Source organism: Ostrinia nubilalis, chromosome 1 (assembly GCF_963855985.1).
Source record: "Ostrinia nubilalis chromosome 1, ilOstNubi1.1, whole genome shotgun sequence".
Lineage (NCBI taxonomy): Eukaryota > Metazoa > Arthropoda > Insecta > Lepidoptera > Crambidae > Ostrinia > Ostrinia nubilalis.
The window spans coordinates 18,588,633-18,660,721 of NC_087088.1; the positions used below are offsets into that span (position 1 = coordinate 18,588,633).

General features: G+C 39.0%; 1 protein-coding gene across 1 annotated transcript; it reads right to left on the reverse strand.

The window, feature by feature from the left end:
* Positions 1–546: 546 nt before the first annotated feature.
* Positions 547–23,033, reverse strand: LOC135076866 (peroxidase-like). The gene is made up of 12 exons (XM_063971342.1): positions 22,909–23,033; positions 21,708–21,847; positions 20,074–20,238; positions 19,675–19,865; positions 19,159–19,351; positions 18,669–18,869; positions 18,201–18,345; positions 17,496–17,652; positions 11,844–12,011; positions 9,308–9,506; positions 1,714–1,819; positions 547–757 (listed from the first exon to the last, which is right to left on the reverse strand). Exons 1-12 carry the CDS (start codon positions 23,031–23,033, stop codon positions 592–594), a joined length of 1,956 nt encoding a protein of 651 aa, XP_063827412.1. The 3' UTR covers positions 547–591.
* Between the last annotated feature and the right edge of the window lie 49,056 nt (positions 23,034–72,089).

Below are 72,089 nucleotides of genomic sequence, written 5' to 3' on the forward strand. Positions count from 1 at the left end.
TGTCTGTTTATGCGAGCTTGACCTAGTTCAGTTCTTACGACCTAGACTTACGACCTAGATACTTATATTGTTTTTTTCAATAAAGGCTGATTTACACGTGTTAAGTAGATAAGTAGGTAACTAAAATATTAACTTAATTTTAAGTGATTAATTGCGTGTAAACACACAATTTAGTAGTTTACACGCAATTAATCACTTACAATTTAGTTACCTACTTATCTACATAACACGTGTAAATTAGGTTAGGTATGGCGTTAGATGTGTCTTGGGAATTAAATAACTGATGTCGATGTTTTCGGCAGATTCAACTTCGTATTTTAGAGGCGATTTCAATTTGCGACCGATATCCCATAAACCGAATGTATCCTTTTACAAGTTATTGATGCGAAAACGTATTCGAACTGAAAATCGTGATTATAGAGCAGAACTTTTAGGACTAGTTTTGTGTAAAAAATATAACAAAATATTTGAAGAGAAAAAAAGAGCACTTTATGACGTAACAAAGAAGTGGATAAGCATTATATATTTTGATTTGTTTGTAAGAAATAGTAAAGTAAAAACACTTATTTTTATGTGAATATTCAACATAAACTACTTCTTGTAAGGCAAGTAGTTTCCCCATTCGTTGACTTCAGCTGGTTTTTTCTCTCCATCCAGTTCTTTCTTTATTTCAGCCTTCTTTTCAGCAGCACACTTGTGGTCGGTCCAGTGGCGCAGGTCTATCCCAGGTATGTCCTTGCAGTCCACTATCTCGTTTCTAATAAATGAGAGGAAAACACTATTAGCACGAAAATGATTGTTTTCCCATAAATAAGGTATAAATTACAGGTATTTCTGCATTCCTTTACCTGGAGATAGAAAATTTGTGCCCCTACCCATCGTCCAATCGACTTGTGATCTTGGGTAACTGAATTTTTCAGGGTAACTTTAAACAGAACAAAATGAATCAAGTATTTTTTTACCTTTCAAAGTTACTATTCAGATCTTTGAATTACTGTAAATTCAAGTAATTTAAAAAAATGCTTTTAGGGGTTAATGCATTAATTTCTTACTAGTTCAAAGTTGCCCTGAAATTCAAGGACCCAAGTACTGTACCTACATTTTTGTTGCTTCAATAATTGAGATATTAAATATTATTTTGACAAGCTAGACTAGTAATCTGGCCACATGTATCATCATCATCGTCATCTCAGCCATAGGACGTCCACTGCTGAACATAGGCCTCCCCCAATGCTTTCCATGCTGCCCGGTTGGTAGCGGCTTGCGTCCAGCGCCTTCCTGCTACCTTTATGATGTCGTCGGTCCACCTTGTGGGTAGACGTCCCACGCTGCGTTTTCCGCACATAGTACACAGTTTATCAGTATAGTTCTTTCCAGGGCACTTTAAATACACGTCCTAAATATAGCTTGCCCTACCACCACTTCGGGACAACATAATATGGGCTGGTGCTGAGAAGAAGTGGCGGAAGAAACACATCACATCTCCTCTTCTCTCCACTTTGGTGGAAACCGGGCCTCATTCCAATTCTTAGTTTCCAATCGTATTTGTGAGACCTATCTTCATTTAAGTTTAAAAAGAAAAGTTATTACGGTTGAGGATATTTGAAGGTGGTCAGGTTGATTGACTTCACATACTGGATGAATGTCTGGTGAATGAATTGGAACGTCTGATGAACTTCTGAAAGTCTGAAACTTGTTTCACATGAAACTCACCCGTGACCAGCATTGTGCAAGGCTCGGGGTTGGATCCTGTCCACTCGGTCTCCGTTGTCGCACAGGAGTCTTGCGACGCTTGTTCTTCTAACCTCGTTTAGTTGAGCTAAAATATTATTCATCACTTTTATGTTCTTTTATTAACAAGTGTGTTTATGCTATGTTCACACAGAGCTATAAATATATTGAAAACTTAAAATAAAAAAGCATGATTTATAAATACTTAGTTTAATCATCATCATTTCAGCCACAGGACGTCTACCGCTGAATATATAGACCTCCCCCAATGACTTCCACATCGCACGGTTGGCAGCGGCCTGCATCCAGCTACTTCTTGCTACCTTTATCAGGTCGTCGGTCCAGTTAGTAGTTTATGCAGGAATGTAAATACATTATTAATTTAATGTAGATAATTATTATGCTAATCAGTTGGGCCCAGAACAGACGGCAATTGCAGTTTCGTTGCAGTTGCGTTTCACCGTCTGTTCTGGGCCTTAATCCCAAAGAGATAATACATTCTAGACAGTGATGAATACTATCAAAATGTTGATTAATGTAAACAAACTAAATATTCTAAGCGAAAACAAGATAATTAGGTTTTGGGTGGTTGTTGAGTAAAAGGAAATTGAACATCACGGACAACCTAAATTAGTTTAAAAATGACGCAAGAACTATCACGCTAGATAACGCCCGTAATCACAAACGATACTTGCTTAAGTGAAGCAGCAAATCGAACGCACAGTGTTGAATAGAGCTCAGTGATTGGTTCGTGTGTCACCCTGTGCGTCCACGCGCACTTTGAGACCTCATAGTAATGTTTGCGAATACGGGCGTAAGATACTGTGATAAGTTCTTTTTCGAAGTGCGAAGAAGGAGAAGTTCTTCCGTATTTGAACGCTACATACTTACGTACGAGTACTTGAGCAGTTTTAATAATCAGCCTATGTCAGTGGGTGTATTGCTTAACTAAGTCGGTGCTTGAGGTATGGGAGCGATATAAGAGGGTGATTTGGCTATCGCATGATATAAAATTTTTGCTTATTAGTGTTGGGTTACACGCGCTTTCACTTGTTTTTGAGGGAAGGGGTGAAAACTAGGAATTGGAATCTTAAGTCCTTGTGGTTTTGCGAGCGGTGGGTCGGGCCCCAGATTTGAAGTGTTTTCGTCGATAGAGTTGTCCATGGATTATGCCCTTAAACTTTGATCGCTGCAGGCCCGGACACATTGTATATGTATCAAAACGCAAAAATTAACCTAGAAATTAGCACGGCACTAAATAAATATATTCAAAACTGCCACGCGGTCTCGTGCTAAATGGGCGTCTTAAAGGCCACCTTCTATCAACGGGAGCGCGTGGTAAGTAACTTGCTTCTGAATGTATTGTAACTTCCTACTTTTTTATATTTTTAAACCGGCAGACAGTGGTGACTGAGTTTGTTGCGGCGCTTCTTTTCAGCACTTGCCAAATGTTTGTCTCGAAGCGCTGGTAGGGCAAAAAAAGAATGAGACATGTATAGGCTCCTTAAGAGCATTTGACGATTTGCAAGTACTAATTTAATTAGTCTAAACAAATAAAGAAAATTTTGATTTTGATTTTGATGTAAAACGTCAGCGAGATTTCACATGTGCTTCGGATTTGTATGCTCTGTCACGTCATAATAATGTCAAACGTCTTTTTTTTTTTTTTTTTTTTTTTTTTTTGAAGGGACGCGCGCTGGTAGCTTGAGGAGCTTTTCCAGCTTCACCGGGCAGAGTGGCGAGTACAGAAGGTACTCTAGCCGTTTGGCGATCGCCGGTGCGCGTGCCGACGAGGCCGAGTGTGGGCTTCGCGAAGCGAAGCCCAGGCTCGGGCCGTATCGAGCGCATAAGGCGCCCGATCAGTGGCGAACCCAACTAGAGGGTTGCCCACCGCGGTGTTGGACCAAAGTCCAGCCTACGGCGGGCTCACTCTAGTGGGCCCGATCGAGGGGACTACGGACGCGGCCTGAGGGCGCCACGGTAGGCTCGGACCTCGGCTCAGGCCGTGTCCGGGGGACGGATAGGGGAGAACCGGCCCGGTACATGTCTGTACCGTCCGAAATGGAAAGCAGGGCCTCGTACTCGCCGGCGAGTACGGTGTAACGAGCTACTGTGTTGTGGAGTAGTTGGCGTGCTTAAGGCAGTGATGTCTGTGTTCAGAAATTCGGTAATAGGATCGTCCGGGTCGTCTAGGACATGCCTAGGTCGTCGGTATTGGGCAGCGACATCTTTCTGGGGTGTATACGTGGCGGCGCTAACGATAAGAGGGTTCTTGTGGTTGATTGCTTTATCAAAGTAGCGGCGAGAGGCTTCTTTCATAAAGTGATCAATCGATGGGATCTCGAAATCTCTATGGAGATTCGTATTACGCACGAACCACGGGGCGTCCGCGGCTCGGCGTAAGAATTTGTTTTGGAGGGTCTGGAATTTCTTAAGGTCTGTGCAGGAAGTGTGAGCAAACACCGGACTGGCGTAAGTCAACACTGGACGGATGCAGGTTTTGTAAATTGTCAACTTATTTCTAAGTGACAATTTACTTTTCCTTCCAACTAGGTGGTAGAGTTGGTGGATGTAGTGGTTCGCACGGCTCAAGACGCGTCTGAGGTGCGGAGCGAACGATAATCTCTGGTCGAGGGTGACACCTAAGTACTTGGCCTCACTTTTCCAAGGAATAGTTTGGTCAAATAAGGTGAGATGGGTGGGGACATTAGGACGAGTGCGAACCGGAGGACGTTTCGCAGACAAAGCCCTAGAAAAGTACACTGCTGCACTTTTTTCGGGATTTACCTCGATACGCCACTTCCTGAACCATTCGCCTAATTGTGTGACTGCGCGTTGGAGCGCCAAGATGACGTAATTCCGATTACGTCCGGACTTGTAGAGTGCGGTGTCGTCCGCAAAGAGGGCTAAATCCGTATGCGGATATTTGGGGATGTCATTGACGTACAATGAAAAGAGGATGGGCGAGAGCACGGAGCCCTGGGGGACTCCGGCTCTTATGGGGCGGGGGGAGGAGAGGGAGCCATCTACTCGGTAACGAAAGGTGCGATTCGATAAAAAGTCACGTAAGATGTGCACGAGACTGTCCGGCACACCGAGTTCGTAAAGCTTGTAAATCAAGCCGTTGTGCCAGACTTTATCGAATGCCTTCGCTACGTCGAAGAATAGCACTCCTGTCCCTACGGGTGGCTTAGCAGTGAGGCCGCTAAGTATGTGCTCCGTTAAGCGGTGCACCTGTTGTACGCAGGAATGTGAGGCGCGGAAGCCAAACTGTTCGTTTATTAAGAGATTATTAGAAAAAACATAATCTCTTAATCGAGAGACAATTATACGTTCGTATAACTTACCCATGGTCTTTAAGAGACTGATGGGTCTGTAGCTTGTGGGGTCAGCCAGTTTCTTACCGGGCTTCGGGATGCCAATGACTTCTGCCTCTTTCCACGCGTCGGGAAAGATGCAGTGAGACATGGCCGCGTTGAAAATAGCAACCAAGAGGTATACTAGGGGGGCGGGCAGGGTGCGTAAGACTCTATTAGAGATACGGTCCGGGCCGGGGGCTTTGTTGGGACGGAAACCTTTGATTATCGTTCGCACCTCGTCGACGTTGGTCGGGTCTAGGGTTGTGGTCGGAGGGAGGGCGGCTCTACGTTCGACTTCGCTGTCCACCATGCGGAGGTGGGCAGAGTCTACTGGGAGGGTACTGGGGGAGCACTGTGCTTCTAGACTGTCGGCTAGACATTCGGCTTTGGCGTCGTCGTCAAACGCAAGCGTTTGATCGGGACGTAAAAGCGGTGGCGTGGACGCTACGGTGTCAGACTTAAAGGCTCTCGTCAACTTCCAATAGGCTTGGTGAGATGGCGAGATTTCTTTAAGTAGATCATCCCACTGATTGTTACGGAGTTCCGCGATACGAGCCTTGACAGCGCGCTGTAAGGAACGTAGGTGGACTCTGTTTTCCTCGGTTGGATAAGCGTCATAATCGCGAGTGGCTGCGTTCTTTGCCCTCAATAGTTCTCGCGCGTCGTCCGGCAACCTGAGACGGTGGTTAGCCATCGCAGGCACTTGCCTAGACGAGTCGCCGATGGCGACCGAGATGTGACTAGTGAGCGCATCGATCGCGTGAATAGTTTCGTGAGGCGAAACTATATCGTCGGGGATTGAGGACAGTTGTGGGCTCTGACAGTTCCCAAGTTTTACCTTGAGTTTGTCCCAGTCCACAATTGTCTTCATAGTGGGTGTAGACTCAGGAGAGCCTAGTTGTAGTACGACCGGGCGATGGTCAGAAGTGAGCGCGTGCATGGTTTCTATAGAGTGTAGGCGGAGGCCTATATTCTTTAGAATTGCCATGTCCAGAATGTCGGGCCGATGCTCGACATTGTAAGGATAGTGAGTGGGCGTCATAGGGACTAAGATGTCAAAGATGAGTTCCTCAGAGAGTTCGCTTAACATGTTGCCATTGGCAGTGGATGTTACGCAACCCCAATGAGTGTGTTTGCTATTAAAGTCGCCGCCAAGAATGACTGCACTATTCATAGCAAAGAGGGCCTGAAAGTCGCTCCTTAAGGGAGTCTTGTTCGGGGAGAGGTAAACCGAGCCGATGAGGATGGGCTCGTGTCCAGTCATGGCTAGCCGACAGAGTGAGACTTCTAGGTTAGAGAGAGAAGGGGGATCGACTAAAGCACAGTGCAGAGAACGCTTATAGTAAATAAGCGTGCCGCCGCCACGTGTGGGCCTATCGTGTCTAATGATATTGTAGTTCGCTATCCTAGGATTGCGAATAGAGGGTGTTAGGAGGGTCTCTTGAACCAGAAAGATGTCGACCTGGTGGTCGGTAAGGAACTGAGTAACCTCGTCCTTCTGCTGTCTAAGACCGTTAGCGTTGAAAAAAGCTAAGGTGATTGACCGGGGTTTGATCCTAGCGGTGGGATTAGCCATTACGGAGCGTGGAAAGAAGAGATAGCGTAGCAAAAGTCTACGTGTTCGGCGAGGATAGATAACCTATCCATGATGTTGCCTTCGCCATTAGTCGCGCGCAGTTTTGCGGCGATCACAAACATCTCGCCGACATTAATTTGGCCAAAGAAGTCTCTGACCAATTTAATGTCAGCCGCAGGTGAATGTGTAGGCTGGGGCTTGGCCTGAGGGGCCGGGACTTTGTGGGCCGGTGCCTTAGGGGCAGGGGGACTAGGGTTAGGCGCCTGATGGGTAGGTGCCTTTGGCGTAGCCTTAGGGGCTGGGTGGGGAGCCTGCTGGGGCGCGGGTGGGGCCACAGCTGTTTGGGCGGGTGCGGGAGTAAGGCTGGCTGCCTGGGTGTAGGCCAGAGGCCTAGCCCAAGCATTGGGCCTATTGGGACGGAGGCTAGGAGCCTCACTTGCTACCGCAAAGTTGCGAGTAGCATTGATCTGCCTGGGGGCAGAGGGGATGGGGGCACGCGGCTGAGTGCGTGGGGCCCGGGGACAACCGCGATAATTCGCAGGATGATCCTGGGTACCACACAGTATGCAGCTCGGTGGTTCGGTGGCTGTGGCCTTGTCACGGACACAGTCGGCTGTGCCGTGATCGCCTAGGCACTTGACGCACCTAGGACGGGCGTGACAATTACGGGCAGCGTGCCCGTAATGTTGACAGCGGTGGCACTGGCCGGGAGCGCCGCGCTTTCGGGGTGGCTCAACTTTGAGCCCGGAGATGAAGCAAACCGATTTCAAGTTGAAAATCGATTTCGCTTCGTCGGAATAGTCCAAGACTACTTGGACAAGGTCAAAAGGTTCACGTGTACGAGTCCTGTACAGACGATGAACCTGTTTGACGGGGAAGTTTTGGGCCTTGAGGTCGGCCAAGATGGAGGCGGAGTCTAGCTCCTTGGGAATGCCACGGATAACAACCCGCAGCTCCCTTTCCTCCTCGCGGGGGAAAGTATGATAACCGATACGGTTCTCATCTAGGAACCGCGTTAGGGCTCGGTGCTCGTCGGAGGTGGACAAGGACACCTTAATGCCTACATTGCACGACTTAGCGTGCGAGAAGTTGATGTGGCGCTCCTTGAGCGCGCCGGAAATCTTGTTCCAGGACGCCTTGTCCTGGACAAAGACTGGGGGGACTCTGACAGTCCGCCCGGTGCTCGACTGCGAGCCGGATGGCTGGGAAGATTGCGAGGGCTGAGAGAGGCCCGAGTTGGCCTTCAGCGCCTTCGCAGGGGGGGAAGGAGGGGGAGAGGCCGCGGATTTGCGGGTCCTCTTCGGACGACTGACGGTAGTGAAGCCACCGTCATCGGCGTCTGAGACAGAGTCACATTCCATGTCCCTACTGGGGGCATGGGATTGGTGATCTATCACAATGGAGTGCTCGTTCGTGAGCGGGATTGGTAGAGGGGCCGAGTTCGGATCGCACATGGCGTCCTCGGGACATGAAGGGGAAGCAGGCTCCTCATACACAGAGCTTGCGAGGGTCTTTGCCCGTATGTGGGCTTTAAACCCGGAGAGGACCTCCGGGTGAGTGGCCCGGAGGAACTTTAAGAGTTCCTCCGTGTCCATGGCATGGAGGGTGTATTCGCGACGCGTGAATCTACGCCGGTTCGCAAGTCGCAACCACCGAGAAGAGCCGGCAAGAAACTCGGTGGTTATAGCGGTGTGTAAGTCCCGCACAGTCGGTGTAAACCGTGCGGGGTGAGTGGGAAAAGTGTGCCCTAACCAATGTAACTACGCCGCAACGTAGCAACGCCGCGACGTAGGGTGAGTACCTACTCCTAGCAGTCCTTCAGGAGGGCCCCGGTCGCAAAAACAACCAGGGATACGCTCCTTCAGGGATGGAAAGTAGGGAGGGGTAGGGGGGGTCACGCCCGGCAGTGAAAAGACTGTGAAACCGAGTGTCTCAAGGGCGAGGAGGAACGCCTCACCCTCTCAAACGTGCCTTCCAGGAGGCCAAGGTTCACAGCCTAATATACCGGCGGCGGCAGGAAATTTCAGCGCCTTGAAAAAGGCACTGTCGGTCGCTCCCAATCGAACCGAACCGCCTTTAGAAAGGCGTTTAACTACGCTTGTTCGTTATCACCGTTAGGTATCCCAAGCGCAGCCGCGGGCAAGCCACGTAATTGTGACAAAACACCACAGAAACAAGACTCGCAGAGCGAGGGCGATAAGCTCGAGGAACTCGGAGCGCAGCGCATGCGAGCGGGCGGGCGAGGCGGAGCGCACGTCCGTACCGTGCGAGCGATGCGAAGCGACTCCCGTCAAACGTCACCCCTTCAGTGCCGCTCTTATACCTCATGCACTGACTCGGTTAAGTGCTAGATCTATAAAGCCCGGTCTGTGAGCACGTAGAATTTTGTCCAATGACCCCAAGCTACCCATCCTTATCGCTCGCGCGTAATTAAGTTGCTGTTGCGCTCGCACACTCAGTATGGGTGCCAGTCGCACAGTCGCGACAGCAATATAATTACACGCGAGCGATAAGGATAGGTAGCTAGGGGTCATTGGACAAAATTCTACGTGCTCACAGACCGGGCTTTAGACCTATAGACATAGCGAAGCCCATATTAAAGCAACTTAAAGCCGTCAGTAAAGTCCAAAATACAACTTACGTAGCGTGAGAGAAGTTGGCAGGTCCCCATGTTCGAAGAAGTATCTATCGGACTTTCTCCACTGCACCAGGTTCCGCGCCATGATGCAAAATAATGTAGGCCCCACGTAGCCGCCTTTAATCAGCTTCTCACTGTATATAGCTGTCATCAGGTCCACGTCATCAACATCCTCGTAGATACGGCGCATTTGCTCCACTTTCTGTGGAGGAAAAGATTAACCCCGTTACTAATAAAAAGTTACACAGTTGTTGAACACTGTTTTAAAATGTCATTTTCATACTAAACGACACTGTTCAACGAGCGTGTAAGTTTTATAAGTAAGGGGGTTAGTGTTGTTTTTGAGATTATCGAAACAACTGATGAATATGAGATTTGAAACAGGAGTAACACGGGTTTCAATGCGGGTTTCAGTAGTGACCACATCTGTAACAACACAGCCGTAACGTCATGCTGTAAGAACTAATTAACCTTTCAGAAAAATGTCGCGTTAGGACCCGTGTTTCTTTATTTTAACTGTTCAATGATAACTAAACGAATACCCATCCACATTTTGTAAAGCAAACAAATTATCGAAGCCTACACGGGTAACTAAATTTATTCATTTCGTCTATAAATGACCCGGACACAGAGGTCGGCCGTGTCGTTTGACGGACACCTTATTTCCTACGCTCTAACGCCGGCTGTTATTCCTTCGATTTCCTCTGAACACTTTGTTTCCGAGAAAACGTTGTGAATAAAACTTTCGGCATTGAAACAACTCGATATCTTTTATTGCGTTCGAATTTTGTTAATTTTGTACAGATTGTAAAGCAAACAAATTATCGAAGCCTACACGGGTAACTAAATTTATTCATTTCGTTTATAAATGACCCGGACACAGAGGTCGGCCGTGTCGTTTGACGGACACCTTATTTCCTACGCTCTAACGCCGGCTGTTATTCCTTCGATTTCCTCTGAACACTTTGTTTCCGAGAAAACGTTGTGAATAAAACTTTCGGCATTAAAACAACTCGATATCTTTTATTGCGTTCGAATTTTGTTAATTTTGTACAGAGAAGTTGCGTCATAAATACTTAAGCATTCTTTATGGATACTTAATACACTTTAAAAATCTCTGAAAGAAACTTTTCAGACTGGAAAAATTTTCACTGAAAACGGCAGCCAGTGTTGTTGCTAAAGTTACTCGAAGGTATTAAATAATGCAATTGTAATGATCAGAAATCCTGAACGTGGTCGTTCAAGATTTCTCTGTATTGGTACAGTTTTTAGGGTTCCGTAGCCAAATGGCAAAAAACATGATCAACAATCTAAAAAAAACATATGATGTACAGTCACGGAATGAAAAGGTTCGTCAGTTTTCAAATTGATTCCTTCAACGAATCGCGAGCACATTATTACCTTTTGAAACTATGTTACAGAATAATCTCGAGTTAGAGAAAATAATCTTTAACCGTTCGTCAGTAAAGTTCAAAATTATTCAGATCAAAGTTGTTTGACGATTTATCTTGTCAAGAAGATTAATAAGATTGATAAACTAAAACCTTCTTGTTGGTTCAACCTGCCATTATTAAATAAAAAAAAACTATTGTCAATTGGTCAATGTTATCATTGCATTGCACTGATGGGATAGAAAAATAAACAAGCAAAACCTTAGGTATTAGTTAGCAAACGTCATATTTATTTTAATGTTAGCAGCATTGTTTCTTGCACTGTTATGTTGGCAGGTTTGACTCTCACAGTACCTAGTGCAAGCGAAAACCGACACTAAGGTGACGAACCTTTTCATTCCGCGACTGTACATTACTATAAAAACTACCAACGAAAATTGTGTAGTATGTACCTACGGAAGTGTAATTAGGTCATGTTGCAGTTTACGTCAATCGCAATGTGCAAGTATGCAAAATAGCATTAAGTGGTTTTATATTATAATGTAAGTTTTTGGCATTCAATAAATGGACTTCAAGGAGTAAACTATGTTCTAATTGAACCTCTTACACGACCCTCAAACACCAACACATTACAATTGTTTTGAACGAGATCTAGTAGGTAGTTTTTTTTAATACCTCGTAAATCGTAAACCCCTTATTACCGCGTAATCTTTCATACAAATAACTTAAATTAAAAAATAATAATTTTAATTTCACAAATCAATGGTACGGAACCCTTTGTGCGTGAGTCCGACACGCACTTGGCCGGTTTTTATTAGTCTTAAAACAATCAAGATCTCCAGTTTACTAATTTGAAACGGTTCGAAACCAATCGTCACTTGGTGGTAAGGATGTGCTGAACTGTATTTACAGAGTCAAGTCCTGACTCCTGGTTTCTTAAGCTCTATAATCCCGTCTGGGTATACCTATACCTTCAATAGATCGTCGGAACATTGAGTGAGCGGCCTGTCTCTGCCTACACTACATTTTCTGGTCGCCACTTGAGTTACTTTTTTGCCAACGGCCATCAGTTCTACGAGCTATGTGTCTCGCTCATTGCCACTAAAATTTGACAATACTGCGGGCTATGTCGGTTGCTATATACTCACGTCAGGGTATATAGCGTCGTGAAGGTCCTCGAAGGAGTGCGCCGGCGGCATTCCACATAGCTTGCGGTACTCGTTGTATGGCGGGAGGCCCTGGTCCCTCCCACGCATGATGTCTATGGCACTCAGGTCGGACGCCGTCTGCAGTTCGCCGAAGATACGCTCTGCTATCTATTTGCATAACAATACATTATTATGATTACTTTTTGTGCCCGCTTAAATGTGTCAGTTTTAATTTGAGAATCGCTTCACGGAGCGAAGTAGCTTCATATAAAAACATCATCATCATCATCATTTCAGCCACAGGACGTCCACTGCTGAACATAGGCCTCCCCCAATGACTTCCACATCGCACGGTTGGTTTGGCATATAAAAACGCTGGAGGCGATTTCAGAATTACAACTGTTATGTCCTGTAACTTCTGTAATTTTTAAAATAGGATCAGTAGTTCATAAGATTACCGCGTTAAAAAATTCATAAAATTCATAAAATTCATTTATTTTTGCAAATAGGCTTTAAAAAAGCGCTTTTACACGTCCCAATATTAACCCTACCACTGCTTCGGGACAATAAATGGGCCAGTGCTGAGAAGAAGCAGCGCAAGAAACTCAGTCACTATTGTCAGCCTCCTTTTCAAGGTTTTACAGTCTTTAAAATATACAAATTATAGTCATAAGTATTGATGCGAGCTAGGTAGTTAAACATTCCAAACATTTTTATCCTTTATATAATCATCAACTTTATAGTAGCCCTTTTTCATTAAGGTGCTTTTGATATGTGCTTTAAATTTATGAATGGGCAATTCTACAACAGTTTGTGGTAATTTATTGAAAAGTTTAATACATTTCCCCATAAATGAATTACCAATCTTGTGCAGTCTGAAATTTGGAACGGCAAGTTTATTTTTGTTTCTTGTATTGAACTTGTGTAAATCACTCTTTCTAGTAAATTGCTCTATATTTTTGCGAACATATAAAAGGTTTTCATAAATGAACTGTGAAGCTACTGTCAGTATATTAATCTCCTTAAAGAATTCTCTCAAGGAAAATCGGGGTCCAAGGTTATAAATGGCCCGCACTGCTCTCTTCTGCAGAACGAACACAGTTTCAATGTCCGCAGCTGAGCCCCACAACAATATGCCGTATGACATTATACTATGAAAATAGCTAAAATAAACTAGCCTTGCCGTTTCAATGTCAGTTAATTGCCTTATCTTTCTCACTGCAAAAGCAGCTGAACTGAGCCTTGCTGACAAGGTTTCAATATGAGGACCCCACTGAAGTTTAGAGTCTAAAGTGATTCCCAAGAATGTTGTGGAACTTATGCTATTTAATGGTTCATTCTTCACCATCAATTGTGTGGGAACCTGCCTCACATTAGGTAAGGTAAATTTAATGCACTTAGTTTTGTTTGCATTTAACAATAAGTTGTTAACAGTAAACCAATGCAAAACCTGTGAGAGTGTGTCATTTATATCATCAAGGTTTACTTTACCTCTATCAACTTTGAAAATGAGAGATGTGTCATCAGCAAATAACACAATATCACATAGATCTTTTACAAAGTAGGGAAGGTCATTAATATAAATAAGAAATAGCAAAGGTCCCAATATCGATCCCTGCGGCACACCCATGGTAAGAGGTGCTCCAGAAGACTCAGTTCCATTAATACAAACTTTTTGCTTTCTGCCTGTGAGATACGAGTTCAACAGATCAAGTGCCTCATCCGAAACACCATAATGTCGCAATTTTTTTAGTAAGGTTTGGTGGTCTACACAATCAAACGCTTTTGAAAGGTCACAAAAAATACCAACAGCGTCTTTTTTACTCTCCCAAGCATCAAAGACGTGTTTCAGTAGTGCTACTCCAGCGTCAGTAGTACTTCTACCTTTGGTAAAACCAAATTGTTTATTGTGAAGTAATTTGTTGAAAATAAAATGAGAAAGAAGTTGATGAAATATAATTTTCTCAAAAATTTTGCTAAGTACTGGTAAAATAGAAATCGGCCGAAAATTAGAGGGGTCACATTTATCACCAGCCTTAAACAATGGGATTATTTTACTTAATTTCATTAAACTAGGAAAGCAACCTTGATCAATGCATGTGTTAAAAATGAATGCAAGGTGAGGAGCTATGGTGTCAATAATTGTCCCAATAATACTGACAGAGATTCCCCAAAGGTCCTCGGTTTTTTTCATATTCAATTCTCTGAAGGTTTTAATTACTGTATTACAATCTATATGCCTGAACTGGAGTAGAGACTGGCACTCGGTGACATTAGATTTTAAGAGAGACTCTGCAAGAATTGGCGATGAATTCAATGCTTTAGTTGTTTCGGACGCAATGTTTGAGAAGAATGTCTCAAATGTGGTTGCAACATCTGTATCTGAATTTATAACTTCATTCCCGACTTTCAGTGAGAAGGTGTTATCCTTCGATTTATTTTTACATGTTTGTTTATTTATTATGTTCCACGTAGCCTTAGCTTTATTATTAGAATTTAAAATCATGTCTCGAAGATGATTCGATTTAGCAGCCACACAAACCTTTTTAAATATTTTCGAGTAATTTTTAACGTATTCTATAACATTCGGATCTTGCGTATCAGCTTTAAGTCTATATAATTCATACATTTTATTTCTACTCTTGTGAATGCCGGTTGTAGCCCAGTCGTCAAATTTACATTTTATCGAATTTATTCGGATCTTTTTCTGTGGGAATGTGGTTTTGAACTCATCACTCACTACACTGAATAGATCCTCATACATTCGATCAACATTATTGTCATTTATTATAAGTTTATCAATACTATCACAAATGTTTTTCTTGAATTTGTCAATTCGATTAGTTGTTATTGGCCTACAAACAACATCCACTGTACTAGGGACATGATGGTGTTCAAATGTGGCCAATTGTCCACTATGATCTGAACTAAGGCAATTAATTATTGATTTACTTTGAATATTACAGTTACAAAAAATATTATCTAAGCAAGTAGCTGATGTTGGAGTGATTCTAGTAGGCTCATTGAAGAGGTTTAATAAGTTAAAAGATTTAAACAGGTTTAAGAATCTTGTTTTATATTGAGTATTATCTAATAAATCTATATTAAAATCTCCACATACAACCACTTTCTTATTTGATTTAAATACCTTTTTTAAGACTTCCTCCATAGTGGATTCGAATAATTGGTAATTTGCAGATGGGGGCTTGTACACACTTATAATTATATACTGCTCTAGCTCTGCACACGCAAGCTCAATAGTTCGTTCGACTGAGAGTGAAACAATATCTTTCCTTTCTTTGCATTTAAATTGGTTATTTAATAGTATGAGTGACCCCCCTCTAATAGCCGACTCCCTGGTGAACGAACTACAAACTTTATAATTACCTATATAAAACATTAATTCATATTTTTTAAGCCAATGTTCTGTTATGCATAATACGTGAACATTGTACTTTTTTAAAAACAATTCTAATTCTAATTCTTTGCCAGCCAGGCCTTGTAAATTTTGATGAACAATATTAAAACCTTTTAAAGACCTGTCTGTTGTCGTCCCTCTCGTTCAACTAGATAAATTCTTCAGATTTATAATATTAGTAATTTAGTACAGATTTTCGCACGTATTTTAGGTACAGCGGTAGATAGGCGTACGCCCGCAAAGTAACACATATTTTATTCTGAACAGCTTGTCTAGTTACTTATAAGTATTTGCTTACAACTCGATTACAAATATATTCCTCGAAAAAGACAGTTCCCGTAAGGATTTCTATTTTTAGAACTTGTTGTTATGAAAACGGCCTAGATTTCCCTAATAGAAGAAATTGTTTATGATATGAAATATTCAGCTGTAATAAATATTCTTTGTAAGTATTAAAGTAGTCTAATAATATCTACTTAGTCGTTTAAAATAATTACTCTCTAATTTACTTGTAAGAATGGATCATTGGACTGTTTAATTCCATTACTTGTAATTATATGAATATGTTTTTTACATATCTCTTTTATAGACTCTTAAAGGATTGGAACTTGGAAGGAATTTTATTCAAATAATTAAGCATTTCTTTCAACAATCTCTGGTATTGCTGACTATGCTAACATAGCGATAAATATACCAAAACAATTTTAACCCGATTTCCAAGGATTGTGTTCATCACAAGAACAATCGAATTTACAATTTACATTGCTCTTCAAATTATGTTGGGTATTGAAAGTACCTTAGTCACGAACAATATTTGCTCTATTTCGTTTGCAACGTTGTCATCAACTTATCTCGGCAAATAAGCCTTTGAAGTAATTGGTGACTATTTGAAAATTAAGCCTGCGCCTTAAGGGTTCTTTCGGCCGGTCAGCAAACTTCTGCTTCCTTAGATAAACATTCGATATTGATTAAATCGTATTTATTCGAGGATGAGGGACGCCGGATCGTCAGTCAAACAAAAACTAATCAAAGTTTTGTTTATTTACATTGCGACTAGTATTGCCAAACAAGATTGCCAGAAGTCGACGACTAAGGAGGTGGGTGACGGCTCCTTGAAATCGAGATATCATAGAGATTGAAAATCAAAATCAAATTCAAAATTTTGATTAGAGATATGAAGTAAGGATTACTTGATTGTTGATTTATTTACGACGCGGTTTTTCTTATAAAATGCTTTGAATTTGGTGATGACTATGCCTCGATTCATTGTCAAATAATAACTCTTTGCCTGATGCACTAATGACCCATCGAATAAATATTGTTTATTACCTACCTAAAACAAGTCGCTGTATCTGCTAGTCCACGAACGGGAGTTAGCGGGAAAAAACATTTGCATGAAAAAATCTTAACCGCGTAAGATAGATGAAGGGGGTAAAACGGGATCCACGCGTACGAAGTCGCGGGCGGCCGCTAGTTGTACATAAATTTATTTACATACAGACCAGTATTAATGCTAAGGTTGTAGCGACATACGTTATTAAGTGAGAGGGATAGTATAATATCCTATGTCGCAATCAACTGATTAAACCAGTCATTCAATCAAATGGCTATCCCGTGCATAATGCGTCAGTTGCCATAGAATGCCCAGGCCAGTCGTCAAATTAACTATAGACTCACTCAACGATTAATGAACAGGCTGATTGAAAGCTAGCCTTTGAAAATGAGGCGATTCAAAGGGCTATATCAAAAGCAGCCGAATCAAGCAGCATCAGGAAATTATACAGCAGCAACTATTTCAAAGTGTCAAACTCTAGATTAGACATTGTATTGTTCACAAGTTTGGAATGCTATCAGAAACTAATTAATTTTTATTGAGCAAGAAGAGCAGATGTGGCGTGTGGCCAATGAAGAAGGTTGTAATAATAATGACGTGTCCATTTTGTTTAATGGCGCAACTGGAAGATGCCCGCGTCGTGACATGATTTTTATTCAGTTTAACTTGTCTATAAAGGCTTTTGAGACGCATCTTACGTCTGGCTATAACTTGTCTAGTAAGGCTTCTAGCATACTAGGCAGCCTGGCTCCATGCAGCCCGCGCACTAGGCAGCCAATGGAATGTGCATTAAAACTCACGCAGTTACTGGCTGCCCGCAGTCAGAATGGGGATCGCGTGACAAGGTAGGAGCCAGGCTGCGGAAACCTCTTCCTTAGATTTTTTTGGTGTAAAATCTTACGTCAGGCTCGATGACGTAGTCAAACTTGGCGGCGGGCTGGCGGAAGGCGCCCTGCGTTAGGTCTGCCTCTGTGTTGTTGACCTCCAGGATACCGCTTCGGAACTCGTCGTCTACTGTGGTGCGGGTGCCGAGGTAGTCACCTTTCTTGCTGTACAGGCTGTGGGAAGATATTCTTATTGTTCTTTTGTTCTTCTTGTCGTGTCGATAACAAACCTACACAGTGTCAGCCCAAAACTCAGCTACAAGAGTGGCGTTGTCAGTAGCCTTCATTAAATCTTCCTGCGGGCAGTTGTTCTTATTGGAAATAGAATAAAGAGATTGTTCCAGGAATGCCAAGGCCAACAGTAAATAGAGCTTATTTTCAGTGAATATAGATAATGGCCACATACAACAATAGTAGCTTAGGAATACTTTCATGAGAGACAAAATTCTGGATCAAATCTCGTTTCGAAGATATTATAAAGAATTGCTTTTGTCCTACATAAGCTATAGATTTTTGGCTAGTATAGGTATCATGTAGATTAATAAAAATCCTTGGAATTGTTGTATACCGGTTAAGTAACTAATAAGATTTCGTTAGATGTTATCAAGCAAATACGATAAATGGATTTTGATTTGATTGGTTTTTGTTACATTATACAGTGCTTTATACAATGAAAAAGTGACTCTCAATACGATGTTTTCTCCAATAAAACTGGTACTTACTCAGTCCTCCCATCCTGGAAGGTGTGGAACCAGCGGGTCCCGATCACGTACTCGTGGAATACCCCTGGCTTGTAGTGCTCGTCGAAGTCGTTCACGAAACCGTCGGTGTCGAAGATTATTCCAGCATGAAGAGCATTTTGGTATCCTTGAATTATGTCTAAATAGGTCAGGTTATGACAAAAATCGAGTGTTGAAGATTATTATATGGAGAGCATTTTTGTAACCTAACATAAAGACAAAAGAGTAAAGGTCAGAGGCATTTGAGCGTGTTCTCAAATCTTTTTTATGAGACTAACTTGTACAGGTAACTCTTCGTTACCCGTAGAGGTTCAATGGATACTTCAGTGAAATCTAATGAGATATATCGGATATTTGTTACAATACTAGTAACTACAAGATAACCTTTGACTATTCGTACAAACAACTTTATAATCAGAAGATGAACACATTTCAAGTTGTTTGACTCACCTAGAATAGGCCCCATCAGTTCATAATACAGCATGTACTGCCATTGCGCTATGTTGATCTGCCTGGCCGTCTCGTACAGCTGCTGGTCGGACCAGCACGGGTTGAGCTCGGCCAGCTTCCGAGCCAAACGGTTGTGTTCCCGGTAGAACCACATGGCTGTCAAGTAGATACCGGAGAGGACGTTGCCATCGTAGGAATCACCTTGAATATCAAAGGATATAAAAAAGACACTCCCATAAAAGGTGTACAATAAATTTTGTCAAAGGTGAGATTCAGGCTAAGGCCGCAAATTCAAATTAGGGCGTGAAAAGCGCGACAGCAGCGCGGCAGCGACGTTTTTATAATGTGAAGGCAGGCATCCGCTGTCATAATACTATGAAATTATCGGCAGCGCGTCTGTTGCGCGTTTGTCGCGCTGCTAAAGTCGTCTAAATGTGAAAGCGCTCTAAAAGCTTCTTCGTTGTGGATAAAAAAGGTAAAGAAATCTTACCAAACTCATAGCAGGCGTTTTCAACTGGTCTTCTGTTCAATACACAGAAGGGTGCAGTTCCTGGAGGTCTCTCGACTCCGTATTTTTTCTCGGATCTGAGTAGACCACCTTCATACGCCCTGATCTGTGTTTCTCTCTCCGTAGTGTAACCATATACGATTGACAGGTCTTCTAGCGGAGTTGGTAGAGCATACTGGTAAATGAAACAGACACAAAGATTCTGACAATGTAGTATCAAGTCTTATTTTTGTAATCAAGCCATAACTGTTAAATTAAATCAAAATAAACAATCATGTTCAATGAGCACGTTACCACAACCACGTCATGCCTTTCTTTTGATAACGTGACGGTTGAAGTTGTTCAAGGGTATATTTAGCGCAGTTCGATAGAGACAACTTGCTTGATGTCGCTAGAAGCTGCGTTTGGACACATATCCTGGTCGGCGGTAAACTGATGAGATGCGGCTCATATGAATCACGCTTAATATTGTCTATTGTTATTCTGAGACATGCTTACCCTTTCAGCAGGCAGCGTGTCCGGCAGACAGCCCATCTCTTGGTAGGTGGCGAAGCGGGTCAGGTTCATGCATCTAACCCCAGTACGGCGCAGGTAAGGGTCGTCTTGCGGCACCGGGATAGGGATGCATTGCGGGTTGGCCCGGTTGGGTGTGTTCCCGGCGCAGCAGTCGCTGGCAACGGCGTAGCGCACTGAAACAAGGTAAGTATTTATACCTTGAAGCCATTGCTCGCGATTTCGCCCGCTTGAACTTCGACCTGTCACAGAATGTGAGTCAACATCCAGCATGCGAACATTTTCCAAAACCAGAATCAAATCTATCCTAATTTTTCCTTCTAAACGTTTTCAGTATCATTGTGTATTAACATTTTTTATGTCAAGTAGGTAATTAACACTTACGCAAAACGGTTAAATCCACTGAATCGACAATTGAGAACACGAATATGTGCGTGGCGAGCGTGCTGAAGTCGTGGTCTTGCGGGTAGCCATCACTGAGCAGCTTGGTGCGCAGGACTCTAGCTGAAGGCAGGTCTGAGCCGTCCGACGAGGGGCGCAGGTTGTTACCTGGTTAGAAAATGTATAGCCAGCACATCAAGCATTTTTCTTCAATTAATTTTAGAGCTTTGTTTAAAAGGAAAGGCCATGCAGTTTTAAAATGTTTGGAAAAAATCGTAAAACTTGGGTAATTGCGTTTTCTTAGTTCGATGTTGTCACGTGTGTAGATGCGGAACACAATATTATGGTGAAGGCATGAGTGTGGTCTTTTGCCGCACTCCTGAGTTAGTTGTAGAACATGACTAGATACTCTATGAGTCGCTGCCTGTTAGGCATAAAAGGTGCAAAAAGTGTTATTAACAAAAAAAGTCTTATAAATCCACAGCACTGCTCTCGTTTTCTCTAAATAAATATGCATGAGATACTTCAAAATATTGTAGTCCTCACGAAAGAATCTTCGAATCAGAAAATACTTCCAGAGAACCTATTGAAATCACTAACCTATTTACGTCTGCGAGTAACTTGACCTCTTTTCAATAAAGTTTTATTTGTGTTTGCGACTTAAATACGCCATTTCAAAGTACTTGTAATAAAAAATGTTCCACATAAAATGTTGATTGCGGATGCAATACTGCGGCATGCAACGACCGCGCAAATGGGATTTTAATTATCGCCTAATTACACAGTAATTCATAGTCATGTAGCTCGTAATATTGAATTAGATCGAAAGTACATGTATATGCTAATAAAGGATGTTTGATTTGATTATTGCGTGCGACGGCTCTGAAAAATTCCATGTTGCGTACTAATTTGAAATTTTTGTAAGATTACACTAGGACACTACAGGAATTATTTTTATTATATTATATTCCCGTTAGCCCCTCGTACTAAGCTAAATATGCTTGTCACGAGTGAGCTCACCACAATAGTCGAGCGGTGGCGGGGACCGAACCCGCGTTCCCCGGATCACAAGTCGGCCAGTCCGACCCCTTCACCGTTCGGTTATCGTGGCTTCAATGTCTTCCCATATGAGATTGCAACGTTACTCGGCTAGTACATCGCTCGTGATTCGAAAAATGTAGATTGTTGATTCCACGCAGTTGTAGAGTCATAGTTATGTCGCATTTGTTCACAGTGAAAACATTTTTAGGTTGTGTCCTGCGTAGGGCGTAAGAAGTCGGCTTTAATATGAGTGAGTTCTCTTTCTCTCTCTCGTTTGCTCTTGTCTCTACGTGTTCCTGTGCTACGTTGACTAAGAATCTAACTGCCGTGTCTCATTGAGGTAAGGTCATCTAGGCTGAGTTGCACCACCTAACTTTGACCGGAATTATAACGATAACCGGTGTTTTTTGTATGGAGTTTGATAGCTTTTTGACGTTTGTCAAAATTAAAGTAAGATGGTGCAAGCCTAAGAGTGATGTAAATTGCTCTACCGATTTGTACGTCTGAGTGCTTTATCTATTTCTTATTTATAGGTTGTCTATGACGAGTAGTTTTTTTTATAAGTTTATGGTTAGGGTGTCTTGCCACCAACTGACCGACGCCAAACTTGGCAGGCAGCATCCTGAGCAGCGGCGTGGGCGAGCCTCCCCTGGACGGGTACTTGGGGTTCACACAAGTGCCGTCCACCCGGCGCCGCTCGTGTTCGTCGCATGGCTGCACGGTGATGGTACATGGCCTGATGATAAACAGACATTTCATTAGTTTGTCTTATTCGGAATGCAAAAGGGTTTCATGATAAAGATAATTACTAAGGCTGGGTTGCACCATCTTACTTTAACTTTGACAAACGTCAAAAATCTGTCAAACTCCATACAAAAAGCACCGGTTATAGTTATAGTTACGGTCAAAATTAGGTGGTGGAACTCATCCTAAGTTAATTAGTGAAGCCAGCTGTTATTGGTTGCATGTTTGTTAAATAAACACCAATGTCAATTTATTGAAATGTAAAGAAAGTTTTGAGATCTTTCCTAGAAACTTCTTATATGTATAATTTGATAGTTATTCAATAGCAAAGTATAGGTAATCCACTAAACTACATTCTGGTGATTCATGACCCCATATGCTTCATCAAAAATCAATCAATCAAACAGTTTCTGCAAAAAATGTGACAGTGATAAAGGCATAAAAAATCCAAAGACAATCTTTACCCGTCATTTTTCTTCTTAGGTGGATAGGCATATATAGTCTATCCAATATAGCTTGATTAGAATGACAGCTGTCATCAAAAGTAACGACATAACCGGTAATTTTTTGGGTATTCATAGCACCGTTGCTCTAGAAGAGATGCCCACCGCCCTCTAGCGAGAGGAAAAAACCACTGAAGAACACTGATGATAATGACTACGACTTAGGTTGTACATCTACTTAGGTTTACTGTCTTTAAATTTAAATCATAATTATCATTTTTATGAATAAAGATATATGAAGAAAAATTGGGTGCATTTTTTCATATCATTTTTTCGAAAACTTATCGATACATCTATGTGAACCGTACGAAACATGCCCATCACTAGTCACATTCGTTTGACAGCCGTCATTCTAATCAAGCTATATTGGATAGACTATAGTTTTTCGAGGCATCAGCATAGACAGAGACAATCCTAAGAAGAACCTTTGTTCCGACACTCTTCGTTTCAGCCAAATGACGTCCACTGCTTGCTGGACACTTGCTCCACTAAGGGTTTCAATTCATGTCACAATATTAGTTTGTGGGATTTGCAAACATAAAATACGTACCCTGTAGCATTTAGGTTTTCCAGAAAATTCTTCCTCGAGTCTGTGATTGGCTTTCCAAAGTACGCGTCGTACACGACCTGCGCAAGCGCCGCTTGCAGCAACAATACGCACATAAAACGCCACATATTTATCCAGCCAGTGCACACTACCCAACTACACTATTAACTATGCTAATGTTCTGGATCTTCCATTTATATTGCACATATTTACTGCTTTTAATATCCGCTCTATAATAGCTCCTAATTTTATAATTAGCCATTTTTCATTTCGGCAAAAAGTGTGGCCGTTAATCATGTTCAATCGATAACGAATGCGCAAAATTTATGTATCTATTGCGCGCTTCCCTCACTTAAATTACAATTAGTTTATAGATTCTATATACTAGTCTAAAACATACAGAGCCATCGGAAATGGTTAATTTTTGTTCAAAAATAAACATAGGAAATATTGCCATATTTGTAATAAAATACATACTTAAAATTAAATGGCTATAATTTTTATGATATTAATTTATACAATGTTTTTGGTAATGATACCATTAAATCGCTTTTACAGTATGTAGGTAAAACTGAATTAAATTAATGCTGATTTATAATTCAATTACAAAACATAATAATCACGATAACAGTCTAACAACTTATTCAATGTTTTATCCATGAATATAAAACATGATTATTCTATTCTAATTAAGACCGTAATGAAGGTACTCCTTAGACACTGTTCTATGTAGGCTAATGTGTTTTATTTATTAAGTTAGGGATCAAAGAAACGTTTCAACGTATGTACATCGACGTTGATCTCCGTATAACTCCTGTAGAGTCCCACTCGGCAACTGAGTTATGTTAGCTTAAAAATACATGGAATGGCACTCTATCCCCGAGAGGCTTTCTTTATTTATTCAATCCTTTCGTTTCATACACCTAGGCTGATTTGCACCATCTTACTTTAACTTTAACAAACGTCAAAATCTGCCAAACTTCATACAAAAAACGCCAGTTATCGTTAAAGTTACGGTTAAAGTTAGGTGGTGCAACTCAGCCCTAGTCTGTGACTCTGCCTTGGTTTTTTTTATTTTGGTCCCTCAGTAAAAATAATGACTTTCGCCATTGTGGACATTTGTGTCGTTGCCTAAACATCTTTAATCCATACTTCTCACTGAAATTAGATCATGTGGTATGCACTTGACACCTAAATAACTTTTCCGATAAATTTAAATATTATTCTTTTGACTGGTTATGTAATGTTGACCGTTTGTTTTATGTATGTATGTGTATTCATGTGGCAGCAAAATAAACGTTATTCTATTCTATTCTATAAAAAATGTAATGCGTTAACGTGTAACGAAAGTAACAAGTCTTGGATTAGCGACTAAAGTAGTTAGCTGCATATTTCTCAGTTTTACATAATTCGCCATGGATGGGATAGCGAAGTTGGGAGCACACTTTCTAGTGAGTGCACGATGTTGGTAAGGTAGTGGCAAAAATCTTCATTGGAATCACTAGACCGAAGTTTTTACATACAATAAAGAGGAAGATCGTACAGCGCGATGAACTACTTAATTATTATAATTAAATTCCTCTTTAATAGAAGAATCAAAAGAATCAATCAAGAAATCAAATGACAATGATTTTAAATTAATTAGCCGGTGTTGCATTGCATTGTGTATCCTATGTACCGTTGCAGTCGCAGTAATCAGGACGAATTTTAGTTATGAAAACGATTCCTTGTTAGTTACGTTATCAAGTTTTCTCAGAGCCGAGCGTATAGTAGTACGCAAGGCAGCTGGCAGGGCACATAGTACGCAGAACTGACGGCCGATGGGGCAGCAAGGTTCTGGAGTGGAGGCCGCGTACCGGAAAACGCAGCGTGAGACGTCCATCCACAAGGTGGACCGACGACATCATAAAGGTAGCAGGAAGGCGCTGGACGCAGGCCGCTACCAACCGGGCAACATGGAAAGCATTGGGGGAGGCCTATGTTCAGCAGTGGACGTCCTATGGCTGAGATGATGATGATGATGAGCCGAGCGTGTATTGCATGGCGTATCATATGTCGAAGTGAGCAGCATGAATTTTACTTATGAAAACGATAAATCACACGATATCCTTATTAATAATTTATTACATCAGAAGGTACATTCGCTGTACGACCCTGTGTTGCATTGTGTATACCGCACCGCCACACAGTAGTTTGATTTTAAAAATAGGTGGACATACGATCGAAAATCATAATTTCACCGAAACAAAAATTGTTTTGGATAGCATTTTGAATGCTGATCAACATTTGTTATTATGCATTTTTCGTAAAAACGAGCCTTTCATGCTTAAAAAAAATATGACAAAAAAAATTGTATGGAGAAAAATCGTTTTTATTTTTTTTCTGGCCACTGTTGCAAACTGTAGCGGTCAAACCTTATGTAGTCTTAAGTACCTATGGTGCCTAATATTACTACATAAAAATTTTATGCGGGCACGCGCGGCGAAGCGAGTAATGGACATGCAAAATTTTAAATATTTTTATTTATGTATCGGCTCGTCAGGGATTCGAACCTCAGATATTGTGGGCGAAATAGGGTATCGTGCAATGAGAATGAGACTTGTGTTCTAACACTTTTAATAATCGTCAAACAGAGTTCAAAATCAGCACTTAGTTCTTAGTACTACAATCTAGACTTCGTCGAGCGATAAAATAGGCACTAGGTGAAACGTGGGACAGTTCCGTGACGATGTCTTCTCTTGTCGGCGTCCGGAGCGAAAGTGAGTTCGATCCGTCCCGCCGTGACCGTTACGACTCTGTCGAAGCGCGCCAAAGCGGTGTTGCGCCGATTTGCCGCTAGGTGGCGCACTTGCGTTTCACTTTAGTGTCCGTACTCATGACCGTCTGCGACACGGCCATCCTGCGTTTCACACGTCCTCGTGTGAACATCTGAAAAAACCAAAAGAACAGCACAGTATCCGCTCGGCCAATCCTATTTCAAGCAACTTATTTGCTTTCAGAAATAAGGAAACTAAACTTTCAGTTCTACTAGATACTCTTTCTACTACTATTTACTCTTTCCACTACTATTTACTCTTTCCACTACTATTTACTCTTTCCACTACTATTTACTCTTTCCACTACTATTTACTCTTTCCACTACTATTTACTCTTCCAAATAAAATCCATCCAAGTAGAAGTCTAGTGTCACTAACTAGTAACCACAATAGCAAACTATTAGAAACTACCTAGCTTTTAGGAATCCAATCACTACTAATCACAATTCCTAATAATTGCTACATTGAAGTCGCCGAGACCATGTGGTACATCATCATTACCAAAAATTACTTAAAAATCAAATGAGCCCCAGGTATCACAATTAGCGGTCCACATTTTGCTACCCTAGCTCGGGAGCCTAAGTCAATCAACCAATGACTTAATGATCTTAGTTACACAAGGCCAGATCCTACTGCACCACCCAGAAATATAGCACTATCGAATTCCCATGGACTACTCAGAGCAGATACCGGTTTCTAATAGGCTACGGCTACGATATTCTGATACAGTCTCCGACCCATATGACCTTTGCTACACGGCAAGATCCGACTGTACCACCCAGGACTACCACACTACCGAATTCCCACGGACTACCCCACATAGCAGACACCGATTTCCAACAGGCTACGGCTACAGCATCATCCTGGTACAATCTCCGACCAAACAATTGAGAAACCTGTGCTTGTAATTAACTAGATGGAACTTAGTCATCCAACTCGTTTCCCTCACAATCTCAATAGGTACTGGGCCTTCAGGGGTCTTCCTAACACGATCATGTGAATACTCAATACACGTTTGTTAATTAGGGATCTTAAAACATAACGGTCACCATCATAGATTTCCACAATTTGAAACGAAGGTAGATGGGTTGACTCATTATAAAGTGGGTCTGACATGGCGGGAAAACTCTAAATATTCGTCTCTATTTGCAGTATAGACGTCTATTCCCACAATCAATTAGAATTTAATACGAAATAATCAACGATCAGTTAGTTAGAGTTAGATTTTAACGGATGACTATTCGGAAACGCGGCAGGTGCGATATAGCGAGCCACGTACGCTACTATCTACCTAGCGATCGCTTGACACATTATCAAAACACAATAGAGATTAAGGTCCATCAAAACTCAATAAACTACATCATCATAATAACTAAGGTCAGCAAAGCAGTAAACAATACTCTTCATCTCCATCCGATTGTTTCTTACACCATATCAAAAACATGGGCTACCTCCATCCGGTACCCGAATACAACACATCATGGGCTACTTTCATCCAGTACCCAAATACAACACAATCATGGGCCACCTCCCTCCGGTACCCGAATACAAACAATCCGGTGGACTCACAGCGATCGTTTACACCTCCCCGCCAAACGCATGCCATTCACAGTCATGGCCGCACTGCTACGGGAAATCAGGCCCGATTTACGCTTACGACTACGAATGCACGGGAGATGCAAGCAATCTGAGCGACTTGCATACTACGATACTGAGAAAAGTAACTTTAAAATAATTGAGTTTTGATCCACTAATCCTACAACTGGTTTATGGTCCATGTCCATATGAATGTAGGGGATTCATTATCATCCATGAAAAAGCAATGTACCTCCATCAAGTACACTCATCTACCAAATACTTTATCTAGCATTTTTGTACTACATTAGACACGTCTACCTCAGGCGTTCTAATTTCATTGCAATCCAATGTTCATAATTACACTACCAATCGCTACCATAATCACTGCTATTAAAACATGAAAGTAAACTAACTCAATTCTAATTATTTTCTAAATTCGACACTTGATACATTATCAACTCTAATAACATAGAAGTAGCCAGGGCTATGTAACATGAAACACTTCAATAATCTTAGTCACTAATAAATTCGTAGGACACTCGAGTATCTCCATATGCCACAGTAATCACCATTACTGAAACTGTACCATTAAGTACCATCACAACACTGTGTGCATCACTCACGGACTACACACTACGGTCTACCAAGACCACGTCCTCTGCCACCGTGTGCATCACTCACCGACTACACACCACGATTTACGGCTCAAGAGCAAACTCGAGTTCCCATTACAGAAAAATAATCATCATCACCACAACTGTGATCAGCATGTACCTCGACTTCAACTTTAGACTGGTACATAACCCTATGGCATCCTTCTCAATTGATCATGAATAGTAGGTACGCAAGTGCAAAGTGGCAAGGCTGCTACTTTCCTAAGATGAAATCTTATTTTAAGCTCACCGCCCGTATTCTACTAAACGAGTACCTACAAGGTAAACCGACAAGGAATTCAGGATCTCTATTTAAGCAATTCTAATAGTTTTAGTCTATTTACATCCGTCACGTACGTCCGTATCGATAATATTCACATCAGTGGTGAACCTACCACCCAGGAACCAAATAATTTACAGTAACATCTTCATTCAATGTAGACTCAGCCGAGGTCACGCGTGATTGAGCACGTGACGTAATTTATTGCATGTTCTTAACGGCCCCCTTTTTTTTGATACCATTTGTACCACTGAGCCAAACCAAAAATTATTTTGAATTAAGATTAAATTATCACTCGATTGGACGTAATACTAATTGGCAAACAACTACCTTCTACCAGATGGCAAAACATGAAAATTCATCAACTGAAAACTACCTTTGTCCTATAAAACGTACTTTAACGAAAATACTAGAGAAAAGCCAAAAAGTACAAGTGCCTTTTAGTCAAATTTAAAGAAATCATCATGAATAGTAGGTATGTAAGTGCCACAACTTTGAAAGCCATCCCTGTGACTCTCAAAATGAGTGAATGTTATCCCTGTAACAATCACTAGTAATCATCCCTGTGATTACAATTGCAATTATCCCTGTAACTGCACAATACCCAAGTCATCCCTGTGACTATAGGTTTCAAAATAAAGTAATCATCCCTGTGACTACTATTGCAATTATCCCTGTAACTGCACACTACACCCCAAGTCATCCCTGTGACTATAGGTTTCAAAATAATGTAATCATCCCTGTGACTACATTACTAATCGCAATCATCCCTGTGATCACGATATCGTCATAAGTCGAAAGTCTATGGTCCGTCATCAAGTCAAAATTATGTAATCATCCCTGTGATTACATCACACATCGCAATCATCCCTGTGATTACGGACATAGTGGTAGTCATCCCTGTGACTATCACTCAGTGGCCTCTACATCACTAATATCATTACTCAAATCATCGTTATTACTAATCAATCGGCACTCGACTGATGGGCATTCCTCCAATTCGATCGTTAATCATTTCACAACATAAAATTTATTCTGTGCTGACTACTTGTGTTTGACCTATACCGGTCATTACAGTAACATTATTGAAACGTCTGCCACTCAATCTTGGCGACAATCTTTAACCAACAACAACAAGTATTCAGCAAAAGAATCAAATGAAAAACAATATCGCTCACCCTTGTGATCCAAAGCACTCGCGGGCAACCTCATTCCGCGCCGCGCCGGTCCAATGTTCTCCACTTGACCGCCGCCGCCGTCCATTGCCGTGAGCTTGACCACCACCCCGCGCCAGTCCAATGCTGTGAGCTTGACCGCCGTCCTGCGCCGGTCCAACGTAATTGTGAGCTTGACCGCCGTCCCGCGCCGGTCCAATGCTGTGAGCTGATCCTTCAACCTTCTGGCCGATTATTTTCCGGGCATACCCTCAGCTCGACTTTGACACCACTGTTCCGCCCTCAGCGCGGTACTAGCCCACCGGGTGAGACGACATTGGTCGAGGCCCAGTGAACGACCAGCGAGCGAGCGGTTTCTGGATGCCAAAGGAGCTTGCCGGTAGTAGGTATAGGTAGGTATGTTCTTATTTTGTTGGTCCAAAATAGCACGTCGCAAATGTTGGCCTCTTCATTAGCGTGTTGGTTCCAATATCGTTGAAAGTGATCTCAATTGCACGATTCGATCCCACTTCTGATATCGGCTCGTCAGGGATTCGAACCTCAGATATTGTGGGCGAAATAGGGTATCGTGCAATGAGAATGAGACTTGTGTTCTAACACTTTTAATAATCGTCAAACAGAGTTCAAAATCAGCACTTAGTTCTTAGTACTACAATCTAGACTTCGTCGAGCGATAAAATAGGCACTAGGTGAAACGTGGGACAGTTCCGTGACGATGTCTTCTCTTGTCGGCGTCCGGAGCGAAAGTGAGTTCGATCCGTCCCGCCGTGACCGTTACGACTCTGTCGAAGCGCGCCAAAGCGGTGTTGCGCCGATTTGCCGCTAGGTGGCGCACTTGCGTTTCACTTTAGTGTCCGTACTCATGACCGTCTGCGACATATGGATTATTGATTTTAATGCACTTAAAGTAATTATTAATAGGAAAATAGACTTAGTCTAACTAGGTACAGCCCCCTATTAACTTATTTCACACTAAAACCTTTCAATCTAGAACCTAAGTTTTTAGGTACTAGGTAGCCTAAGTCGATTATTGACATTATAATATTCACTACTGGTCTACTGGTTATGGTGTAAGGTGGATTAGGTAGATATGTACCCTTTTACCAAGGTATATACCTACTTCTTGGCACGTATAATACGACAGACATGATTAAAAAAAGTCTTCAAGCAAGAACCCTTGACTTCAATGGTTATGAAATATATTTTTACTTTCTAAAGTAGCCCTGAATAGATCTTTATATCATTTTGACTGTCATAATCGATTACAGTAGGTAGTGGGTTCAGTAAGGGTTGAACGGTTATAGTAAACAATACATTTTTATCACTCTTTATTAAAGTTATTCGAATAATTCTAGCATAAATGGGAATACCCGCAACCCTGTTCCACACATTATTCATCATCCATCATCATTTCCACAATGGCCGGTTGGTGGCGACCTGCATCCAGCGCCTTCCTGCTGTATGAGGTCGTCAGTCACCATGTGGGTGGACGTCTTACGCTGCGCTTTCCGGTACGTGGCCTCCACTCCAGAACCTTGCTGACCCATCGGCCGTTAGTTCTGCGTACTATGTGCCCTGCCCATTGCCACTTTAGCTTGCTAATCCGTTGGGCTATGTCAGCGACTTTAGTTCGTTTACGGATCTCCTCATTTCTGATTCGATCTCGTAAAGAAACACCGAGCATAGCCCTCTCCATAGCACGCTGTGCAATTTTGAGCTTATTTATAAGGCCTATATTGAGAGGCCACGTTTCCGAGCTGTATAGCCACACATTATTGCAGATCCATTATGTTCACCTCTACCTATAGTTTTATATGCCAGCTAACGTACACAAACTGCTGATACATGGTGCAGATAATGTGATAACATTTTGGTGTACTGGCTAACTGCCTATTGGATTCATTCGGAAAAAGTATGTGAGTGACTTAGATTATTTTGAACACTGTTAAAGATAAGTGAATAGGTTAAAATATTTTTTTTTATTGTTTTTCGGACGAAGATAATAATTGAAGACATGAATGGAAGAAGGTGATAAATGTCTGATTTCAGATTTTTCTCTGTTCGATGCTTGGATAAAGGTGTTATATTTCAAACCTTAATATGTTTGAGGCTACTTGATGAAGGTGTTATGTACGTTATCTTTTTTAATAGACGAAGGCTCTTTTAAGGAGCCAAAAAAAAGAATCACTTTTTGCGAAAGTATAAGTATATAACTTATCAGAAAACTGGAAATTACAGTTATATCAAAATTGAAACTATCCCGCTACCTACTGTATGTAATCGATTATGACAGTCAAAATGATTTAAGGATCTATTCAGGACTACTCTAGAAAGTAAAAAAAATCTTTCATGACCATTGAAGTCAAGGGTTTTTGCTTGAAGACTTTTTTTAATCATGTCTGTCGGTATTATACGTGCCAAGAAGTAGGTATATACCTAGGTAAAAGGGTACATATCTACCTAATCCACCTTACACCATAACCAGTAGACCAGTAGTGAATATTATAATGTCAATAAATCGACTTAGGCTACCTAGTACCTAAAAACTTAGGTTCTAGTTTGAAAGGTTTTAGTGTGAAATGAGGTAATAGGGGGCTGTACTAAGTTAGACTAAGTCTATTTTCCTATTAATAATTACTTTAAGTGCATTAAAATCAATAATCCATAAATAAAAATATTTAAAATTTTGCATGTTTATTACTCGCTTCGCCGCGCGTGCCCGCAAAAAATTTTTATGTAGTAATATTAGGCACCATAGGTACTTACGACTACATAAGGTTTGACCGCTACAGTTTGCAACAGTGGCCAGAAAAAAAATAAAAACGTTTTTTCTCCATACAATTTTTTTTGTCATATTTTTTTTAAGCATGAAAGGCTCGTTTTTACGAAAAATGCATAATAACAAATGTTGATCAGCATTCAAAATGCTACCCAAAACAATTTTTGTTTCGATGAAATTATGACTTTCGATCGTATGTCCACCTATTTTTAAAATCAAACTACTGTGCGCCACGTCGCAGTGAGCAGGACGAATTTTACTTATTATACAATATCCTTATTAGTGACGTCAGCAGGTACGTCACTGTAAGATCGTATGTTGCATTGCGTATATATACCGTCTCGTCGCCGTGAGCAGTGTGCCTACCATGAGTTTACGTTAGGTGAGCTCGCTAGCGAATACGTCAAAAAATTCTATGAAGATTTTATTTCTTGAAAGTAGCCGCTAGGGGCGCTGCACAATATGTCATACATTTAAATGTCATTTTTTTACGCAGTCGCTAGCGAGCACACCTAACGTAAACTCATGGTAGGCACACAGGACGTCCTGCCGAGCGACAGGTGGCGGCGCTTAATTTCATTTCCACACGAAATTGTCTCGCGCGTATGATAAATTAGCGTACGTATACACCTGTATAATCGAATTTTGCTATACGCTTTTGATCACATTGTAGAACAAGGTTGTTACCGCGCGGTTTGGGGGTTACCGAGTGGTTAGATTATTGAGTAAACTAATCTGGATAATTTGTGTAAAGATATTACGATAAATAAGATAATCGGCTTAAAGTTGGGTTAAAATTTTCACGTCTGAATATGTTATTGACTATTCTTGTATTTGCTATTAGATATCGAGGTGGGTGTGAAGTCAATGACCAACCAATAATATGTTATGTTAGATATTAGTTGTTACTAAGTTAGAAAACTATTCCTGTAACTTATAAAGAAGGATCTTTTAGTTTGACTCTATCCCCCTATTAATAAAAAGTTAAACCTAGGATTAATTCTGGATTAAAGTGACATTTCCATACTAAATGACAATTTTAGCCAGAGTTCAACTAGGGTGTAACTTACTTTTAGCAATAAGGGGGTAGACTGTGTTTCACCAAATAAACAACTTAATTAATAAAATAAGATTCGTTGTAATGATAAATCCGATCATAATCTCTTTTTAGCATTAAAAATACCGTCTAAGTGCACCTCTGTCATGACATGACTTTTAACATACATTCTTATGGGGAACACCTTGAACTAAATAAGGAGCGTATAAGATCAAACTATTTCTATAATTTTATTTCCATCTAAGACTCCTCAATAGCTCAGGGTCCAATGTAGCAAGCTGAATGTAGGACAATGTTAAGTGTTATAAATGTCGGAATATAAACAACTTGAAAAAATCGATCTGCCTAAGGCAGGACTCGAACCCACGACCTTTCGCTTGCCTGGCGACTTCTCTTCCTTCTTAGACGGCCGTTTGGTGTAGTGGTTCAGAACGGACTACTATGCCGAGAGGTCCCGGGTTCGATTCCCGGCCGGGCAGAAATTGAAATGATGAATTTTAATTTCTGTGACGGGTCTGGGTGTTACTATGTATAATATGTATGTATTTAAAAAAAAAAGTATATAAGTAGTATATCCGTTAAGCTAGCACCCATAACACAAGCATATTAATTGCTTACTTTGGGGCTAGATGGCGCTGTGTGAGATTGTCCAAAGATATTTATTTATATATATATATATTTTTTCCAACTGAGCTACTGGATGAATCTGTCGAAATTTTCAATTTAATGTTAAGTGTACTTCCACCTGATCGGTTTCTTCGAGGAGACTGAGCAAATCGTCTTAGGCCAATTAGCAGTAAGGCCCTTCTCTTTCAAAGATGTCGATAAAAGGGACCCGTTTGTGTAATCCATACCTTACACATGAGATCCTGAATTCCTTTGAAAATGTGTTGCTGAAATTTTAAATTCATTTGTAATTAGGCATTTTTTAAATCTTTAAAGCAGAATTTTCTTGGGTCCAGATTCAAGAGGATCGAAAAGATTTTTATATTTATGGAATCCCCAGACTTATAATAATTTTGGGATAGAGATAAAAGGGCTTTGAACACTTGTAGAAATTGTCATTTAGTGTGAAAATATCATTTTAAACCAATGTTCAACGAGTTTTTACTTTTTTTGCTAACAGTCACTGACAAACTAAATCATTGGAAATCTAGTGAACAGGTTTTGCCACTTAACCAACTTTGATTAGAATTACTGAATTATTTATTCAGACTAAGTACGAGGTACTATATCAAAAGCGATTAGTTTGTATCGTAATTAGCTATCGGCGACATCAAAGCGGTGTTTGTTTATCTGAGATCAATCACAGCGACTGCACACAGCCACAAAATATAACAGAAGGTAAACTCATGTATGTACCTCGCTTTGCATACCTCTCTCGCTCGCACGCTCGGCCGTCGCGCTAGGGTTGTCTTGTCATGTGTTGCGTTTATTTCGTTATGATAGAAAAATGTTACTCTTAATACTATGCAAGAAAGACAATAACAGATATCCACGTATACTTATTTATATTTAGTAAGTTATTATAGTAAGAACGAACACGAGAAGGAAGTAGTATTTAGTTGAGTGGTTGACACTATTATCCAACTAATATTATAAATGCGAAAGTTTGGATGTCTGGACGTTTGTTGCACTTTCACGCAAAAACTACGGAACGGATTTTGATGTAACTTTACAGTATTATTGTTTATAACCCTGAATAACATATAGGCTATAATTTATGACGATCTGTGACAAACTAAATTTCACGCAGGTGAAGCCGCGGGCAAAAGCTAGTTATCCAATAATTTCTAAAACCTCTCTAAAACAATTCGATATTCCTAATAATTGAGTTCGCTTTCAATTTCAATTGAAATTCAAATAAATAACTTACTTACCTCCCCGAATCAACTGGTAATTTAAAAAATGAAAATTCGGTATTTAATTATGAGTTTAAGCAACCAAATACCGAACAATTATAATACGACTTTTTCTGTTCACTCATTTTCGTCAATTTCGCAAAACAAAATAATATCACAGGCGGTTGACCGGCGCGTGACTCAAGCGAACCACAGCGAACGTGTGGCGAACGTCTGTCGCGCCACGTCGCGCTCGCATTCGTCCAAGACAGTCTTGCTAGAGCGGTGTCTATGTGTGCGTGGCTCGAGCGCGTTTAGTATGGAGTTTGTCTTCTGTTATATTTTGTGACACAGCCTTTTGCCGACTAATGAACTCGATCATTTGTTTATATGTAGATAACCGCACTAACACGGGTTTGAACAGTGGTTCACTTATTTAATAACTGAATATCGTTTGTAATTTACTGGAATTGCGCGCAGCTTTTGTGCAGTCTATACTTATGTCCACCTAGTGGGAGGCCTTTGTGGAAAATCATGGGGCAGACTTTTGTCCAGCAGTGGACGTCTTTCGGCTGGAACGAACGAACGAATACTTAGGTAATTATTTTAGTTATTTACTTACGTCTCCATGTTCTAGTGGCCTGTTGTAGTAAGAATTGAAGTTTTTTGGTCTGGAGAACCCAAGATTTTTTAAATGGAAAAATAATTTTATTCTAGTTATTTAGGATCAACCTGGTTGTCCGAGACAGATATAACTTTTCTTCTTTTCTTTTAACATTTTCTGCCATTTCAGATGCCATGTTCGTAAAGGACAACAGAATTGTGACTAACGGAAACAAAATATAAAGCTTTCCTTACTTACCACTCAGTCAGAACACCACGATTTGGGTTATTATCGTCATCGAATATATCGAATCGATATACATATAGGCAGGTAAATTCGTCTTCATTAGGTACTTTTAAGGAATTTTGTAAAGTGTGACGAATCGACTTTATGGCAAATCAGCAGTAACCCTACGATTTAAATACTCAATTCCTCAGTTGCAATTTCGTAAATAGTGTAATCCAGCACTTAACCCACAGAGCGCGTTTATCCCTATCCTGCCCAGACGGTATTGACAGGCGATCCGCTAAGCGCCGGTTGGTTAATTGTCCGTCTGTCCGTCGTGACGAGGGCTGGCCGACTACTCACTTCGGATTACTCAAGAATAATAGTTTGACTTCTGTTACTATTAAAACGACGTAAAGATAATGGTTTTCTATGTATAAATGTGGGTAATAACAATAAAAGTACCTATATCAAATTACGTAATGTACGACGTACGTTTATACAAGTACTTATGATACGCATAGTGTAAACTTTTCTTTGTTTGTCACTAGATCTGACTTAGCTTTTCTCAAGAAGCACTAACGAGCATGATTTCAAGCTTCTTTATCCTGCCTCTGTCTCTTTGTTGTTAATTAAGTATTAAAGGTTGTGGGTCTGTTAATTAAGTATTAAATCAAAGGTTTTAGTAGGTTCTTAAGTAATTGAAAAGGTTTCAAAACTAATTATTTTTTGGTAAAAAAAACCTTTTCACTAGTTTCATACCTAACTATAACATTACTGGACTAAGTTTTAAAAGCCATTAATTCTTTAGCGTGTGTTAAAAACCATGTAGCCAAGAAATAAAATCTTGAGAATTACTCTACGTAAGCGTAACTCTGATGAAATATTTCATTACGCCCGAAACTTGGCCAATAAAAATATTATGGTGCACCTTTCCCGACCGGATTGGGCCAGAGTTATTGGACGCGCAGGAATTTTACAAACTTCTTTAATTAAACCCACCCCCACTTCAGTCATATTCCAATCTTGCAGACGTCAGAGTAATTAGAAAAAAGTTGACAGACGAAATGGAAAATCAAGAGTCACCAGTGGCTGCGAGGGTATTGAATGCGTCATTGAAATTATGAATTGACAGATGATGATAATATAAAACCACGTTACGTCTTTGTGGAAGTCTTGGATCTGTGAGAGCCAATTTTGTATGAAATTTAAATTTAAATTCAAGATAATAATTTGCATGTCTGTGTATTTGGCATTCTATTTTTTATTATTTACTTGCTTCTTCCTCATCTGCCTGTGACTTCATCGGTTTGAATTAGGTTGGTAGTAAAAAGTATTTGACCGCGTGTAACCTTAACTATTGATGCACTTTTCATTTAAAACTCTTGCTCTATTTTTACCACCTCTACCAATAAGTTTATATAGCGTTATTTTTATAGCAGTGTTATATTTACTATTTAAATAATAATACAGTTCAGTCGCGGGAAGAGCCTGGATGCGGGCAGCGCAGGACCGTGCATTGTGGAAAACCTTGGAGGAGGCCTTTGTCCAGCAGTGGACGTCATTTGGCTGAAACGAACGAACGAACGAACAGTTCACCAGGTTCAGAAAACCATTAGTTTTACCCCTTAACTGCACACGTCTCAAAGCCCGTAACAAGCAGACGTCCCTGCAGCTCGGGAGAGGACGCTCCATTTAAATTCAAGACGCACACCACTCAATGCCACCCTCAAGGGCGGCAACAGGAAACCGTTACAAATTGGCCCACGGGTTGTGGCCCAATGGTGGGACACAGCGACTTTGATATGACAAGAACAGATAAGGCAGTATGCATCAAAAACACCCACTTGTGACATAAAAGTACCATATTATTGTCAATTTATGGGTCTCTCGCTCTCTTATTTGCTAATCCTCGAGAATACAGTACCTATTTAATCGCTTATATCATGATTAATGCCGAGGGATTATCGAGGGAAAATCGAGATATTCTGTGCCTACTAAGCTTTGTTAAGGCATTTTAAGAGTCTCTGATTTTTCGTAGTTATCTATTTAACTTATAGATAGAAGCTGGAATGAGCTGAATTTAGGTACGAATAACCCGAAAGTCTAAGTTCTATGTTTTAGATCCGTAGTTCCATTTATCGAGTTCACGAATTATGTACATTTGTATATAAATTGTTAGGTCATTGTCGCCTCACCCTATAACTTGGGCAGCAAAAACGTGGAAAACTCAAGTCCTTGACCGGGTGGACACCGTGTGCGGCCGCGGAGAGCTATTATGTTTAGATCCGTATTGCTTGCTGGTTGGTATATGGAAGAAAATGTACTTCAGCACATCAGGCTACCCATTTTTGTTGCAAATTAGCCCCTATTACAACTGCACAAGAACCCACAGTGGTCACCTTGACGAGCCGTCGCCTGTACTTCATTTTAGGCAAACCAATAAACTTTGAACATACACGTGAAATCTCTATCGGACCACAAACAATGAACTTGTGTTTGAGTAGTTAATTGAGTTCAAAGGTTAATGACAGTCTCTGTAGATACAATATGAGGGTAGCTCATGACGCAAACCTCTAAGTATCTTATTCATCCGATTACAGTTTACGCAAACGTTAGGTTCTACGTTTGTAACGTAACGTTGTTTCCATGTCATTTAAAAATAAGTTTATTTTCACATTCCCAAACTAAACTCTTTAATTATGGCACAATACATAACACGCCTAATAAGTTTTTAGAATTTATATCCTTATGAGGTGTAATACTTACCTACACAATTTCAAGTGTAAATTCGTTTTAGGCACCATTACTACCAGCGCGGCGGCGGGGTACAGTCAACATAAAATAAAATCGGCTACAGAATACCAGTAAAATTAGGTAGTCTGTAGCCGGTCTTATTTTATTTTGACTTTACCAAAGTAACTAAAAAGCTTTTAAGTGTATGGGCTCTGGCTGTGCGCGACGATGCCTGTCAAATCGTATGAACCGTCGCGACAAGAATCTCACGCCCTGTCGCAAGGGTTTCAGTAAGCACCTCCATGTGTTTCATCCGGTTAATAATAATATGTACTTTTAGTAAAAGTAATGTTCTTGCGACTGGCGAGGAAAGGCTCTCGTTTAGGTAAAGCTGATTGCATACTATAAGTTAAAGTTTGTGCCTTCTTTTGTTCTCCTTATGGGGTGACTCTGCATAAACTACTTTGATTGACATTCAATTTACAATTATAACCGGATCGGCTAATATAGGTTATTAAGCTGGTTTTAGTGTCACGCGGACTGTCAGTGCGGATCACTTCGCACAGCCGATCTGTATCTGGTTCCTCCGGACCGCATTACTTTAAAACGCTCCCTAGAAGTTTATACAGATTGGCAGTGCGGGTCCGCACCGGACGGTCCGCGTGACACTAAAACCAGCCTTACAGATTTGTTTTTACATTTGCTATAATTTATAGTTTCTGAATCAGTAGTAGTCCTGTTTCTGTCCCAAAGAAAATTACATTAACCATAAGATCAACTACCATTATCAGTTATGACCGGGCGGCACTTAAACTGTAGCTGTACTTAATAACTGCAGCTGCAGTCGCGTGTTTGAATCCTGATGTTGCCTGTTGTCCTGATCCTGGCAAACGTTATTTTGATTAGAAGGAACATGAAATTTAGACCCGAAGTAATCATACTTTACGTATTGGTTTTTTATTTCAGTTTGTATTATTAGCAGAAACTCGGCATAGCAACAGATTGTTTCCAAAGAAAAAATGTATAATAAATACGTAAGCTTGTCTGTCGAATCACCGGTCATTGTGCACAGCGCCCAAGCAGTGGCCGCTTAAACACTCGTCAGGCCTAATGGAGAGCATCCATCAAACGCGTAATAAGCCGCCGACATAATGGCCGAATCGACTCGCCTTAGTTTATTATTTTTGCCCTTATGTAAGCAGTTTCTGAACAAAATACCTCTTTTAATGGAACTTTGGTTATTTGGCTGTATAGGTTACAGTGCCCTTCAGGGTCTGTCTGTATTGACCTCTTAATTAAGTTAAATTTTGTAAAACATCTGCTTAGAAGCTAGAAAAATTGTCAAGTGACTTTTATGCTGTGATACAGCATGTGGTTCCATTGATGAAGGGTATTTAATTGCTTGTTTATACGTTATTGTTTTTATCTCCTGTTTGTATCAGTTTCTTGAAAGTTAAAAGTTATGCTTGATTTTATATCTCAAAGAAGACAAGTAGACACTAAAAACGAAAGTAAGATGCAAGACACGGCTAAAAGTAAAAGTAGAAGAACTCAGTTGATTTGTTCATCCATAAGAACGACTTATATGGCTGACAATATTCAAAGGAATTGACAGTATCAATTAATTAAATAAAGACCTCACGACCAATAAATACCAAAATAATTATTGAGTTTTCACAATCACATTTAAGGTAATTTAATTAACAGATTACATTTATCGAACAAATGGAGTTAATGTTTTCTTCGGGGAGGATTTAAAATTTCGCCGAAGCAATTCGTTAAGGGGTTTCGCTGATGAGGGATCTATCTAGTAATTAAATTTCAGTCTAGACAAGTTAACTGTTCAGACATAATAAGATTTTCCAACGTTTAATGGGTAGCTCAAAATATTTTCTTATCATTAGCGTTTAAGTATTTTGATATTTTGTCGATTGCGTGTTAAGTAGTACCTGCTGGAGCCATAAATATAATATTTGTTACCAAATGTAAATAAGGTACTACTTAACTTTAGTTCTAGAACATACAAGATTTGTCCTTACGTCGTACGACACATTTGTGGTAGTCGCTACCAACCGAATCTATAAATCATTGAGGGAGGCCTATGTGCAACAGTGGACTCCCTATAGCTGAAATGATGCTTAAGTATGATATAAACCTCAATATCAATCATTACTAAACTTTCAGCAAATGGGCCATGGCATAATTTATCTGGCTTAGATTTAAAAAATTTAAATATGTTGTTCTTTGCAAATCTAATATCAGAACCATTGATTTTCCTTTATTTAATTCAATATCATGTCCCGCATGTCATAAATCATGAATATCACAGTGTCACGTTACATTATACATGAAAAACATTGCTGGGAGTTTTCCTTTCACACCGCGAGTACGAATGTCATTATAAGGTCCCACAGTTTTGTGCTTTATGGAATTCCTGAGCTCGGACAAAGCTTTGCCGAATTTCCACCACTAAATACACAAAGTACTTACTTTTTGGTAAATACTTTATTATTTTTACCACCTGTGCTCGCGACTTCATACACGTGAAAATAGTTTGAATAATATTACCCGTTTTTGCAACATTTTTCTTCACTGATCCGCTTCTATTGGCTGTAGGGTGATGTTGTATAGCCTAAAGCCTTCCTCGATAAATGAGCTATCCAACACAAAAATAAATTTTCAAACCGGACTGGGTAGTTCCTGAGTTTAGTGCGTTCAAACAAACAAACTTCAGCTTTATAATATTAGTATAGATTTCTTATTCTGGCTACTTAAGATGAAGTTATTTAGCCATTAGGTATTCCAAGTCTGATCATAATAGGCAGTATTTTTATGTTGATTATTATTCATGTCGAATACAATCTCTAAGGGACTAAAAAGCTTCATTTTTCCATTATCAACAGCCTGAATTCCTGATTAAGACGATACTCGTGTTTGTTCGAAAATCGTTACTTGTTCCCAGAATATAATCATTATTTTTTCTAATAATAATATACGGATTATTTATTAAGTAGAACTGAACCAAAAGTCTTCAATTCTAATAGGCTACGAAACCGGACAGTCTTTACATGGATTTTGTCGATTAAAATGTTTTCTTTATCATTCTACTTTGTTTGGTGAACCGACGATCTGGTAAAGGTCGCGGGAAGAGCCTGGATGCGGGCAGCGCAGGACCGTGCATTGTGGAAAACCTTGGAGGAGGCCTTTGTCCAGCAGTGGACGTCATTTGGCTGAAACGAACTTTGTTTATATACCATACCATGTCATATTATTGTCCTGTGGGTACTCTTTTTAATCATACTTTAGGTACTCTTTTTAATCATACTTTAGGTACATAACTACTTTCTGTTTGTAATGTGCGTTCATGTTATGCAAATAAACGTTTTATCTATCTATCTATTCGTATACGAACATGTAGTGTCAGTCTGAAACATTTCAACGTCTTTGTAAAGCATAATCTAGTAGGTACTTATTCATGTGCGGTTATGTGGGATTGACAGAAATAAATATTTGTGTGGGTTCAAATGGAAAGGTAGTGATGAACTTTACGTTTGTCTACTGCGTGGGAAGTGTATTTACGTTCTTAATTCTGGATTATTTTCTATATTGGCCGTAACACAAATAGCCGAAATTAAGCGCCCGCTGGTTAAATACTTTTATTAACCGTCTTCAAAAACCGGCCAAGTGCGTGTCGGACTCACGCACAAAGGGCTCCGTAGCATTGATTTATGATTTTTTTTTTTTTTAATTTAAGTTATTTGTATGAAAGATTACGCGGTAATAAGCGGTTAACGAGGTATTAAATAAAACTACTTACTAGATCTCGTTCAGAACAATTTTCGTTGGTAGTTTTTATAGTAATGTACATCATATGTTTTTTTTTAGATTTTTCATTTTCTTATTTTAGAAGCTAGAGGGGGGGGGGGGGGACCAACTTTTTTCCACTTTGGAAGCGTCTGTCACGCAAACTATTCGGTTTAGAAAAAAAAATTTAGAAACCTCGATATAATTTTTGAAGACCTATCCATAGATACCCCACACGTATGTGTTTGATGAAAAAAAAATTTTTGAGTTTCAGTTCTAAGTATGGGGAGCCCCCAATATTTATTATTATTTTTTATTTTTGCATCAAAATCTTAATGCGGTTCACAGAATACATCTAATTACCAAGTTTCAACAGTATAGCTCTTATAGTTTCGGAAAAAAATGGCTGTGACATACGGACGGACAGACGGACGGACGGACGGACGGACGGACAGACAGACATGACAAATCTATAAGGGTTCCGTTTTTTGCCATTTGGCTACGGAACCCTAAAAAGGAGAAGGTTCTATGTTCGGCTGTATGTATTTTTTTTCATTGTTTACTATTAAACTTATAGATCTATCTAATATTCATCAATTCAAATTATAGCGCTAAGTGTTATAAATTAGAACATTATACTGGAAAAATTTTAAGTGCCTTACTCGCTTTATTATAGTTGATACTTTTACTTGGACAAGGACATTTAGGCTGATAGCATGTGGTGAATATTCAACCAAGAGAGTGAGAACTGACCTCTGCACTATTGTCCCATACTAATGGGCAGGGCTTAATTTACATGTAAAATGTCTTGTTAAAGTCTCATTAAATTAAACTGGATTGTCATTTTATCAAAGGTGTACAAATGCCGGAGTAATTTGCTCCGTCCTGTCTACCGTTAGAATCGGGTCCTCTGTGATATTTACTTAAGTAAATCTTCAGAAACGTCCGCAGACGGTGTTCCTAAGACTAACAGGGTTATCCTGTAACATTGTTTGAGAGGGGTCCACAGCGCTCCGCAAACTGCTACACTGAGAGCTTTGCCAGCGGTTGCTTTCAAAAGAAGCTTTGAAATGGAAGTTTTAGTCTTTATTAAATATTGTCTTAAATACTTTATGCTCAACTGCCAATTATTTTAAATGGAAATGCTCATAATATTTTTTCTTTTATCAAATTAATGCGCGTGCCATTCATAAGATTTTAGCTATCTATCCTATAGATGGTCATCAGTCACATGAGAACACATCATTATTAGATTATTGAAACTGTACACTGCCACTGTTCCAAATACGATTTTTTTTTCGGTAATGAAAGCATTTTTTTCGTTTAATTGTTCTTTAGTCTGTAGTCATCACCATTTAATAAAGCATAGCATGACCATAAACATAGTAATAATCAAGACAATGTAGACGTAGCGATCAAATTACCACAGAAGATTTTAATTTATGATGAAATTAATTGCACTGTTAGGTTTAAGGCATTTAGTTCGTCAAACAATCAACTGCTCGAGTTGTCTCAAGCTTGCGGGCACGGCAAAATTGATCCTCTCTAGACACGAGGCTGAGTGTACAAGCACTGAGAGCTGTGTCAAGACCGAGTGTACAGTCGACAGCACGGACATTTATCATGGACATTCATGTTGCAAAATAGAATTTTATTACCACTACCGAAGATGCAGAGTTTTGTTCGAAGCAGGGATGTTATGGATATCCGTAACCGTAACCGAAACTTTCGGATATCCGAAATAAAAATATATCCGAAACTGTAACCGTAACCGATTCAAAAGTTTCGGATAGTTTCGGATGTAGGCAGTTTGTAGGCAGTTTAAATTATTTTTTGTATAGCATTGTATGTAAAGTCATAATAGCCTGATTTACCTTTATAATGCCATCTAGTATCAATTTTTATTTTTTTTATTACTTTTTACTTTTTATTTGATGTAAAGTGTGTAACCGTAACCGAAACTTTCGGATATCCGAAATAAAAAAATATCCGTAACCGAAACCGGTATAATATTATTCCTATATCCGTAACCGTATCCATAACCGAAACTACATATCCATAACATCCCTAGCGCAGTGCGGTCACCCGTACAGGCGCCGAAAGCCCTGCAATTATCGGACCTGTGCGCTCGCTGAGGTTGACCACTTCAATAATGAGTTCGTGCTTGAGACTTGAGATTTGTCTTCTAACTCCGAAGCAAACTTGCAGTTAAACTGTGTTTAAGACTGTTATGTCTGTTAAATACCTACTTAACTACTAGAGATAAATCAAGTTTGGAAACGGTTTTTGTAATAACGATCGAAACAATTTTTGAGAAACATATTCTGGAACTCTCAAGGAGGTTTCCTATATAAAACGAGACAAAACCATTGCATCCTTCTGGGAGTTACGATAACTTTATCTATCTGCAGCTTCTACCCCTCAAACTTAACCTTCACTCATTGGATTTTTATTGGCGGTCAAGCTGTAGATCCTGGCTACACAGGAGTTGCAGCGGTGGAAACGAGAGGTGGGAATAGTCCCGTTTTTTTTTCATATTGTAAAAAAATCACTTCATATTGTAATTGTACCGGCTCTTTTGTATACCTACTTATTTCTTTTTTCCTTGCATTTTGTGTTGTACCTACCAGTTGTACAATAATTATTTATCTGTCTATACCTCTTTGGGGTTAAAAGTGAACTTTTGTGAAGACATAAGCGTGTGTGAACAATGTACCCTACATATTTACCCGACTGCCAGAAGGAGGGTTATTTGTAGTGCTTTTGTGGTGGAGCCAACAAGAATTGGGCCCTGCAATTATGGACCCCTCAACTGCCACTTAACAATAATGAGAACTGCTTCAAGCTGAAGTGACCACGAGGGTTGAAGTGGCGTTTTCCAGTTGTTCAGGAGTGATGGGGGAGGTTGTGCGATCTTTAAAAATTTGTTATTTAACAGAGATTACTGCTTATTAGACGATATAGAGTATTTTACCTAACATCCGTATTCACAAACATTACTATGAGGTCTCACAGTGCGCGTGGACGCACAGGGTGACACATAAACCTATCACAAAGCTCTATTCAACGCTGTACGTTCGATTTGCTGCTTCACTTAAGCAAGCATCGTTTTTAACACATGTTTGGGATTTTTCTTTCGTAGCATTCAATTCAATATACTCGTACATTAAAAGGTTGACCTTACACTTTACGTTGTTTTCCATATAATCGCTTTTTTGATCCGCTCATTTTATTACGCGCATACGTCTGAAGAGCGTATCAAATACGTTTGGGTGAAGTAGGCGTAAGAAGATATCACATACACGTGCAAGACATACTCGTGTAATCCTATTAAATCTGTTTGATAAAAACGTTGGCTCAATACTTATTTATTTCCTAGAAAAATTTGATATAATTCCCTTACAGCCAATATTTCGGGAATTAAGTGGGTCGGATTGGCAGTTATGTATCTGTGTAGAAAAGCCACAACTTTCCTTTCCCTGGAAGCTATTTTAGAAGAATTTATTAGATTAATAATTTATTTTCTAACTAGTAAGTCTTTGGCGATAAACAAAATGATTATGTTTCTCCGAAGAATAATAACAGCGTTGGAAAAATTTAACATTCTTGATTTTGGGTTTCCTATGTAAAACAATGTCTTATCTAAGTTGGTATATTAATCATTTCAATTATGTGAATTCTTATAACTATTTATTTATTATTTATATTTATTTTAATATGTAAACGTATACCTATCTATTAAATTTATCACTCCTCATCATTCGATAAAACCTACTTTTTTCTTAACCATTAGTTTTCTTGTAGTTTTAGGAAATTGGGAAGTTTTCCCAACAGTTTTCCATTGTAAAAGCCTGTTGTGTTAAGTCTAGGCTTCCAACTTGCTTGTGTGTTGTTGAAACGCGTTTTTCTTTGTCTATTAGAATAAACTTCGTAGACGTAGAAACTTGGACAGAGCAGCCATTGTTGGATTCAATGGGACGGCCTTTTTGTTATTTAGATCTATTGAATAGTTCGCGGAGTCCGGAATCAACGGTCGTTCCGATAATGCAGTTACGGGACGCTTTTACGGGACGACGGGGGGACGATCCGACTGACCATTATTGAAGGAAATCTTTTCCATTTTACAAGAATTTTATCAATCTGTGTCACAGTTATGGCTATGCTGTTATGTGAGCCACGTTGCAAAAATATTTTTATAGTAACGCGACTGAATGTAATGCGACGATAGCCGAACGGTGAAGGGGTCGGACTAGCCGTCTCGTGATCAGGAAACGCGGGTTCGGTCCCCGCCGCCGCTCGACTATTGTGGTGAACTCACTCGTGACACAATAATACACCGTGTTACTTTTTTATAAGTTCCTACTTACAAAGTTTACGTACTGCGAAGCAAGTTTTCAAAGTGTCCTCCGTTCTGATGAAGGCACAGTCTAGCACGGCGAAGCTTAGGTTTTTCGCTTTAGTTTTCGCAACACATAAACGTTTTGTCTCACAGTTTCACTAAAACAATCCTTTCATGTACACTGTTTATCTCTTCTGCGCATACCAGTCGTTTCAAGTCACTCCAAAAATCCATTGGTGTCAGGTCCGAGGATCGTGGTGGCCAAGCTACTGGACCCCTCGTCCAATCCACTATTCACCAAACGTATTATTCGCGCACTTGACGTCCTTATTGTGGGGGAGCACCATCCTGCTGGTAGTAGAGCATTTGGTGTAACGCTAAGGGTACGTCATCAAGCATTTCGTGTAAGACGTCTTGCAGACACTCCAAGCACCATTTTGATTAAATTATTCGTTGTTTGAATACACTTCAGTCATTTTTGTATTATTTATAACGTGATTTGTGATTGATGGATTTCTCGGTTTTTTACAAGCAGGCCCGGCCGACTTTGTAGGCAGCGCCCATGCAGCGCCGTGGACTTTATTAGGTGGGCTGCTAAGTGTGTTCCCCGATCCAAAAAAAGTTCTAATAAGGATTTTCTCAAACGACAACACTTAAGTCATTTGTCAGTTTGTCGGTGATTAATTTGTCACAACTTTCAAAATATAAAAACGGCTATTCAAAGATTTTCGTGTTAATCTTTATCTATTGTGATAATAATGTTTTATCATCCTGTTGGAGATATTGTCTAGTGTGATTGTGAGATACAGACTCAGTAGTGCTCTAGTAGGTATTTAAGTTTGGAGACAGTGACTTTTTATCTAGTGTTTTAGTTTAAAGTCACGAGACATCATATTTAATAAAGAGAATAATGTGTTTCTAATTGTTTTGAGTCTCTTTTTTTTCATCTTATTGACGGGCTTAGTTACCTCTGAAAAGTTTTTGCATTAATTAAAAATAATGGTAGAACATAAAATCAATGACATAATATTATGTCATTGATTTTATGTCATGATAATAAGTTAGTACCAAAGTCACTTACTAGATGGCGTTAAAAAAAGTCCAGTTTTTTTTTTAGGGAGTCGCCGTTCTTCTCGTCAGAGTAAATATATTCTTTGTTTACAAGTGTCAAAAAGACATTTTAAAGACAATAGATTGCAATAGATATTTAAAAATACAATAAAAAATAAAAAAGTCTCCATCGCCATCGCCAACAAAAGTGATGTGCATGCGTTACGATAATTAGTGGTGTGTTTAACAGATTGTCGATAAAATAAAATACTCAAGATTAAAAAAAAAAATTTTTCGGGCATTATTTTTTTACTGATTTGTGTTCAGTATCAGTAATATAGTAACCTCTGTAAATATGGCAAGAATGCAAAGTAACACCCTGTATTTACTTAGGTTAGTACGAAGGGGTAAAAATCTTTATTAAAAAAATACGACTGAATCGTTATATGTAGAATTAATTAACAATGTTTTATAGACTGGTGCAAACTGCACTTACTTGCAATCAAAAATGGTTTTAACCAAATTAGTTGGTCCGTCTGATAGATTTGTCAATCAATAATTTGGTAGGCTAAAGGCAGTTTCAGTTATTAATTTATATACGCAATAGATAATGCTGTATAACTAAAACAGCTCTATCTAATGCAGCTGAAAAAGTTGTAGTTTACATCCTAATAGACTAATAAGAGACGTATTAACAAGTGATGAAGTAGGAAGAATAATCAAGGAGGTTATTAGCAAGTAGTACACCACTTGAAAAATAGAAAATCGTGTGATATAAAAGGGTTAATTTCCATTTGTCGCGTGTATCGGCGGGCGGCGGATTAAGTTTTAATCGCTCCGGAGCGGAATCGGCAATCGAGCGCGCCGGGCTGCGGCGTAAAGCGGCGGCCACACAGCGATGTGATGCAGTATTTATTTAAATAGACAAGAATAAACGGGACTATTCCTACCTCTCTTTCACAGCTTGGCCGCCAATAAAAACCCAACCAGTGAAGGTCAAGTTTGTCACGGGGGAAAGTTAAACTGTCATTGGACCCGCAACGAAATTATTCAGAAGAACAAAGGAGGAGTTCAAACAAGAAGAAAGACTATACTATCACATTATACTGATGACTAGCCTCAAGCCTCGTTGTTAATTGTTGTTGTCTTCTTTTTTTGCCAAGATGTCCACTGCTAGACAAAGGGCTCCCCCAAAAAGCGCGACCTTAAATACTTAAATCATCAGATTTACAAGTGTAGGGTGTTTTAACTGAATTTAATTAGGCATTCATTATCATCATCATCAACAACCGTTTACAGTCCACTGCTGGACTATGAGCCTCCTCCACTATAGTGTAGGGTTTTGCCATAATCCCCACGCTTGGCAGGCGGGTTGGATTGAATTAGGCATTGCATTCTCGTATTGCTACAGTATGGTATGAAAAACGTTTTTGAAAAATTGTGAGCATAAAATTTTTCCAGTTTGTTGACGAGATGCTGAGTGTACGTATAGTAATAAAGTAGTCGAGATTTATTAAATTATATATATATATAAATCGAATTTAGTAAATTAGCAATCCTACAGCTTCGCACCTGGAATATTACAGTAGTAAATATTATTCAGAAGTTGTCGCGCACGGCGGAGTTTACTCTGGTACAGACGGTACATCAAAATTGTACACTGTGATACTTTATGTACCTAGTCGTTTATGTGCGACTTATTTGATAACAAAAATGAAGAGTCTGATGTGTTTTAACTGTACATTTTCTGTAACTTGCATGTCAACGCCACTTAAACTTAATAGGAGAGTAACATAATAACTAGCTTTTATGCAATATCGTAGCGTGAGACGTCCTCCCACAAGGTGAACCGAGGACCTGATAAAGGTAGCAGGAAGGCGCTGGATGCAGGCCGCTACCAACCGTGCGATGTGGAATTTATTGGGGGAGGCCTATGTTCAGCAGTGGACGTCCTATGACTGAAATGATGATGATGATGATGATAATAATGCAATATCTAAGTAGCCATTGGACGTTTATTGTTTCATATGACTCGAGTCACGTGAGCACCGATGGGAACGAAACAATTTCGGAATAGAAACTGTGACGAATATTACTTTAGATTTTCTTGACCTTAGGCTGCAATAAGTCAGATAATTTTAGATGAAACACATGATTTACGAATATGTAGAGATCATCATCACCATCATCAGATTCATTTACTCTCCATGCAGGTCGTCAACTCTCTAATTTACCAAAAGGAAAAGGGATGATTTGGCTCACACACCCCACGCTTACCGGTCTGATGTTTTTTAGCGATATAAATGCAAAAAGCCAATAAACCAAGGAATATGACATTTTAATAAACTGCTGAAGTTTTATCAACCAGTCCTATGGCAGTGTATTATTTGCAATAACAAACTCTGTAACTTTAAACTCGCACGATAACTTAGTTGCGGCCCCACGTGTCGTGCGCACCGTAACTTAACCCCTCGGGCGCTGCAATTTACAAGCGTTGTTTTACTTTGTTCTGTTTTTGTTTCAAGCAAACCGGCACTGAATTGATGGCAGTTAGAATATCAAATAAACCGGCAATGACTTGATGTTTAATCAGAATAAACGTATTTATTTATTTAAAAAAAGAATATTGCATAAGATGGTGAACAAACTTGGTGGACTTACCTAATGCTAAAAGCATTTTCCAACGATCGACCTTATACAGATTACGACTCATTAGTTTGCACAATCAATCGTTCTAAGAACTGTGGTTTGCAGTGGATTTTCATTTAGCTGAAGTTTAACCACTAAGGCGAGAATTTACCAATAATACAACTAGTTCAAACGCTATTTTACCTTAAAGGCCGGCAACGCACCTGTAACGCCCCTGGGTCTGCGGGTGTCTATGGGCGACGGTAATCACTTACCATCAGGTGATCCGTCTGCTCGTTTGCCTGCTATCACATAAAAAAAAAAAATATTTCACTGGAAACAGCAGCTTTCATGAAAGTTCTGTAAATATTTTGCTATTTGCAAAAGAACAAATCAATTGTATTTAATTAGGTATATTTGATGTTCAACTGAAATGAATTCATTATGGAACTTTTTTATCACAATAGGAAAATTTGTTCTTTCCCTACCTACTCGTATGTGGGTATGTTTTTATTTTATCACCCAAATATCATTTTTATACAATATGTAACGGAAACACCGTCCGATCCATTAAGGTGTTAATAGGTATCGAGTTAAGATTCCATTTGTGTAATGATTTTCATAAAATATTATAAAAAAAATACCCCATGAAAAATAAATACAAAATTTACAAAAATAAAATAGATTACATGGCAATCCGAACTGCAGTGTAGAGGGTACGCGGGAGGGGTAGAGATGCGCCGGCACGCGTAGCGACGTCATAAGGTCATGACCCCCAGCGTCTTAAAAAAAGCCGCGCGCCGACAGAGTGTTAACGCTTTTTGAAAATTTCCCCGTTGTAGGGTAAATCATTGCTAAACTTATTGACTTTAAAAATCGATAAAAAAATTGTTTTTATTAATTACGTAATTTTGATACTTGTTTTGGTAATGTTGTTAAAGCTACTTTATGACCCTTTCGGATCGGACGGTGTTTTTGTTACATATTGTATAATCTCATCGCAAGAAGACATCACAATCCAACAGGTACGATACTGAATCCACACAATATCCTCAGGGATAAGATAAATCTCCCAGACTTTGCAAAACTTGTAACGACCCCGCTTGAGCAAAGTCAACTCTATCTCAATGCTGTAACATCTTTATAAGCGCACATTTATCTTTGTAGCTTTCCTCCTTCTGCCAAAGGAAATTCAGCTGTATAATCTTTGTGTAAAGTTGAAATTTATTTGTGTTTTTGGCCCACGTGCGGTTTTGTTCGTGAAAGGACAATGTTCGTTCTCCATACATTGTTCGCCTAAGAACCAACAATTTTGACATATTACTACCCGAAAGCGAAATAATATGATTCTGTGTGTAAGAACAATGATTCCTGATGGACACTTGCCATAAAATTAATGATTAAGAATATTAAATAACAGCGATTTTATAATATGTCGTTTATGACAACATGGCGTCTAATGTATTGTGTGAATGTATGAACACCGATTCGCGAAAATTGTTTTGTATTGTCGTCACGCCGAGTCGCAGCCAAATAGTATAAAATAATAGAACAAGTTTTAGAAATACAACTCGGCATTCCACTTTTATAATATGCCCACATATTGCACGTAAATAAACAACATAATTCGGATGTTGTTTCCACCCTTGTCATCTGACACATGAAATAAACTCCTACTGTATTATAGATATCGAAGCCGAATCGTATATAATAATAGAATGGGTTTTGGAGATCACTCGGGGTTACACTTTTATAAAAAACCTACATATTGCATAAAAATAACACGAATCATGAGTTTTCTTTTCACCATTTACATCTGACACGAGATAACAAACTCCTATCTCCATGACTACCGTCTTAGTCTATGCCAAAGACTACAATATTTTAAGCAAGAAGTTTCAAACCTTAGCGGCTACAGTAACCCCTGGGCCACATACATCATGATAACATTCGGTCGACACCGGAACGAAGTCTTGCGATTATGCAAAAAAGCATCGTATTCTAGTGCGGCTATATCACGTTCAACCGCGGTTTTAATTCGACTAAAGTCCTGACTAAAGACTGGAAGAAAATACGCCGCATTGTATGAGCACTTCGTGTTCGTTAAAGCGGCTTCAGATCTAGAGCCCACATAGTTTTCTTTCCAATAATATCCGCAAGTAGCGCTGCATGATCTTTACAACAAAAACGGCAATAGTTATTAAGGTGCCAAAATTATATGATTACTTTGGCACGGTATTATACACGTTCGAAGATTTGTCATTTTCATTCATTTCATCATCATCATCATCATTTCAGCCACAGGACGTCCACTACTGAACATAGGCCTCCCCCAATGACTTCCACATCGCACGGTTGGTAGCGGCCTGCATCCAGCGCCTTCCCGCTACCTTTATCAGGTCGTCGGTCCACCTTGTGGTGGGTTGACATTGCAGAATATGACTTTTGATAGGTTCATCATAGAATTCGGCGGGGATATCCTCAAGGAGGAAGTTCGAAAAAGGGCGGAACAAGATCTTATAATAATGCAAGGCCGAAGCTGTAACGCGCGTGCTCCTACGTGTAATCCGGCGAGTATGCAATAAATAGTAATGTCTGGTAAATAGTGGTAATACGTATCGTTCGTTCGTTCGTTTCAGCCGAAAAGACGTCCACTGTTGGACAAAGGCCTCCCCCAAGGATTTCCACGAAGACCGATCCTGCACCGCTCGCATACAGGCACCTCCCGCGACCTTCACCAGATCGTCGGTCCACCTAGTGGGAGGCCTGCCCACGCTACGTCTTTCGGCTCGTGGTCGCCACTCAAGAACTTTCCTGCCCCAGCGGCCATCAGCTCTACGAGCTATGTGCCCCGCCCCGTCTATGTCTATATGCGCTACGATTACAGGGTATCATTTTGCATAGTCGCAAGACTTCACTCCGCTGCTGTCAAATCAATGTCGCATAATGTTATCGCAATGTGTGTGGCCCTTGGCCAAATCACAGAAGCCTATGCGAAGAAAGAGCACTTGAATGACAATGAAAATCAGGGTTACCATTTTATAAGATCTCCTCACTATTGAGGGTAACAAAGTAACATTAATAATCTAGCCATTAATTACATCTATTACCTATACGAGAAAGTAAAGCAACATGCGGTTTTATTTTAATTTGTAAAATATTTGTAACAGTTTGTTCCAAATTTAGTTTTACAACAGTATTGCTGTTTCAGCTGTCACTGTGAAGCTTTGGGAAAATAAATAAATAGAAAAAATATTAACATAAATATTTATTTAAGTTTTTATGTTCATTATCATAATATGCCAATTTAAGTTACAATGTGTGACAGTCTTTGACACTAAACAAACTCTTCAGCTTAATAATACCTACCTACAGGGCGTTTTTATAGTTACTCTTGCTGATGAAACAAGAAGGGTTGATTCTACTACTGAAATACAACTAGTTTTCTTACAGGACCAATATCAATATCTCAAAAAAATTCACATCCTCGTGATGGTGATAATTTCTATGGAGAGGTTTTTTTTAATATTCGGTCTCTTGGGATAAGTTATTCCATTTGAGCAGTAGAATTAATCCTTTTTATTTGATCACATATAAAAATAACACAAGTGTTTAGGAAAACTTCTTCTTTGGTATGGTATCACTACGGAGTTATACCTAATGGCGGCAACTCTGTATCACTGACTTGTAACATTCAAACAGTATGAATAATAAGGGCACCACATTGGTTTTCTTTCTGAAAAAAGGCTTTCACTTTTAGTACTAACCCTTTAGCACTATTTCATTGAAATAAAAATACAATAAACGCACAGAAGACTGAAATTGAGTCAACTGACGTGACATTTATAATTTGTTGACATTATGACAGTTTGACAAGACTAGGGATTGAAAAAGTTTTAATTGAAAAAGTAAAATGACAATTTATTAAAACGATTCACAAGGATATAATCGATTAAAAATATTTATAAAATGTTCTGATACTTGCCTGTAGCGATTATCCAATCCTGGTTTCTACTGAAAAACTACCTTGTGGCAAGATTTTAATAAAATAATAAAATCTTTATCTTCTCTTTCACAATCTATAAAAGTTCATTTGGTCTATTATTATACATGTGCTATGAATGAGGGTTTTCGCGATTGAAAAATCCGCCAGATGGCAATACGTAGACGTGAGGTCCAAATGCTGCATGATTGGTTATTTTTGACATGACATTGACAGATATGTCAAAATCCACCAACTCATTGGCATAGATTATGAGAGACTGGCAACTATACTAGGTTGATATTATGTTTCTCTCACTTCAACTGGAATTGGATTCAACATCGGATTCTGACACTTTTACAGTTATGATACCATGAATATCAGTTTATGGTCCTAATTATTTTTATTTTATTTACGACCTTCGACCAGTTAGACACTTTAGATAGCTTCTTGTAATAGTGTCAATATCTTTTTAGCTTTTAACGCAAATCTAGTCTTCAAAGCAGTTTAATCGATTTATTTTATTTTCAAAATCGATATTTTATTGTCTATGATGGCCGCAGGAACATCACTATACATGGACTCCCAGCAATAAAGTACGGTAATGCCTCGTACAGATTTTATCGGCAAAAATTATGGAACTTGATAGGTTTTAGACCATGCCACGCACCAAAACGTCCGGAAGTTGTAATAGTATTATAGAATAAACGTTAAAAGACTTATTTATTTAATTTTTCAATGCTTAAGTGTCCATTAGAATGAAAGGGTGCTTAATATATTAAAAAAAATAGAAAATAATTATGATGGGTTAATGTTTTTGGGCGGTTTTTAGGCGGTTTCTGACAATGTCCATGTTGGAGTTTGGAGCGTAAGAAGGAAAAGACCACGAAGATTACCACGGATTTATTTTAGAACATACAGCACACAGAGACTACATGAGATCGAGTGTTTGATCCAGAAGTCTGGAAACCTTACATTGACAGCGGAGTGCCAAATTCAAATATTCAAATATGCTTGCGTTTAACCAAAAAGTTTCTAACTTTCCAACACCACGCTCGTGGTTTCCAAATAAAAGGCTATGGACATACGTCGGGCGGATAAGCGGCGATGAAAGTGGCCGTGTGCGCACGACGCCGCTGATTTGTGGAGCGGGAATCAATCAGTTATGGACTTAAGGGTTTTTGACCCTGGATTGAGTTTTAAGTGTTTTTGCTGCAGATTTTTTAATTAAACTTTTTGTGGTGACTGTCCCCGGCAAGCTGCACCACAGGAACGCTACGACTTACGTACGATGTACCTACATAGTTTTACTAGTCAACGACATGATGCAATGGCGGCATTTTATTGAGTTTGAATCAACATAAACATTTTTTTCTTACAATTGATTGACACTAATTGTGTTTTTTTTGGACCAAATGAAGTGAACTTGAAATAAATTACCCAATGCCAATGCGTTTTAACCCAACTTCTGAAGGTGGTCGGGTCTTTAGTTCGTTTGTCCGGGTGACCTTGGCCTCTTAAAGGCAAGTGTGACTAGGCAACTAGGAGTATGTAGGTAGGTAACGCCTCTCTTCCTCTTTTTACCGTTTTTAGGTTGTTGTCAACTGAGAATATTGGCATCAACATAGTAAGTAGGTACATATACCTATGTACTAAAATCTAACTTTGAGACCATAATAATATCACAAAATAGATAGCAGAAGACAATCATTTGTGTACTTCATTTTGCATCGCACTGGTTTAGACTGGTTTGCGATCATTGGCGATATCGTGTCCGTGAGCGTTGTTTAGTGTGCGTTGCCCGAGCACACTTTGTACTCGTATTTAGATTGTCTTTTGTTCCTACCTATTTTGTGACCATATCGGAACATATTTTATTATTGAAATTGAAAATTAGATAACTTGCAATAAAAAAGAAAGTTCACTCGTAATTGATTACACTATACGTTGTTTATACAAACCTAACTTTTTGTGCAAACGGACTCTTGTAAAAACGTTGGAAAAGGGTTTTCTTTCTCAAATAAGTGAAAATTAGAAAATTCCAGGCAAAGGAATGAAAATGTGAAGTTTATTTTGTACCATGTCGTGTCATGTTCGGGCGGGCCGGAAGGGTCCTGATAGCGGCCGACGAACCACAATATTCTGGACGTATCTACAGTCCTCATGAAAAATGTCTTTTTCGTCATAAAAATATATCAAATCAAATCAAATCAATTTTATTTCTAGAAAGTACACTTTATAACAGTTTTACAAAGGTCCTTCCTTTGTAAAACTGTGATCGTGGATCGTGTCATAAACGAAGACGCGCCCCACCATTCTTTCGCTAATGTTTGAGTGTTATCGGTACTCGCTAAATTATCCATGAGTACACACTACAATAATCACTCGGATTGCTCGGATCACACTCCCCGCACCCCGCGCTTCCCTCGATCAAAAATTGGTGGGGCACGTCTTCGTGGGTGATACGATCTATATGCTAAAAGGATTTCAAATGACTTACTAGTAGTCCCCAAACTAGGTAGTCCTGTCTTTTGGGGACTTGATCTTGGTACAAAAATGATTGTGATAGTGAAATGATTCAGATCGATGATGGAATCCTATTGAATTTGATCAGTTTTAATCGTGTCTAAAATATGATTATGTTAGCGGACGGCAACTAACTATTGGATAACTTGCCATCAACTACTCAGAAGGTTTATCAAGATCATTATTTCTTTTAGATAGGTATTGAGCTTAAGAACCTACTGGCACCAATAACGGATTTCAACTGGATGTCATTTATGATCGGGTTTAATATGCCTAGAGATTGAAAAAGATGTTGTCAAAGGTGACCGAGTTTCTTCAGCCCATAGTCTGGTGCTGAGAAGAAGTGTCATATTATGTTGTCCCGAAGTGTTGGTAGGGCAAAATATATTTGGGATGTGTATAAGCGCCCTGGCAAGGACCTATGTTCTGACGACATCATAAAGGTAAATAAATAATAAATAAATAAATAAATCTTTGGACAATTTCACACAGCGCCAGCTAGCCCCAAAGTAAGCAATTCAATGCTTGTGTTATGGGTGCTAGCTTAACGGATATACTACTTATATATATTTTTTTTTAATTAAATACATACATATTATACATATTTACACCCAGACCCGTCACAGAAATTAAAATTCATCATTTCAATTTCTGCCCGGCCGGGAATCGAACCCGGGACCTATCGGCATAGTAGTCCGTTCTGAACCACTACACCAAACGGCCGACAAAGGTAGCAGGAAAGCGCTGGACGCAGGCAGCTACCAACCGGGTAACATGGAAAGCATTGGGGGAGGCCTATGTTCAGCAGTGGACGTCCTTTTTTATGTGACAGGAGGCAAACGAGCAGACGGATCACCTGATGGTAAGTGATTACCGTCGCCCATAGACACCCGCAGACCCAGGGGCGTTACAGGTGCGTTGCAGGCCTTTAAGGTGAAGATACGCTTTCTTCTTGAAAGCTTGCAGGTCGTATCCGTCCGGAAACACCGCAGACGACAGTCCTATGGCTGAGATGATAATGATGATGATGATGACTGAATAAACTATTTGATTTGATTTGAGTCAAATTCCAATATTACCCGTTATTTTTTAAGTTTCTATTGCGGACTGTACCTAACTATCATGAGGCTGTACAATATGGCACGTGTCAAGTTCGATAACATTCACCGGGTCGTTCCTAATTCTAAGAAATATAGAATAGACATATAATGGGCTAGTTGCCATGTATTTAGTTTAAAGCCTATAGGCCTTGTCTTTACCGCTAATTAACAGTTTACTACTTACATAACGAAGATTACCGTGAGTAATCAAAGTTAGTTATCGAACCAAAGGAAGCCCAATTACTTGTAATTCTTAGCTGAAAGTAAAGCTAAAATCCAAAACTAAAAGAAAAAAGCCAATTCCACAAGACAGATAAGTTCGTTCGTTAGCTTCAGCCAAATGACGTCCACTGCTGGACAAAGGCCTCCCCTAAGGACTTCCATAAGTACCGATACTACGCTTCCCGCATCCAGGTACTTTCCGGGACCTTCATCAGATAGCCCGTCCACCTACATGCACACTACGGCTTTCGGCCCATGGTCGTCACTTAAAATCTTTTTTTGCACAGCTTACAAACTTGACCTCCACTGGTCGGGTTTTTTATTGGCGGTCAAGCTGTTAATCCTGGCTATACAGGAGTTGCAGCGGTGGGAACGAGAGGTGGGAATAGTCTCGTGCCCCAATGGCTATCAGCTCTTGGTTGTGCTGAGCTAAGGCCGATAAGTAAATGTAAGCAATTTAGTCAGCTCACTTTAAAGGGATTAATGATAGTTATTTCTTATGTTTATTTCGTGAAGCCCTCCAACACCACCTCACCTCACTTCATTAGTCAAGTTAATTGAAATCTCATTAAACTGGCCAGCTAAGCTGAATCAGCTTTGAAGTTGGCTCGCAAATCGTCCGCGAACGGCTCTTAACGTTTGTTTAATAAGAAAACTCGCTTCGTTGGATCGTGCGGAGTAGAGCTGGTGTTGTGGAGACAATAGTTGAAAGTGAAATATATCGATAGATTTTAGTTATCACTAAAATAATATTACATGCGGCGTTATTGTCTGTGCGGCTAGCTTAGACTTATAGCACTGAATACAACTTATAGAAAAATGTCTGCTGCTTATAAACACAATTCGCTCAAAAAAGTTTTATGCATACTGGATTCTAAAGTATTGAGGCCCACACTCTTAAAAATATTTAGTTACTTTATAAAATCTTCTGGTTGGTGGGTCTTGAATCCACGATCTATCGATTCCTAGTAGACTACTCTGACCACAGAGGTACTGCTATGAAGACTATTAGTCAAAATTTTCAGCTTTTAATTAAGTTGTAATTAGTTTCGCTAAGCCGTGCAGGCTGCAGCACTAGTTGCTGCAAATCTTACAATTTTAATTACGGGGAATCAAGAAACTGTGTGGTTGAAATTTTAAAGTAAACAGTGAGCCAAGACTTTTTCACGCTCGAGACTCGAGGAAGTTAATCTATAATTTATTTCCTCTTGCAGAAACTTTTACTGCGGCGAAACTTATTTTAAAACCAATTATAATTTTAGAAGACGATTCAGTTTTCGTGTTATATCAACAGAGGTTACAGACTTGGTGTCGGATTTTATTCCTTGGACGTCAGACATGATTCTATCAAACTTAGCGTGTCATCGACCCAAACTACGGGAATTACGTAACTTAATGGTTCTTTTAGTACAATACAAATTATTGCCTGTGTGTGCGAGTAACGCACATAGCAACGCATAGGAACTGATATAAAGCTTTCTCTAATTCCTAGACTACCTACTCATCATCATCATCATCATCTCAGCCATAGGACGTCCACTGCTGATCATAGGCCTCCCCCCAATGCTTTCCATGTTGCCCGGTTGGTAGCGGCCTGCGTCCAGCGCCTTCCTGCTACCTTTATGATGTCGTCGGTCCACCTTGTGGGTGGACGTCCCACGCTGCGTTTTCCGGTACGCGGCCTCCACTCCAGAACCTTGCTGCACCAGTTCTGCGTGCTATGTGCCCTGCCCATTGCCACTTCAATTGACTTTAGTTTGTTTACGGATCTCCTCATTTCTGATACGATCTCGTAAAGAGACACCGAGCCTAGCCCTCTCCATAGCACGCTACTAACAGGTAATATGCAGGCATTAATATTATAACCTCTTTTACTTTCTTTATTAATCGATTTTTAAGGACAATTTGTGTGTGTTCTTCATCTATCCTTGTTATCAAACATTCTTTAACTCTATCGTTAACCAACAAAATAATCGCATTGCTTCTACAAAATAATGTCTTCAATCCAACAATCGAGTCCTGACCGAGCATTGAATCCGCGAAGCACAAAGGCGCGGCGGGGCGCGCGCCCAATCCATTAGGTTACTAGGTAAACCGCGCTGCCGTGGTAATGGACTGGCAGGGGTGGCCAACATTGATGCGGAAAATTGACATATTTATCCATTTTCAGGGGCTTTTAGTTTTTATTTATTTCAATACCTTGAAGAAAAAAACTGTTAAAAATCAGAACTTTTACGATCATTTCTTGATAAGTTTTTTTTTATGAGTTTACTTGTTAAAAATATAAATTAAGTACTAATAAGTACTTAATTTATATTATATAAGTACTAATAAGTACTTAATTTATATTTTTAACAAGTAAACTCAAGCTAAAGAAAGTAAGTAAGAAAACGTCAGCATCACAAGTACTAGTATGTAATGCCTTTTATAGCTCTTATGAGCTCTAACATAGGTAGTCATTTATTTATTCAACTAAATACACGGATACAAAATAAAAAACACACGGGTAGTTTCGATGGAAATAGTTTTGTCTAATATTTTCCATATTTGGAGGACGATTAAATTTTGAAAACTGCAGGAAATTAATTAAAAGTTGAAAATCCATACGACAATGAGTTTAATACGATTCCATGCGGGGCTCTATCGCGATCCCATCTTAATGAACTAGTCGTCCAGGGGTCGCTCACTACTTTGTGGAAATTCTAATACTTATAGCTCGATAGTTAAGTAATTTAGTTTTTAAATAATCTGCCCTGAAGGCAGTGTGTGCGTTTAACCCGCTGTAACAATGCTGAGACTTAATATTTTTCTTTTGTTTATATGAGTGGGTTTTACAGGGTTAATTGAACCGAAATGAAAAATGTTTTATTTTATCATAAAAAATCATTACGCGTGCGTGTCGTTATGTAAATTTTAAATAAAGTAATGAGCCGTGGGTGGATTCATCGAAACATTCTCAAAATATTTTTATTAGGTTGATAATATTCGTCGCGCTAAGAAATTGAATTAAATAAAATTTTGTGGATATAATATTCCTAATTCTTACAACATAGTCTTTTATGAAAGTGATATACTGCTGCAATTGTAAATTTTATGCTAAAAAAGAATAAAAAAATCTGCGAAACCTATAGACTAAAAAGGTTATCTATCCATGGCCTGCCGGCCGTGTCCTGGCTGATGACGTTCCGTTTTAACGTTCGTCAAATCCGAGAGGTGCGCTATCCGATCCCGTCTCGATTAGGCTTTATCGATTTGCCTGGCTGATTGAATGTTTCGATTTTATAACCGAGTTCCAACGTTAATCGACTATGGACGGCGATAAATGTTCAGATAAGCAGATAGCGGCTATAATGGAAGACAGACTGTGGATTGTTTTGGTAACATTATTGTAGCAATATTTATTGTGTGTGTAACTCAATAATCTGTTATTAAACTAATTTTGGGACTTAATTGGAAACATTTTAGATTAATTTGTTAACAAACTTTGCATCGTTTATTAAATCGTATGAGTAGAAGTACGAGTATATTCTACCATCAAAAACAATACTTGTCAAAAAAACCAAGTCTCGCAACTCAGTTGTTCTACGGTAAAAAGTTGTGAGATCCATGTAATACCAAGTCCAGGCCAGGAAATTTATTTATTTATTTATTTATTTATTTATTTATTTATTTATTTATTTATTTATTTATTTATTTATTTATTTATTTATTTATTTATTTATTTATTTATTTATTTATTTATTTATTTATTTATTTATTTATTTAAGGACAACCAACAAAACATACACCATACATTCACAGTATCCTTATAAATAAATTAAGCTAAGGTGTTGCCTTAATTAAAGGTTGCCACGACATGCACAGAATGTTGGAAAACAGTAACGTTGCCAAAGTGACAGAATGCAAAACAATAAATTATCAACTAACCGTCGGAGTATACAATTCAGAAATTTGTTTTTTGAATTTACGTAGCGAAGATGACATATCAACGCTGGCCCCGGACGAACGTGACAGGTTGCTAAATTGTGACTGAATCCTGTTGATAGAGGAGAAATGACCCAGATTTGTCCTAAAACCATTTGCTTTAAACGGCAGATACCTGGACAACCGAGCTAGTTTGAAGGGAACATTGAATTTAATCTGTTTAATGAGATCAGGACAATCTATGTAACCATTTATTATTTTGTATAGGAATAGACTATCCAATATTTTCCTGCGGTCTTCCAAGCTATACAGTTATTACAGATACTAGCGGCCGCAAGCGTGGATCCCGTTTTACCCCCTTAAAGGTGGAGTTTCGTAAAATCCTTTCTTAGCGGACGCCTACGTCATCTACCTGCATGCCAAATTTCAGATCACTATGTCAGTCAGTCACCTTTCAGTTATATACTTACTCATGTACTGACGACAGCACATGAAGGTAAACTCTGTGGCATATTATTTACTCAGTTATAATATTTAAGAGCTATTTTACAAAAATGTATGGTCTGCTTTGCTGTCGCTGTACTACAAGCTCAACTTTCAGTTATGTTTTTAAGATCTGTTTCCTTTCCCAATGACACCTTTACTAACCTTCCCGAACGTGCTCTAGTATTCATAGTCCATCTATTCCCAGTAAAACAGCACGTTGGTAATACACTCAACATCAAATAAATCGCACCTTCCGCGACGTGAACTTTAAAGATTTTCTTCTGACACAATCATGTTGCCCCAACACCTATTTATTGGTGTTATTTGAAAGCCCTATAAATATCCTTAAAGAAAAACAAATTTAATTTCTTAATAAATGATTAACATATACCATAAATGTGACTTAAAAAAAAGAACTCACTTTGGGCTTAATACCTCTGGGATCAATTAGACCAATTTTTATGGTTATAAATCCAAATAATGATCTCACGTGTCCTCTTTAATAGATGGATAGCGATTAATCCCAACTTAAAAGTTTTATAGCTATAAAAATTTTCTCAAGCGTAACTACCTCTTTTTGAAGAAGTGACTCTGGATCCTTCTAAAGACACATTTTTGGGGTAAAAACCTTTCCTTTAATGAAATGAAGTTTAGAACTAGGCTTTTAAATGGTGTCAATATTGGTGGGAAGTGAGAATGCATACGTTTGAAAGTGCCATGCTTGTCGCGGGAGGTGCGATTTATTTGATGTCGAGTGTGTTTCCCCATGCCCCCGTCGCTCAGGCCCGGTATTCCGCTCAGGTGCGCCAGTCACCGACCGCTCATAACGAAAGGTGCCCCGCTCAGCTTGCGCCTCACGTAGCCGACCGTACTACTGTGATTGGCTACTGACAGTTTATTTTTATGTTACGATCAAGGTCACACTGCACTGCGGCGATTGAATAGAGGATGTTTGGAGCCCTGAAAAAATAACGCCTTTTCGTAAGAGCTCTATTCTATCGCGAATTTGGGACGTGTATTAGTGCTCTTAAAAGGGCCTCCATACTTACTATAGAAATCGATCGTCGATCGCGAACGTCGGTCTGCGACCGACGCGGACGAGCCTAGGCCACTCTGCCCGGTGAAGCTGGAAAAGCTCTTCAAGCTACCAGCGCGCGTCCCTTCAAATTAAAAAATAAAAATAGAAATCGAATTCACTAAATTAGAAAAGTTTACCTTAAGATTTCAATGTTTAATCCTGCATTTATAATATTATAGTATATTATCCTTAAAATCAAATAGTCTTACGGAGATTAACATTAGCTGTCTAATGTTTATTTATTTATTTTATAGAAACCAACAGCGATACATTGAAAATGTAAGTTATAAAATTTAGACTGATAGTATAGCCAATGACAGGTTTCCCTTTTTATAAAAGTACATTGTTAATGTTAAATTCGTACCGAACCCGTGCAAGTGCAGTAAGACCTTTACACTCAATTCGTTCCCGATAGCTGTAAGTATTCATCGCGCGGGACGTGAAACTTCCAGCCTCGTGTTGTTACGGTAAACTTTACGCAAATTCCTTTCACTTTCGACCCTACGTGGGAAGTGGGAAGTGGGAGACAGATTGACCGGTATTAGGGAAGTGGCACCCAGATGACACACCAGCTGGCAGATAAAATCATTGGTCCCCCTTCAGGGCGATAGAAGTGCCATTTTTAGTCGAGATGAGAAACCGGTTTTTAATTGATGTATTATGTAAGACCGCCCGCGACTTCGTACGTGTGGATCCTGTTTTACCCCCTTAGGGGTGGAGTTTCGTAAAATCCTTTCTTAGCGGATGCCTACGTCATAACATCTACCTGCATGCCAAATTTCAGCCCGATCCGTCCAGTGGTTTGAGCTGTGCGTTGATAGATCACTATAATCAGTCAGTCACCTTTGAGTTATTGTAAAAATTATAAGACGGAATAGAAGCCATCACACCCCTTCTGCTGAAGGTTGAAGCAGAAGTGCCATTTTTAGTAGAGGCGAGAAACTGAAATCAGTATTCTATTATTACGAGTAAGTATGTAATAAGTTTGAAGCGACAATGGCACAGAATAAAATACTAGTCCAATGGTGTCGATGTCGGATTGACCGAATCAAATCCGAGAAACGCGGATTCGCTGCAATATTGTGGTGAACGTACTCGCAACACAAGCATTTGGGTTAACGGGACTATCGGTTTTGAAAATACAAAAATATGTCTAGAAAAATACAAACGCGTTTAAAACGACAAACAGATGAATGCCATTATTTTACGTGCTTACAGTCGGAGCTGTTATAGCAACGATCTCTTAGGCTTAGTTCCACCATCTTATTTTAACAGTAACTATAACTATAACCGATGTTTTTTGTATGGAGTTAAGACAGAATTTTGACGTTTGTTAAAGTTAAAGTAAGATGGTGCAATCCATCCTTAATCTCTAAGTACCAAGGTGCCCTTGTGAGCTCACAGAAATCTTGTTTAAATGGAAATTCTTTTATTCAAATGAGGCCTCCAGTAATGTCCAATGTATCAAAAGCATTACGAAACTCGACCCTATTCATCATATCCATCTTCAAAGCTGTCTCCTTATCTAAACATTTCTATAGGTTACGTTTTACACAGTTATTCTTTGCACGAAAGTGAAATACAATTTTATCCATTGTAAAAATACGCAATCACTTATCTGTAACTCGCTATCTATTTAAGTGTATTTCGAGGAATAGTATTTGTTGGGCGGCCATAATATAGAAAAAGTCATTAAAAACAGAAAGCCTCGTGTCAAAACAATGTTGAATTGATTTGATCAAAATTTAAATGTGTCCAAATAACATCAAAGAATGTTACAAAAATAATCCCAAAAGATAATTTAAATAGAAAATAAAAATCCGTAAGTATTTATTACAATAGATTAACATGTTGAAATTAGATTCGTATCAGTATGACTACAACAGACACTACAACAAAACTTTATAATGAAAATTCCTACATTTATGTTAAATTCGCAATACTTTCGCGATGTTATTGACCAAACTTTTTAGTTCAAGGTTGAGTTGTCTATGTCCAATAATAGACTGAAGTTGAAAATGTTTTACTACCCTCATTGTACTGTGCCCGTGGGATATGGATTAGCCGGAGCCTCCCCGCCCCTGCCACGAGCTACGAGCGCCGCGTGGTGCGTGGGCGAGCTACGTTACTACGAGCTACGGCACTACGGCGAAACAGCTGATTTTCGATGTGGTGTTATTGACATGGAGTGACCTGGTTTGCTTGTTTACAAACTTCGTGAACATGTTTATTCGGAATAAATCCTTTTTGGGTTTCTCATAGGCAGCCATATACATACATACATGTTTAGTAGGCATCCAAGTTTATGTGAGCAGTGTATGTTACCAAGTAAAGATTTTTTAATCCTGTTTAAAGTGTAATTAGAATAGAATACGAGAATTAATTTATTGACACAGAAAACATTTATAAAATTAGGGACATGACAAAAAAACGGTATAACTGTGCCAAAAGGCCCCTGCTCACGAAATCCTGACATACTCGAAAAGGCATGTCAAGGAAGGAGCTGGTCTTCCGCGAACGCCCTTACTGTTAGTAGGTAGGTAATTAAAGTAGATATTTTGTTTATTACACAATCTTTAAAAGTGGTTTGTAAAAAGTAAAAGATTAGCAAGATATCTTTATGAGCTAATTTCACATTCTCATCAAGTCTGTTCAAAGTTAACTTTGAAAAGTTAATTTTGAATTCAGGTACGTATAAATAGCAGGTTCAAACGTCCGTTTGATTGGCAATAACAACGGGTGAACGGCCCCGGCCCGGGACAAACATGCAGGTCCGGGACCCCTGTTTGTATTGCGGACTTTGTCCCTATTTAGTACCGCACGAGTTAACTGTCTAATTATTAATTAAGAGATGAACCATCATTATTATTTTAATCTTCTTCTTTTACAGTCTAACCTATAAGTACAGTGTCAGCCCAAAACGCCTTATCAAAAATCATTATTTTAATAAATAATAATAATAAATATTTTATTTCCAAAAAGATATACATATTCTTGACTTAAATAACAATGTACTTAAACTATGCACTAGATATTAACCTATTTAAATATTTGCCAGTGAGACCCAAACTAAGCAGTATAGCTTGTATCTTGGGTTTCAGAGAGTGCAGTTATCAAAACGAGGCGTTCTTGGAAATTGAATTAATGAAGTCTTAATTTAGTAACTACTTCAGGATACGACCCTCTTACGTTTTCCAGAAGAAAATTCATTTGGGCTGACGACTGATGGTCGCAAAATGATACGAGTAGATGGGTCATTATAAGAGCTAAATTTACCTCTCATACCCATCACTACAACTATTGTACAGCCAGAATCTACAGTTTGGCTGCCAATGAAATTTATGGTGAACCAAAGACGTCAAATAGCAGCCGCCAAATTACAAAAATTTATAAATATAAGTAGTCTAAGTTCAAATTAAATTTTCGATCACAAACTTACTATTATACATTTCTCAGTTATCAACAATAACTTAATATTCAAGCCTCAAAGTATGAAGTAATCTTTTACACTGGAGCTTTTAATAAACTCCAAAGTGAAGCTTAATGGTGGATAGTTTTTAAGCCATTTCAATAATTGTTCTCTGAGTTTAAAAGCTTGGCTTTACTCAATTTAACTAAAGTGAACCTTTTATTGCGTGCAGTATTGTTTTTTACATTTATATTTTCACTAGCTTTCCGCCCGCGGCTTCGCCCGCGTGGAATTTTGTCTGTCACAAAAAAACTTTATCGCGCACGTCCCTGTTTCAAAATCCGGCATAAAAACTATCTTATGTCCTTTCCCGGGACTCAAACTATCTCTATGCCAAATTTCATCAAAATCGGTTCAGTGGTTAAGGCGTGAAAGAGAGACAGACAGACATAGTTACTTTCGCATTTATAATATTAGTATAGATTTATTAATTCAAAGTAAAAGTAGGTATCATGGGTTCTTCAAGATAAGGGAACACTTACTTAGTTTATACAGTTAAATATTTACTAGTTACTCTACGAAAAAAAAACTTATTCATCTAACAGATGTTTTTCATAACTAAAACTTAAAATTTATCCGAAAGCAGAAATCTTGAAAGTACCTGAAACTTTTTTTTTATTTTAAACTAAACATTTTTATGGTTTTTATGGTAAAAATTGAATTCTTCTTTCTTAAAGGTAACATTAAAATAATGTAGAATAAATTCATTGCTTTCAGAGTAAAGATTTGTTTTTCAGAAAGTTCATACATTTCAAAATATATTTTCACATCAGAAATGAAAAATCAACTGTGCCTTGACAACCATAAAACATTTTTTTCTACAAATTAACGACAATTTTACTTAAGCTGTACTTATAAAACGAAAAGAACATCTTTGTCAGTCAAATATTACTTAAATTAATTTGTAATTTCTTTACGAGGCTTGAAACAAATCCATTAGGTAACTTAGAAAACAAACTTGAAGAAACCCAACATTCAGTTTAAATTATTAAAAGAACGTCAGCTTATTACAACGTAGATTGTACAATACAAATTAAGCACGACGCAAAATTTTGTTTAAAAAAATATCCGACGAAAATTTAAAAAATACAAACCGCCAAAATCGCCCGAATAGCAATGTTGTCTAAACTACCAAACCCCGATCATTATGTTTACGCGCGCGCTCATTTATGAAAATCCTTTGGAGTTTTTCGAAGGTGTGCGCGGGGTGCGGGGAGGGACGGCCGCGCTCGGGCCAGACGACCGCCTACGCGCGAGGCCGGGGGACGTCGCGCAGTGTCCACAGTGCCGTGCCCCGCTGGGCCGCGCGCCCGCCTCAGGCGAGGCCCCGCGACTGCTCACGGCTCATGCTAACTGGTGAGTGACGTGTTCCAAATTCAAATTTTTGAATTATTTGTTGTGATTTTTTTCTTTTTGTCTTCGGTCTTGGGGGTATGCCGTTTTTCTTTTTCGTGTGTAATATTTTATGCCAGATCTTTTAAGTTTTTCAAAAGTGCATGGAACTTGCTTCGAAGTTTATTCTTTTCCGCATTTCTCGTAACTTTTTTTTGCTAAAATATTATTTTAAAAGTAGGGTACAGCAAGTTTTAAGTAACCCCAAAGCACTTTTAACAGTGTACGAGTAAAAAATGGTATGTTATATTTTATTTTTGCTATCTAAGCTTTATTCAATTGCAATATTATTTTGCTTTTTTGAAAATATCATAATACTTCTTTGCAATTTTTTTGGTAAAATATTTATTAGTTTTCGCTTTCACTACATTTTTCAGTGCCTACTTATTAGATAATCACTTGTGAATAATTAATCTTGTCTATAATCGCGTTATACATTTAATTTCTTCATTCAAAATTTTTTGCCATAATTATAATCACGAGATATAAAATATTTGCATCAATTATAAAATAAAATCCATCATACACCAGAAATAAAAATATTTACAATATTTATTTATCCAATACCAACGTTGATATTTATTGTAGGCACCGATACTTATTACATTGAAGTACTCTTATTGGAACATTTTATATAAACATATATGAGTAAGGTAGATATGTGATCAATTTTCAAATTAACTGTTAATAGTATTTTCAATGCCAATTTACAATTTAACTTACATCCATGAATATTAATTAATGATGAATTTGATGTAACTTAATAATAGGTATTCTTGTTTTTGTTTATTAAGTAATAAGGCCAAAAGTCGTAATTAAACTAATAAAAAAATATCATCATGAAAATACACCGCATTAGAATTTGCTGTTCTATAAGTATGATATGGAAGAGCTTAGTAACAGCTAGCAGGCCTTATTTACAAGAAAACAAAATCACAATCTAAGTTAGTGCGATTGATCCTTTACAAATTAATGAAAAGTCAAACTTTTCAGTTGTACCTATTTTAATTTTTGCATTTTTTTTTGTGAAATCACGATTAGCGACATTACCTTGTTGATCGTAGCGTTCTCTTAATTCAGTCCGTGAATTTCATGACATTGTCTTATTTTTACTTTACTCTTAAAAATAAACATATTTTTTATTGTCCTAGGAAGGCTAAAATATTTTTTTGACATCCCAAAATATTTTTTTAACAATGAACATATTGAACATAGAAAATCTTTAAACCTAAGATGATTCTGGGGTGCAATGCACTCCCCGACGCGATGGTTTAATCTTGGATTTATCAAATTGAAACTATCTGGCAAATCCACAAGCGATCGGAAATGATATTTCGATTAGCCGATACCGGTCCAGACGATATTATAAATTGTACCACAAGACAATGGCTTGATTGGGTCCTCCGTGCAGCAGGCACATTGCAAATAGGCTTTTAAAAAGTACTTTTAGGAACATGTCCCAGTATTAAACCCTAGCACTGCCTCGGGACAATAAATGGGCCAGTGCTGAGAAGAAGCAGCGCAAGAAACTCGGGCACTATACGGATAAGGGAAAGTACCTATGACACGTTTATATTCTTGAGCAAAGAAATATTGATAATGTTTTACTTACTTATTTTTTATGGGATAGGAGACAAATGAGCAGACGGGTCACCTGATGGTCACTTAGTTATGTTTTATTTTAATACAAGGCACTTATTTTATTACTAAGTTAAATGCTGACAATAGGTACTTTGTCTTCATATTTGAAGATGGATGGTAATTATTATAAGTTTAAAATTTATCTACAAATCTGGTTAACTGTCGCACCAATATTCATAAGTCATATTAATATCTACTTTATATTAACGCATGAAAGAAACACTAAAGTCTTTCACTTCCAAATCGCTCAACCAATTTTGAGCGAGTTTTGTAATAACATTATTGTATAATATTGGATCTACAAAAATAAGACAAGAGGGCTTAGAGCGTTTCTATGAAAAAACAAAATGTTAAAGGAAATAAAAGAATACTTAATATAAGAAATAAAGCGTTTTCGATCGAAGGACGCGCCTTGAAATTTTCTGAAAGGCACCGAAATCCAGGCAGACAGGTGTCCCAGCCAAAAGCCTTCATAAATCTATCAGTTACAACTAAGTATGTCAGTCTTTCAAGAACTTACCTAGTAAATTTATAATATTATAAGTTTAGTTTCAACACTTGAGCCCTCAGTATTTCGATTTGAACTAAACACGCGAATGCTTTAGATCCTGAGCATTTTTTTTAATTTTTAGCAATCCTTTATATTCTCAAATTCTCGTAAAAACTAGTACGTCCCGAACTCTCACAGGTTTTTTTAATTAAAATTGGCAATATTCACGTTAACAATTTATTGGCCACACGTGGAACTTTCAAACATAGCAAATAACTTTGTAGTCGTCCATTTAGGTCAACCTACTATTTTATTTCAAACTTTACGATATTGTAATAAATAATTTATCCAATGAATTTTGAACTCTAAGTTCACATAATAATATATCACACTAGCTTTCCGCCCGCGGCTTCGCCTGCGTGGAATTTTTCGGTTTTTTATATAACCTATGACACTCGGCAATAATGTAACTTTCTATTGGTGAAAGAATTTTTATAATCGGTTCAGTAGATCCCGAGATTACCCCTTACAATTTAACAAATATACAAACATACAAACTTTACATCATAATATTAGTATAACTCGTAGATTAATAACCCGTAAAATAAATTGAGAAAGTTTCACATTCTTTGTTAGGTGGATGTTGCCGACTATACAACTATATTATCTACCAGATTAGTCGCCACATAAATAATGCGAGTCGAGTTTAAAGCTCGGCTTTAGTTAAGCAAATAAAAGTTTCATTAAGCTGTTTTCACTTAGCGCCAACAAATAAAGTGCGCAGATGCAAATACATTCTGCGTTTAATTCCAAAGAACAATAAGCTGCACCAAGCATGCGCCAAGTAAATTGTTATTGTTTGTTAGAGTTCTGTACTTATAAAACTTTAAATGAGGGTTTCCCTATTTCGTTTACCGGTTAGCGCCACTGTTGAATGGTAGGTCCTTACCCGACTGTAGTGGCGCCAACTTATTACTTGTTATTATGAAAAGGGTTTTACATACATCATTTAGACCATTGAGTGAATCCATTTCTTTTAACAATGAACCAAGACGACGTCTGAATGTGTTACGATGGCGGCGCCGAGCCGTATCACAGGTGGCGCCGTGCCGTATTGATGGGTCCAGGCCCCAAATCGGTAATTAGAGCCGTGAAGAATGAGTCCGGATAATCGGATGTCCGGATAATCGAAGTCCGGATAATCGAGATTCTACTGTACTTGTAATAGTGCGATAGGCCTCCTTCCCCGGTCCGGTCGGCGCCTCTGTCTTAGCCACAAACAAGTGACAGAATAATTTACGGCGCAAGC

Excerpts from the sequence above, each read along its gene's own strand:
- LOC135076866 (XM_063971342.1), bottom strand. The coding sequence starts at position 23,033 with ATGTGGCGTTTTATGTGCGTATTGTTGCTGCAAGCGGCGCTTGCGCAG. Across the intron at positions 17,653-18,200 it reads TTCCAGGATGGGAGGACTGA|CCTGTACAGCAAGAAAGGTG; the intron begins GTAAGTACCAGT and ends ATCTTCCCACAG. Across the intron at positions 758-1,713 it reads TTGCACAATGCTGGTCACGG|AAACGAGATAGTGGACTGCA; the intron begins GTGAGTTTCATG and ends CTCATTTATTAG.